The 72,089-nt window shown below is 43.6% G+C and overlaps 1 protein-coding gene across 1 annotated transcript; it reads right to left on the bottom strand.

Moving 5' to 3' along the window:
- Positions 1-16,261: 16,261 nt before the first annotated feature.
- LOC311176174 (centromere protein C-like) lies at positions 16,262-70,134 on the bottom strand (the record flags this gene model as incomplete). Its single annotated transcript, XM_084241482.1, is given in 8 exon segments — positions 16,262-16,332; positions 17,890-17,980; positions 22,019-22,173; positions 23,654-23,749; positions 24,826-24,957; positions 25,724-25,757; positions 25,761-25,828; positions 70,098-70,134. Coding segments are annotated over 8 exon segments (684 nt in total).
- Positions 70,135-72,089: the final 1,955 nt, after the last annotated feature.

Below are 72,089 nucleotides of genomic sequence, written 5' to 3'. Positions count from 1 at the left end.
ACCCCCGTGCGGCTGCCCGCGGAGAGGGGCCTCGAGGCCCCCGTGTGGGGGTTGCGGGTGGGAACCGGGGGGCTTGGCTGGCGTCTTCTAGGGCTGGGAGGACCCTGGGGGTCAGGGCTCATTCCTGAGCGTGACCCTCCTTAACCCGCCTCTCCGGACTGGTCTCCCGGCGTGTCATGGTGAGTGGGTGCACCTGGGGTGGGTGCACCGGGCCGGTCCTCCCCACCCACGTGTTCATCTCAGGGACGCACCTCAGGGTTTGGGGACCGCGGGGTGACATAGTCCAGGGCAGTCGCCCCCTCCCTGCCCCGGTCTGGCTGGCGGGATAGTACCCTGCCCCCAACCGGGTCTGAATGGCGGCCCCAAAGGAAGGGGAGCTGGTCTCTCCACCCCACCGTGTGCCCTGGGGGCAGGTGATGAGTATGTATCCCGGGGCGCCCAGCCTCTACCCTCCAGAGAGGACCTTCAGGAAGGAGGCCACAGGGCCTCCCTGGGGAGCAAGGGTCAGACGCAGCTCTGTGAGGCTGTCTGCAGCCTCTGCTGCCCGAGTTCGGTTCCGGCCAGGGAGCTGCCCACAGGGCACGCCAGACCCCTCCTTTCTCCTCAATGCTCTCCTCAATAGTGTTTCAGTAGATCCTCCTGTGCTGCTCCCCACTCTCTCTGGTGAATCCTCTCACCCCCCACACCTCTGGCCTGTACCCCAGTTCTGTTATGTATAAATAAAAACGAGAAGATAAACCCTCCACATGATTAGGTCACGAAGGGCAGGAGGCAAAGTCCCTCTGTGCTCACACTTCTTTTCCACTAGGATAAATTCAAACTTTTTTTGGAAGAAAGTGGATCAGGCGGCTTCCTGGGTGCAAATCTTCACTTTATTTTTTTTTTTCAAAGATTATTTATTTATACAAGAACCGGGGTACAGGCCAGTTGTGCAGGAGGGTGAGAGGATCCCCCAGAGCCAGAGCGGGGAATAGAACTGGCAGTCTGACGAAATACACTGCTGAGGGGAGCAGTGGGCACAACAGGAGGGTTCTGCCGCACCTTGTGAGACCCTTGTAGGCTGGCCAGGATCGAACTGGTGCTGCAGAGGCCGCAGACAGCCTCAAGGAATCTGCACCACCAGGAGAGGCCCCAAAATCAGACTGTGGGTTCACAATGACCTGCCGCTCCCCTCTTGGCTCCCCTCTTGGCTCCCCTCTTGGCTCCCCGTTGGCTAGTTGCTTTGGTAACTATCAGTTCAAAACCACATCTGATAGAATGAAGTCTCCCAGTAATTTGAGCAGAGGCCATGCCAGGGGCTGTATTGGTTCAGGTTGTCCTAAATTGCCTTCTTAGTAGAAACAAGTTTTTTTCTAGCTGGCCTATGAGGCTGTGATTGAATAGGGAGGGAAACCAGTGACTGTCTGCATTTCATTTTTCTAAATTGTTGATAATGTAAGTTGGGATATTCCTCGGATTTTCATTTTAGGTTTCCCCACTTAGCCATGATACTTGGGAGGTTTCTCCCACGAGGCCTCTGAGCTCCATGTCTAAAACCAAAATTCTCATTTGAGGCTGGGGTAGATAGAAAGAAAATAGACTTTTAGAGAAGCATGAAAAATATTTTAGTAAGTTTATTCCAGTTTTATCTGCTGCAACACGTGTAGTAGGTAGATGAAGAAATGGGAGGAATAAAGCCCCAGATAGTTGACTTTTTAATACAACACTCACTGCGAGTGGGCTTGGGATGCACGTTAGTGCTCCGTTGGTCCCAGTCTTACCACTTGCAAAGCCTTGATTGGGAGTCATAATAGGAAACGTTCATCTTAAGCCCTCGAGGGAACTCTGCAGAAGGCTTTGTTTTAGCCCAGATGGAGACTAGTTCCCTTAGGTGTCTGGGCACATCCACTGACTGACCTGGGGCAAAGTCCTGGTGATAATCCGGCCCCTTTCGGCTTTAAGATGTAGCTAGGAACCTGTGGGATGGAGGCAGCACTTTCTGGTTTTCACATCTAGTTCTGCCGTTCCCTGGCTTACTCTCTGCCACATGTGGCTCCTGCTAGTCTTGAAAATGTGGCTGATGCCACTGGTTGCTTTCACAGGGATCCCAAATTCCAAATCCTGAAAGAGGGTGTAAGTCCAATGTTCTGGTATCCACTGGTGTCCAGTGTTTGGAAATGCACTGGGCTTATTTGGAAAGTTTGGATTCTCTAAGCTTTCTTCTGGAGAGTCTGCAATCACTGTCAGTCACTCCATGATGGGAGAGGTGTTGCAGAGTCCAGCCACATTCCTTAGTCTGCCTTCATTACCTATGTCAGGTGTATCTGGACACTAAAGGGGGAAACTTGGCCCTCTGCAATTCAAGACAACTCCTCCCAAACACTTTCTCTGCAGAGAGCCATTGAGGAACCCCCTGTGCGCCAACATTTCTTGATTTTTCTACTGTGTGCAGTGTTGAAGATCTGTGATTTCATTCATCTGTAAACCACACTCAGTGGTGGGTATTGCTGGTCCCATTTTATACATGAGAAAATTGAGACTTGAAGGAAGAGCAACTTGCCGAAAGTCCACAGCTATTAAGCAAAATGGACTCCAAAGCCTTTCCTCTCCATCAAACCAGTTTGCCTCCCTAGTAGAAGGATTTGTGCCTCTGTACTTCTCCTGGGCAGGAAAGCACTCCCTGCGGACTCGGTAGGGGGCTGCTCTCCTGCCCTGTGGAGCAGCTGTGATAAGGGCTCACTGCAACCTGCATGGGGCTCTCAGCACTTCTGTCAACACCCTCCTGTTGAGCAGGAAGCCACACTCACATTCCTCCAGAAGGTTAGTGAGAGAGCTGCAAGTAGGAGTCGATTTTTCTTTCCCTTCCGAAACAGAAATATCGCTAAACTCCTTTAAAAATTGACTTCCTAGTTGATTTTGAGTGTAGGTGATGCAGCAAGCCTCAGACTTAGGATTTTCAAATGTCCTTGGCCGGTTATTACCAATGACTGTCAAATGTGTTCTCGGTGGTCTGGGTGTATCCCATGGGAAAACGCCTTTTCTCAGGGAGTGGAGCTTTTAATGTTCATTTGTGACTTCGATTTTAGCTGTATATTGAATTCATGCCTTTATCCGCTTTTAACTATCTTGTCTCATAGCAGAAGCTGTTGAATGTGGTCTGTGCTCATACATTAGGATTCTGATGTGATTGTCTTTATTTTGGTGGGTTGGGCTGGGAAGGGGTCGCTTCAGCCGTGGCCAGTGATATCCTGGGGAGAAAGAGAATCCATTTGCCCTGGATTCTGTCCAGCATATTCACTTCCTTTATTTTACATCCTAGGGAGGTGACATGATGGTCAAGGTTACAGGACTTCTTCTTAGTGGTACCACAAGTCACCCAGATTTCTAAGTCACACTGCTCTCATACCAGGATTTGGGGGCTCTCTGATAGGAAGAGGGAGGCTCAGAGGTGAAGTGACTTGGCTGAGGTCCTGGCTGATTGGTGTATGACTTGCAGCTAGAACTCACACCTGCTAAGGACTGTAATGTAGCTAAATGAATGTTTAGCTACAGAATGTTTTTGTTGTATTGTAGCTAAGTGAATGTTTTTAGAAACTCAATTATGTCTCGACTCTACCAAAAAAACTAGCTGTTTAAACTTTCCCATTGTGATTGTAAGGTGAACAGTTCTCTCCGATTTCTTATAGTAGGTAGAACAGAGACACCAATTCAGATGTTTACATTTTGGATTTCCTGACGCCAGCTCTCCTTAGGTTGCCCCCACCCCAATGCTAGATCCAGACCTAGGGCTTCACTGTCTGAGGACTCTGCTGCACCCACTGCCTCCGTTTTTCTACTGCAGAGGCTGTAGAAGTGGGAGCTCATTAAACAAAAAAGATCAAGAGTTCACCCTGCGTTTCAGTTCCCTTTTGAAGCCTGGGTGGAGGGCAGAGAAAGAAAGGTGTGCTACTTCACAATGTGGCTGCAGACTTTGCAGCCATTGGGCCGTCCTCCCCCTGGGCAGGAAAGTGGACAGACAGGGAGTGCTCCCAATTTCAGGAGTGGCCCTCCTGAGTGGCTTCCAGCACTTCTTACAAGAACAGTGAAGACCTCCTGGGCAGCTGCAACAGGCGATAGGCTCGGTGGTCTCACTGGATCTTGAGATGAAGCCAGGACTGTACTGAGTGACCCCAGTCAGTGAGCAGTGCAAAGCAGTGGCCTCAGAACCTTCCTCTTCCCCACATCCCAGTCTCTCTGTGCTGGAGTCCTGGACAGGGCACACGAGCATCTGACTCTCAGTCAGGCTACTAAAGTGTTGCACTGCAGAATGCTATTGAATCTGCTGCACCCTTTCTGTTTACACAGTGAGCAGAGTAATAGCAAGACTGTGCTATTCGTGATGGCTCTGCACTTAGCTAGGCTGTCAGGCAGGCCGGGCTCTGCCCCATGATGGCCTGCTGCCATTGTGTTTCACTTCCTGTGCGGGTCTCTGCTGTCCCTGAAGCATCACCGGGACACCTTGGTGTCCTTCTGAATGTAATGACTTACTTGTAACTCTAGTCAAATCCCAGGAAAAGAAACAAAAGCAGGGACCTGACCAACTCCTTAGACCCCTCTTTGTTGTTTAAGCAACCAAACTTATTTAGAATTCTGCCCTGTGTTAGCCCAGGGGAGGAAGAAGTTTCTAGCAGTTATGGCTTTCTCCTTGCTGCCTGGTGCTTTCACAGAAATACTTCATTTTTTTAAACCAAAATTGCATTTGTTCAGTTGTCATTGTTGAGGATGTATTTACTGTGTTTTACAGATGTGAGTAATTATATGTATGTATTTATATATATGTATGTATGTATGTATGTAGAAAACCAAACATATATAGACAAGGTCAAAGCTTGTGTACTAGATATTTTGAAGTTATTTATCAAGGGGAAAGATGTGTGTTATAAAGTAAACAGAGTCTATATTTTATACATAATGTAGATAGCAATAATAGCATACACGTTATACACAATTTTCCTTTCCTCTTTTATTATTAAAGCAAAAAAAAAAAAAAAAGGACAGTGCATGCAGCTGTTCCCAGGGTTGTGAAGGCCACACTGCTATGAGGGGAGGGACTCCCTGGCCCTGGGCTGAACTCTGTGCTGGGGCCCAGCCCCACACTCCCTGCCTTCTGGTGCTGCCTCACATGTGGCTTCCTGCTGTCCCCCAGGTCTGCATCCCTGGGGTGAAGGGTGAGAGCAACCAATAAAGATTGACTAACAGAAGTGATTCTGGCTCTTGTCCTGCTGGGTCGCCTCGGGGCTCTACTTCGGGAGCTGGCACGTGGCTGGTTGTGGACTCTGAGGCAGAGATGTGAATGGGGCAGTGGTGGTATTTAGCATGTGCTTGGGGTTGTTAGGGGGAAAAGGATGTCCTAAAGCTAATTCCATACAGGCTCTGTGGACTCCACCCCAACCCCAGGCCAAAGCCAAAGCCACTGGGAACTCCAAATACCATCACCAGGGAAGGGAAGGTGACTGGGACCTGAGGGTGGGGTTAAGTAGCCAGGTTGATATAAAGGCAGACATGTGGGCTTGGGGGGTTCTCCCATTTTGGCTCTCCACCTGCTTGCACCGTCTGGCCAGCTCTGAGAGTGACTTTGGGTTTCCAGGTCGGCAGATCGGGTAGGACGCATTAAAGACTTTATTTCCCTGTTTTCTTCCTGAGTTGTACATTTTCCTTATTTCCTTTTCCCTTTGAGACAGGGCAAGCTAGGGTTATTAGGCAGTTTTAGGGACAGTGCAGGAGGGGACCTCTGAAGAATTCAGGAAGGCTTCAGAGATAAGGACGAGCAAGGAAATGAAACCAATTCCACTGGGAAAAACAAACATCCTAGCACTACAGATAATCTTGTTAAGGATGGTCCTGGTTTTCTTCAGATGATAAGATAAAGTGTAAAGATGCTCATCGGGAGGGCTAGACCATAAAGATATAACAAATGGGGAAAGACAGACCTGTTAGATAAGGAATGTGAAGATCTCCCACTCAGTAGCAAATTAAGTGAGACAGCAGAGAACTGACCAATCACAAAGAGACTGGCAGAGCTTTAGAATAATCAGGGAAAGAAAGTATAAATAAGGACTTCACTTTGGCTTCCTTTCCCCTCCCAGGCCTGGTTCCCTGGCCTGGGAGTCCCACTTTATTTCTGTTCTTTTTCTCCTCAATAGACTTTTTCTTCTAAACAAACCTGCCTTTGCTTGCTTGCCTGAGCGTCTGCGAAGTTCCTGCTGCGACTTCGTGAGACACCAACCGTGGGCGGTCTAGCGCTGGGGCTCAGCGCTGCCCTGCAGCCTGGAATCCATTCCTGGCTGGGAGACTAGACCTGACAATTCCGGTATCACTATGAAGCTGACCACAGCCACTGCAGCACAAGTTCTATCCCCAGCTAGGGAGCAACCCACATGGTGCTGCAGACCTCTCCTCTTGGCTCGCCTGCTTTTCCTCTCAGCAGTGTATTTCAGTCAATCTGCCTGTTTTGTGCCCCACTCTGTTTCTGGTTGATCCACTCACCCCCTGCACCTTTGGCCTGCACCCCGTTCTCATATGCATAAATAAATAAATTTTTTTTAAAGATATATTAAAAAAGGAAAGGAAAAAGAGGATACTTGCACAGACACAAGTGGGCAGAAAAGAGCTGTCTCTTTTCTTCCAAAAAGGACAGGTTTGTTAACAGGCACTGCATAGCAGCAGGCGGGCTGAAGAGCTGTATCTTGCCAGGGCAGAAACGGTATTGATAGACTGTTCTTTTTGGGAGGAGTTCGTTCCTTTGTGGAATTGTTGTCTGCTTTTAAATTAATTACTTCTGGCCAAGTGACTAGTTCATTTGTAAGCACCAGCAATTCTTGACAATGGCCCTCCATCTCCATATCCCCACCTCCGGTCTGCGCCTCCAGATACTTTCTATAGCAGTCTGAGATTTAGTATAGCAGCTGGAGCCTAAGGGTTTTTCATTTCTATAGCTGGTTGAGTGACTGTGTTGATGATTTCTACCCCCACCTCCATTTTCTGGTCTTTTGATACCTCCATCCTAAATTTTACTCTTAGCTTCCATCACCCATGATCCACCACTTCAGTACGCAATTATTTAAAAAGGGAAAAAAAGATCTGTGAAAATGACTGTCTCGTGAATGGTTGTGACTAGTCTGATTTTACATATTGAGCACACTGTATTGATGCGGATGGCGTCTTCTCCTTCCTGTGCTGGGAGCAGTCTCCGTGAGCAGTGCCTGTGTCCTTGATTCTAGAGGGCCTGCTTGGTAATAGAATTATTTTCTCACCGAGGACTGAGTAAGAGAGTGTTCCTTCTTTCCTGTATCAAAGTGCCTGCTCCTTGACTCAGTTATTAAAACGAGGGAGCAAATAGCTCCTTGTTCTAATTTTCCTTATCTGCCTCCACAGGGCCCATTTCAGCCTGTCTGTGAAGTGTTAGAATGCAATTGTGTGCTTGAATAAAAAGGAGAAACTGAATTAGAGCCTCTTAAGACCATTATATTGTCTTATTTAGTGACACTGTTTGCCTCACCATTACTAAGCAATGAGCTAAGTGTTCTTCCTGAGCAATAATAATACCCACATTTAACTAGCATTTTACACTTTGCAAAGCTCTTTTGCATGTTATCCCTTTTGATCCTTGCAAGAACTCTGGAGCAGATCAGAGAACGAGAGTTATGATTGTCAATTTACAACGGAGGGGACTGAATGGTGGTTAAGTTACAGCTTTAAAACTTCAAAGCTGGGATTTGAAAGCAAATGAGGCCAGTATTGGAGCAGAGCTCATGCCACCTTGGGTGGGAGCCACTGGAGGCCTTCTAGGTCATCAGAACTCAACCCTGAGCCACCCTGCTAGTCTGGGTAGAGCTTCTGTCCTCCACGTGGGCGTCACCAAATCAAGGGCATGCACTTCCACACCCTTTCCTCCCTAGAATCCCTAATGAGGACAGCCACCCCACTTCTGAGTCCTCCATCCCTGACCACAGCCTCCAGGTGTTTCCACCGCCCTTCAGCCCACTGCAGCATGAATAGCCACTCTATTCCCTCAGGTGCAGCCTGTATTGGTCTCTGAGGTACAAGGAGTGATTTAATCTCAGCCTGTGGCTCAGGACTCCCTTGGTGTGATTTCCAATTAATTGCTATTTATTCATTTGGGAAGGAAAGCAAGGAAACTCTTCTATTGCCAGCTTGGTGATATCTTCAGATTGCTTTTTTATTTTATTTTTTAAGATTTATTCATGCATAAAGAACTGGGGTACAGGTCAGAGGTGTTAGGGGGGTACGTGAAAGGATTCACGAGAGAGAGTGGGGAGCAGAACTGATGGATTGACTGAAATACACTGGTGAGGGGAAAGAGCAGGGGAAATACACTGCTGAGACAGGAGAAGTCTGCTGCACCTTCACCATGTGGGTCACAGGTCACCTCCCTGACCAGGGACCGAACTTATGCTGCAGTAGCTGCAAATAGCTTCACAGTGCTGCACTCAAACCCTTGCACCACCGGGGAGGCCATCCAGATTGCTTTTTTATATGGTGTTTTGCAATCTTCCCAGACCTGGTAGGTTCATCATCAATTCTCGCAGATGAAAAGATAATTTTGGAGCCTAGGATATTTTACAGGCCTTTGCTGCTGAATCAGGACAGATCAGCTTTCTCTCTCAGAATTAATTCCTCTGGCTGTCTCCTCCGTCTGTCATCCAGCCCTCAGAGTGAAGACACCCTTATAGACCCTGGCCACACGTGCCCCCATTTACATATACGCATGTAATGGCAGGAAGACCACAGAGCAGGTTTTCTGATCCAGCAGACAGGGTAAAGGAGGAGGGAGTCCAAGAGCCCTCAGTGGCTTTTGCAGGCTTTCATTGGAATTACCAGGTACACGGCAGTCAGGGGTGCTGGGGGGCCAGGAGGCTGGCAGGCCTCCCGGTCTCCAGCAAGTCTTCATTCTTTCCAGGCTCTTCGGCCTTCTCTCATATTCTCTCTGCTTCTCTCGTGGTTCTGCTTCTGCTTCTTCTTCTGCTGGCGTCCTCATGACGCCGCCCTTAAAAGCCCAGTCTTAGCCGAGGTGAATCCCATCTACCTATGCCCACACCCTATTTCAGGTACCCGCCATCAGGCATGCATTCAGGACCGCAAGGATCCATCACCTATCCTGATGGCGGGAGGGCAGAAAAGCCTGACATTTTTCCTTACCCTACAATCCACCCCTTCAGGGTTTTCTGCCAGTCTATACAAGTCATATACGTTTCTCTTGGCAATAGAACACTGCAGCCATGGCCCACGAAAGCAAATGAAATACATCACAATATAATAAAATACAACAGAAAAATTAGTCCAGGCAGGGCACCAACATAATGGCAAAAGACAATTACTGGCACCAGCACATGAACCACCAAATCTGCTGCCAAAGGCACTGCTCATACAAGTGAGGGGACCCACTCACAGCATCTGCTGTTGTTACCGAACGCCGGCCTCAGTTTCCCTCAGCCAATAAAAGGAAACTGAGTTTGAGGAAAAGGAAAGCGGTTTTATTTGTCGACAAATGAGGAGGGAGGCAGACTCATGTCTGAAAAACCACCGTCCTCCTCTTTGGCAGTGAGATGGGGAGATGGGTAGGCATCCACGAAGGGAAGGGGGAAGGGGTCCGCACAGAGACAAGTGGGCGCCAGCTCAACAGGGCGATGGATGGGTGTCAGCTCATTCATTTTAAGGGAAGGGGAAGGTGTCAAGGCACAGAGACGGGTGATCGCCAACTTGTTTTCCTTAGGGCGAGGGGGGAGGGTCTACAGGGAAACCAGTGGGCGCCAGCTTTTTTTTTTTTTTCTTCCCAAGGGGAGGGGAAGCTGCAACAAATGGGAAAGACAAGTCATCAATCCTGTTAATGCTAGATAAGGGGAATTGCAAAAAATGGGGGAAAGACAAACTTGTTAACTGTATCACTGTAACTCACTAGGAGCCATCAGGCTTCCTGGCCTTCTCCAGCTGTAGTGTAAGCCACAAGCTGCACACTACATCCACCCCCAGGATGCACTCACTCCTGGATTGGCAATTCTGTACTCTTTGGGGGTAATCGCCCAACCCTCAGTGTTTCTGTCTGCGGTCACTCCAACACTGGGCTTTCATAGCCACCAATGCAACACGCAGACCCCTGCACTCAGGCCAACCCATTGCACAAGCACAAGGGTTGGGGATCTGTGGATGCACGCTCCACATGAGGCCTCTCTTGGGTCCCCTCTTAGGCTTGGGCTCCACTACAAGCCACGTTCCCCACCTGTCCCCCAAGGACCGGTTCCTCAGCTCCTCACCCTCACTCAACTATGAGCAGGGCATCACCCACAGCTGATTTTAAGAGTCTCACTGGCCTTCTTTAGCTTACCTAGTGCTTAACAGCCACTCAGAGCTTCTCAATCTCAGTACCAGCTTTTGCTTTCTCAGTTGGCTTTTTCTCTGCCTGGCTGCAGAGAACTTGGCGAGGACTTCCTCCCTCAGCCAACTGTGGGCTCTTAGACCAAGGCCCACTGGCCATGCCTTGATTTTAAATGATAACATCCACCCCCAGGGTCCCCAAAACATATTAAACTCGCCAAGGTCCTCTGCCTTCTGGCAGGATTGTTAGTCCATTAGTCCAAGTTCATCGGCTTTTCCCTTTGTCCACACTGGCGAGCTCTGAAGAATGGTCCTTTCTTCCCCAATGATTCTTGCTGCCTTGGGGGTCATTGGCTGGTCCTCTTGGCTGTCTCCTCCTCCAGGCGAGGTCTCATCCTGTAGCTCCTGGATCTTGTCCACCCCCTGTGCTGCCCTGGCACCTCCAGCGCTGTCACAGGCTCAGTCTGCTACTCTTCAGTCCCTCCTGAGTCTTTGGAGTGCTCCATACCCGTCTGCATGGATCATCTTGCCGACTTACGCCAAAGGTAAGGGGCAGGAAGACACGGAGCAGGATTTCTAGGATTCTATGCAGATAGGGTAAAGGAGGAGAGAGTTCTGAGCCCTTGGTGGATTTTGCAGGCTTTTATTAGGATTTACCAGGTACACAGCAGGTAGGGGTACTGGGGGGGCTGAGGGGCTGCGAGGCTGGCAGGGATCCCAGCCCCCAGCAAGTCTTCACTCTTTCTGGGCTCTCTAGCGTTCTCTGGTGGTTCTGCTTCTGCTTCTCTGCTTCTGCTAGTGTCCCCTGACACCGCCCTTAAAAGCCCAGTCTCAGCCCAGGTGAATCCCATCTACCTATGCCCACACCCTATTCCAGGTGCCCGCCATCAGGCATGCATTCAGGACCACAGGTTTCCTTCATTTATCCTGATGGCGGGAGGGCAGAAAAGCCTGATACTTACCTTACCCTACAACGCATGTCCAGTGCTTCCTGGGCCCAAGTGTCCATAATTACAGGGCAAGACCTCAGGCCCTGATCAGACATGCTCATGACAGGAAGACATGAAAAAGCTGATAATTTTGTTTATCCTACATATGGTCTTGAGGACCATTTTTCTCAGAACACATCAAGGTTATGGTAACCATTGTAGCATCTCAGCAAATCCTGATTGGATGAATAGATGAATGGATGAGATGAGTGTGCTCAAAACTCTAAGACTGGTGGTAGCACTCAGGTATGCCCTCAGCTCGGCTCTCCGGTGGTGCTTCCATGTAGATTTAAAAAGAAAAATACCGGATGGTCTCGCTCATAGCAGGGATCTAGAAAACTTAAATAAGGGACCAGGAAAATGAATAACTATAAGAAAGTGAAAATCAAAATCAACAAAAACTATGAACCAGAGACACTTTTTGGGGGGTGGGGGGCGGGAGGGGAGGGATTGGGGTCAGAATGGGGGGATTGCAATTCTATGGGGAATATAAAAATAAAATTTATTAATTAAAAAAATTAAAAAAAAATACTTTTACTCCTTGTTTACTTTCTTGACAGTCTGTTCTCAGTGATGTAGCAATATTAAATGGTTGTATTGTTTTCTCTCTGCTCTTTAAGTCCTCCTCTCCTCTTCTGTTTTTAACTATTGGGTGTGGTTTTTGTTGTTTTTTTTTTTTTAATAAGAAAAGGCATTAGAAAAAAACTAATGGATGCTTTTTTTTTTAATGGATGCTTTTACAATCTAAGACACTGATGCGCTCTGGGTGCAGGGGCCCAAATGCTGACTCTCTTGTCAAATGCATGTATGCATAGTTTTAAGAATTTTTTTTAAAGATTTATTTATTTATGCATACAAGAGCTGGGGTACAGGCCAGAGATGCAGGGGGCTTAGAGGATTCACCAGAGACAGAGTGGGGAACAGAACAGGCAGATCTACCGAAATACACTGCTGAGGGGAGCAGCAGGCGAGGCAGGAGAGGTCTCCTTCGCCATGTGGGTTGCTCCCTGGCTGGCTGGGGATCGAACTCTTGCTGCAGATTACTTCATAGTGAAGTGCTTAAACCCTTGCGCCACCAGGGAGGCCCGTTTTTTTTTTTTTTTTTTTGACGGGTGCATGATGGGAGGGTAATTTTCTCAAGTCCTTTATTCTGCAGAGTTCCTTCATATAGTAGGTGTAGGGTAAGTGTAAAAGCATCTGGCTTTTCTGCCCTCCTGCCATTAGGATTGATGATGGATCCCTGTGGTCCTGAATGCATGCCTGATGGCAGGCACCTGGAATAGGGTGTGGGCATAGGTAGATGGGATTCACCTGGGCTGAGACTGGGCTTTTAAGGGTGGCGTCCCAGGGACACCAGCAGAAGCAAAAAGAACTAAAGAAAGAAACAGCAGAGAAGCAGAGGCCATGAGAGAAGGCCCGAGAGCCCAGAAAGAGTGAAGACTTGCTGGGGGCTGAAAGGCCTGCCAGCCTCCTGGCCCTCCGGCACTCCTGCCTGCCGTGTACCTGGTAAATTCAAATAAAAGCCTGAAAAGCCACTGAGGCCTCCAGGACTCTTCTCCTTACCCCATCTGCTCGGATCATAACCTACTCAGTGTCCTATCCTGCCCTTACAGGAGGTATGCTCCAGCTAAATGTCCCCCAACACACTTTTATTTTTTATTTTTTTATATATTTTTTAATTTATATATTCCCCATACAATTGCACTCCCCTTATTTTGACCCCAATCCCTCCTTTCCCCACTCCTACCCCCATAGTGTGCCTCTGGTTTATAGTCCAACACAGTTTTAGATCCCACTTTTGGTGGTGTAGAGGCAGGACTAGGCACAGAGCAGGTTTTCTGATCCCATGCAGACCAGGTAAAGGAGGAGTCAGAGTCCTAAGTGGTTTTGCAGGTCTTTTATTGGGGTTCACCAGGCACATGGCTATCTGGGCTCTCTAGCGTTGGTTCTGCTGCTTCTCAGCTTCTCATTCAGCTTCTGCTTCGGCTTCTACTGCTGTTGCTGCTGCTGCTGCTGGCGTCCCCGTGACGCCGCCCTTAAAAGCACAGTCTTAGCTCAGCTGAATCCCATCTACCTATGCCCACACCCTATTCCAGGTGCCCGCCATCAGGCATGCATTCAGGACAAGGATCCATCATCTATCCTGATGGTGGAAGGGCAGAAAAGCCTGATATTTCTTCACCCTACAGGTGGGAACATACCTATCAAGCTCAAGGTCTCAGAGCCCCTCAAAGGGTCACCAGCCCTTCTGTATAGACAGATGAGGGGGATGAAACAGCAAAATGACTCAAACTAAGCTACTTCGAAAGTGTCCACATACACTTGTAAAAGAAGATTTTTAGTTATGTCAGTTTAAAGAGGTTCCTCTCCACGAAAAAAGGAAAAAAGCCTAAGTATAAAACTGGATGAAATGATCAAAATCAACCATTGCAGGACACTAAACATCCTCACTCAAAACAATCAATCTTCCCTATACCCCTTCTCTGATTTTCTGTCCTATGTCCATTGTATTCAAATCACTACCAGGTGATAAGATGGTGGAAGTTAAACTAATCCCTTTATGGTGGCATTGATAAGTATGAAAGATGTTAAGATGTAGCCTATTCAGAAAATGTTTACTAGTCCTCCAAAGCTGGATAATTTAAAAAATAAAAATAAAGGAAAAAACGATCATTTTAAGCACCATTGTGAATCAATAAGGCAGATGTTTTAATTAGAAAAAGAAAGGGTTCTTTTAGTTGCTCTTAAAGCTATCATTTACTCAAGTTGCTGCTGCTTCTAAAAGTATTAAAATCGGCTATAGGAGACTGGCTTTGGAGCCTGGAAAAGAAGACAGTCCTGCTGGTGGGAAGCTGTGTGAATTCCTCTAAAGTGACCCAAATGACTGTGGAGATTATGTTGTCACAATGAACACAAAATACATGGCATTTTCTGAAAACAAATGGAAGAGTAAATAGAAACCTCACACTCAGGCTACCAGGTGGATTTAAACAAGTAACAGCTGCTCAATTTGACCAGCAGAAACCGGAGGCCATTGTAAAGCTAGCTATTGCTGGATGCTACCAAAACCCTTCACAGAAGAACTTGGATGCAGAGCTGATCTCTTCCCATATGAGGATATACCAGAAGACAGACTTAAGACTTAGTGAAAAGGGGCCTTCCTGATGGCACAAGGGTTAAAGGCACGGTGCTATCAAGCTATCGCCAGCCACTGCTGCCTGAGTTCCATCCCCAGCCAGGAGTTAAGCCACATGGCAGCAGACCTCTCCTGTCTTACCCGCTGCTCTCCTCAGCAGTGTATTTCAGTCACTCGCCTGTTCTACTCCCCACTCTGTCTCTGGTAAGTCCTCTCACCACCCCCCTACATATCTGGCTACACCCCAGTTCTTAAATACATAAATAAATCTTTAAAAAAAAAGATATAGTGAAGATCTTCTGCAACCACACAGAATACCCAGATGTCTAGATGAGTAGACAGTAGGAGAAACAGGCTTACCCCAAGATCTTCTTGCACCTGGAGGTTATCAGCTATAGGGGAATGAAAATAACAGAAAATAACAGATGTGATTGAAACTTATTGATAAATTTATCCCAACCTGCAAATCAGAGTCAAACAACTGCTGTGTTTTGACAATAAACCTATTACAGGTGTTGAAAATTTGTAGGAAAAGTTATATTTTGTTTGTAGGAAAAGGTTTAGGAAAAGGTATATATAAAAGGATATTCCTTCATTAGGAAATTGCAATAAAGTACATGAGTAGGAGGCTGGCCTAAGTATAATTTACCATGAAACATCAACTATGTTTGTAATTATAGCATGTATACGTATATATATACACACATACACAGACATATATATGCATATATACATATATATACACAGACATACCACAAAAAATAATAACTAAAAATTGGACTCTTGGGTCTTCCTGGTGGCACACTGGGTTGAGCGCAGCACTATGGAGCTGTCCACAGCCTCTGCAGCACGGTTTCGAATCCCGGCTGGCCAGGAAAGACCCACATGGTGTAGTAGGCCTCACCTGTCTTGCCTGCTGCTCCCCTCAGCAGTGCTTTCGGTCCCACTGCCTGCCCTGCTCCCCACTTTGTCTTTGGTGAATTTTCTCACCCTCCTGCACCTCTGGCCTGTACCCCAGCTCTTGTATAAATAAAATAAATCTTAAAAAAATAAGATAAAAAAAATAAAAATTAGACTCCATGGCCTAGATGTATCTAGTGAGATATTTCACTGAATATTAGAAAGGTGAAGGGAACCGAGCACAGAAAGCAATGGCACAGGACAGTCTCTAACAAAAAATACTACTGATGTTAAAAGAACACCAAAGAGAGAAAGGCTTCTCCCTTAAAGGTTTCAGAGAGATTCAGACAGAGATTGAGAGAGGAGAGAGAGAGAATCTCTGCGGATACTTTGATTTCTGACGCTCCAGAATTTTAGTTATTTTAAGTCACCCAGTTTGTACTAGTTTGTTACAAAAGTCCAAGGAAACTAATACAGATGTACTATTTTCCTACTGTTCTCTATTTTTTGGTTGTCTTAACAATTAGTGATTTAAAACTAAAATTTGGAAATGACTTTTAAATAAATGGATATATTAATCAGATATCTTCTGACAAATAAACATATTGTATTTCACTGCAAGCAATATTTTTTATTTTATATTATTAAAATATTATAAGCATGGGAACCACTAGAGGTCAAGTGTATATTTGTGGAAAAATTAAGATATGGGAACTTGAAATATCTGATACAAGTAACAGAAAACTAAATAAAATTTTATTATTTTAAAATAGTGCAAATAATTACAAAGAGAAATGTTCCAACTGTACAAACCGTTGTGTGTATATGTGTATATATACACTCATGCACATGCACGCACATACACATCTAAACTTTGCTTCATATTTCATCTTTTTATCTGAGTAAAAAGAAGTACACTTTGCTCATCCAGAAGATTTTTGATGTTGTAATAATTACCTAGAATTAGAGTGATAAGAAAAATTATTTCCATAGAAATCATTTCCTCTTGATTAAATAGTCATCACTAAGCAATTATATATATAGCAGCACCAAATAAAAATAATCAATCCACCTAACCCTAAGTAACTAATTCCACAAACTGAAAAATCTGTGTTAGCCACTGCCTATGATCCAGATAAGGTTTGAAAGCATGTAACCTTCATTGTCATTCTGACAATGAATGCAAAAAGACAAGGGTTCAGGAAGTAAAATCTCTTCCTGCATCCAATCATTGTTAAATTTTTGGAACTGCTATGGAGTCCCCTAAACCAGACACATGCATGTACAAGTAAGTATGAAAGGTAACATAAATAAAATAGTAAAAATGTAACATATTAAGTAAAAGCTACTCTTAAATAAGTTGACAAATAACAGCAAAAATGAAATATAGATGAATAGCCAGCCACACATAAAGTAGGTTTTACAGGACTGAGTACCATACTGTAACTTTCTCTATATAAGAAACTGATACATATTAAACTTAACTGCATCAGTAAATGTTGTATTCACAACAGTGCTGGTACATACAAATATTTTTTTGTTTTCATTAGAATGTAAGCTCCATGACAGCAGGAATTTTTTCCTATTTTGTTCACTTATATATCCTTCACTCTTAGAGTAATGCTAGGCAGACTCTCATTCACGTTTGTTGAATGAATGAAAACAAATGAACAAATTAAAATTCCTATTCCCCAAATCCGTATTCTTCAATACTGTGTTCTTCAAACATATGATATTCTGTATGTTTAAATAAACTACTCAAGGGCCTCCCTGGTGGCACAGGGTTTAAAGTGTCAGCCCTATCAAGCTATTGCCAGCCACTGTGGCACGAGTTCGAGCCCAGGCCAGGGAGCTAACCCACATGGCACAGCAGACCTCTCCTGTCTCGCCCACTGTTCCCCTCAGCAGTGTACTTCAGCAGATATGCCTTTTCTTCTCCCCACTCTGTCTTTGGTGAAGCCTCTCACCTCTGTACCTCTGGCCTGCACCCCAGTTCTTTTATGCAGCAAAACACTGCTGAGGGGAGTAGAGGGTGAGACAGGAGAAGTCTGTTGCACCATGTAGGTTAGCCCCCTAGCCGACTGAACTTGTGCCATAGTGGCTGGCAGTAGTGCTATGTCTTTAACCCCTGCCACCAGGGAGGGCCAAATAAATAAATCTTAAAATAAATAACCTACTCAAAATTGTGTGACTACACGATGTCTTAAAGATAGTAACTTTTCTTCTATCCTGGAGACAACCTATATTCTAAGTAAGTATTTTCAGCAATAAGCAATTCTTATATTTTCTTGTATTTATTTGTATTTCAATATTCTTCACATTTCATATATTCAAATTTCAAGTATTAAAATACTTCTTTAGTGATAAAACTAAAAGAAAATATGTACCAAGCTTCTTTAGCATCAATGACATCATGCTTAATTTTGATCACTGTGGTTTCAATCTTCAGGGTGCTCATGAGTATCTATAAAAATGCTATAATATGTGAAAGAGAATGTCTTTAATTATTCTTACCTGAAGGAACAAAGAATGAATCCCCAGTTGTTATCACATAAGGTGTTTCATGTAAGGTACATAAAAGGTTACCAAACTTAACATAAAAAAACTGTAAATTTAAAAACCAATTTCATTTCAAGTTGAACCACAACAAAGAATTAAGGAAATAAGGGCCCTAGTAACCCTCCCCCGTACACACACACACACTCACCCACACCCCTCACCCCACCCCTGCCCCGCCGCTGCCATCACACACAGCCTCCAGCCAAGATGCCCAGATGCTAATCCTCAGAATTTACTGTTAGGTAGTAAAAGGGGCCTTAGAAAGATAACCTTGAGTTATCTAGTTGGGTCTAATCTAGTTGAATAAGCCCTTAAAAATAGAAATAAAAATTGCTCCTGCTGGAAGCCTTGGAGAGATGAAACAGAGAAGTGAGAGAAGTGAAACATGAGATACACTGTTGTTAGCACTGAAGAGGGTCAGGAACCAAGGAATACAGACTATTTCCAGATCTTGAGAATAACATACTGATTAATAGCCAGTGAAGAAACGAGAACCTCAGCCATTTAAATACATGGAACTGATCTTTCCTAACCACAGAACTTGAAAACAGATTCAACCTATGAACCTCCAGAGAAGAATACAGATCTGCCGATATCTTGGTTCGAAATAGTGAAGTCCACCAGACTTTTATAACTGACCTAACTATGATAATAGTGGGTGTTCTTTTAAGTCACAAAATTTGTGGTCATTTTTTAGACTGGCAATAGGAAACTATACAGGGAAAAAAGTCTTTTTTTTTTCATTATTATTTATTGGCTTATGAAAACTCAGAATCACTGTAAAGGATGTCACTTTACTAATGGACCTTCCTCAACTTACAATGTCCGAATAAACCCACTGTAAAGTGATAATATCACAAACTGAAAATGCTGGCTGGGAGCATTGCTGCTGCTGCTGCTGCCACCCAGTTTTTACTGAATACATATTGCTTTTATACTATAGTAAAGCTGAAAAACTATAGTATAGATGGGCACCATTTATATTAGAAAAAATGGCTAGGTTTTTATGGACCTCTCTTTAATGATTTCAAGTTTAGGACACCAGACTACTCAATTTGACTAATGAGTCAAAGAAAGAACAAAAAGACAAAAAACGGGGCCTCCCCAGTGGCACCGCCGGTTGAGTGCAGTGCTGTAAAGCTGTCCGCAGCCTCTGCAGTGCTGGTTCGATTCCTGGCTGGCCAGGGAGATACCCACATGACACGGCAGACCTCTCCTGTCGCCCACTCCTCCCCTTAGCAGTGTCTTTGGTCCATCTGCCTGTTCTGCTCCCCACTCTTCCTCTGGTGAATCCTCTTACCCTCCTGTGCCTCTGGCCTGTATCCCAGTCCTTGTATAAATAAAAAAATAAATCTTAAAAAAAAAAAAGACAAGGGCCTCCCCTGGTGGCACAGGCGGTTGAGTGCCATGCTGTGAAGCTGTCCACAGCCTGCAGTGCTGATTCGATCCCGACCGGCTTGGGAGGGTCCCACACGGCACGGCAGACCTCTCCTGTCTCACCCGATGCTCCCCTCAGCAGTGTGTTTCGTCAGTCTACCTGTTCTGTTCCCTGCTCTGTCTCTGGTGAATCCTCTCACCCTCCCGCGCATCTGGTCTGTACCCCAGTTCTTTTTTTTTTTAAAGATTTATTTATTTATTTATTTGTTTGTTTGTTTGTTTATTTATTCAAGCACTGGGTACAGTCAGAAGCACAGGAGGGTCAGAGAATTCACCAGAGCCAGACAGACAGACTGATGAAATACACTGCTGAGGGGAGGAGCGGACACGGCAGGAGAGGTCTGCGCGTCATGTGGGACCCTTGCTGGTGGCTGGGGATCGAACAAGTGCTGCAAAGGCTACGGGCAGCTTCACAGCCCAGCGCTCAAACGCTGTGCCATTGGGGAGGCCCTGTACCCTGGTTCTTGTATAAAATATAAAAATAAATCTTAAAAAAAAAAGACAAAAAAAGTCATGCATTTACACAAGTACCAAGAGTAATAAAATAAAAGATAAATCTCTTCAGTCATACAGACTTCCATAATCAAACATGGCAAATTTTACGTTTTATACACACATAGCAGAATCCTGCAAATAATCTGGTTTTGGGAAGGCAACTAAATAAAAACTGCAAGGCTTTTAAACTTCAAATTTCAAATTTTGAGATTCAGCTATTGGGGATTTTTTTTTCTTTGCTTCAGAGAATTTGCCTTCCTCCTACTTCCCTTTTTTTTAAACCACTTTGTGAAACGAGCCTAAACTACCACAATGCAGCTAGCATTTATAATAGCACTTGCTCTAGGCCAGCCAATGTTCTGAGCACTTTATTTTTATTCATTCGATGTACATATATACCAGTGAGATGGGTAATAAGTAAGTATAGATATTAGTTTTTCAGAGATGAAGAAGACAAGGCAGGGCACTAAGGGTGTGACTTTCTAAGGTCATGATAGAAATGGAAAAGTTGGATTTGAACTAGTTTGATTCCGGAATTCATGTTCTTAACCACTATGACATACTGATTTCCTAAATGGGAAAGAAGTGTTTGAAAAAAAAGCTCTAAAAGAACTCTTATAATTTATATATTTTTTTGCGTAGAAGAACTGGGGTGAAGGCCAGAAGCGCTGGGACTGAGAGGGTACACAAGAGACAGAGTGGATTTACTGTAATAAACTTCTAAGGGGAGCAGCAAGTGAGACAGGAGAGGTATAAGTGGGTTAGCTCCCTGGCCGGGGATGGAACTCAGGCTGTAGTGGTGATAGTGCTGAGACTTAACACCTAGGCCATGAGGGAGGCCCAGAACCCTTATAATTTAATAAAACAACAACAACAACAAAAATTTTTAAAGATTTATTTTTTATAAGAACCAGGGTACAGGTCAGATGCGTGGGAGGGAGAAAGGATTCACCAGAGACAGAGCGGGGAACAGAACAGGCAGACTGACGAAATTCACTACTGAGGGGAGCAGTGGGCGAGACAGGAGAGGTTTGCCGCGCCATGTGGGACCCTCGCCGGCAGGCTGGGATGGAATCGGTGCTGCAGAGGCTGCGGACAGCCTCACAGCGCGTCGCTCAACCGCCTGTGCCACCAGGGGAGGCCCAACAACAACAAAATTTATATCAACTTTAGAGAAAAGATACTGTAGTATGTATTTCTATGTTTTTTACTTATTTATTCAGTTTGGCTCTCTAAACACAAGCCTCCCCACTTTGCACACATTTTACTAACAAGGTTTTTGAAATATACAATAATGAACTCGCATGAATATCTAATATATACATACATACACATGATACATAAAAGTTGCAAGGGGGTGAATCTCTAAAGAGAGAAACACAGGGCCTTCCTGGTGGTGCAAGGGGTTAGGACGCAACCTATGAAGCTATCTGCAGCCACCGCAGCACAAGTTCGATCCCCTGCCAGGGAACTAACCACAGGTGCAGCAGACTTCTCTTAAAATCACCTGCTGCTCCCTCAGCAGTGTATTTCAGTCAATCTGCCTGAAATACACTGTTCTGCTCCCCACTCTGTCTCTGGTGAATCCTCTGACCCCCCACACCTCTAGCCTGAACTCTAGTTCTTGTATACATAAATAAATAAATCTAAAAAAAAAGAGAGAGAGAGAAAGAGAGAAACACAGAGATAACTTAGGCCAGCAATTTTGCTATATACGATAATATACTGTTGAGTACTTTTTCAAGCAACTAGCTTCCAGTGCCCAGTCTGCTGCTAACTAATTACAAGATTGTGAATTCTTTTCACCTCATTATTGCTAAACTGCATGATGGAGAACGAGATTTAGATTTAATCACTATAAATCCCCTCAAGCTTTCAAATTTTAACGATTGTTTACAAACCTATACACTAAGATTTTTGTTCTAAAGACATCTGAATCAAAGTTCTGAATCTCAAGGTTACACTGATATGCACAGAACAACTTTTAAGTAAGCACAGATTGATTAACTCTCAATAGATTAACAAATTAAAAAAAAAATTCTGAGCACTGTAGTAATATTTTTGAGGTAACAGCACTTTATGCTTCATCAAGTTCAATAAATCAGACTTGCACCAATATCAAAAAGATAAATATATGGAGAAATAAACTTACCAATATATCTGAGCCAACATGCTGCTTTCCCTTTTCTTCATGTGGTCCTAATGTCAATTTTCCAGTAGAAAAAAAGGGTGTATCCAGTGTTTTATATACTTTCAGTTCACCACGCGCAACAAAAAATTGGTAAGTATCTCGTGGCCTTACAAGATCTAAGGGAAAAAATAAATATGAAGTAAAAATAAATACAAAAAATAGTGATGCAACAATACACACACACATATAATAGTTACGACTAGATGTAAACCTGTCTTAGACAGAAGTGATTAAGTTAATTGACTCTGGAGACAGAATGCCAGAGGACAAATCCTCCCTCTGCCTTACAAGCTCTATGAATTTAGGTAAGTTATCAATGTCTGTCTGTCTCTCTCCATTTTCTTTGCTATACAATGAGATTAAAAAAGAAAGTTCATATTTCATATGAGTTACAGGTGTGAGATATTTAAGACACTGGCACAAAGTAAACATTAGGTAGGTCTTAGCTATTAATATTAATGGCAGTAATTATTATTTCTATTATAGGAAGGTTGGAAAATAAAGAGATAAGAATTCCGTATCTTTAAAAAGTTTATCATAACTCTTAATCATTATGCCACTATTCTTTTGTAATTGATTGACAGATTATTAAATAACAAGGTATTTACTTATCAGGTAAAGGTACTCAGTAAACAGAATTCTGTTACTCACAAATTACTATCTTGCTTTTGAATTTCCCTTTTACTTACAAACCTTTCCAAATCTGTAACTAATATTCTTATCTATCAGTAGCTTCTGACACTGTTTCCTTGGCTACTCAGGAATGTTAGTAATCCTACACATTATAGAATATAGAGAATAGAGGCTCAAAAACAGACAAAAAGTAATGAACACCTAACAACACAATTTTTTAAACCTCGTACAGTATGGTAATGCTATTAATGTTAACACTAAATAAAATTCTCTGTACTTCTACCTCTATTGCCAAATAATTGAATAAAGTAAGTTGTTGAAACATTTATGTATTTCAAATATATAAATATTGCCTAGTGGAATGTCACTTATCCCCACCACACATTAGTCAAACCCTTGGGAACTCCCACAGTCTCCAGACACTGAATGTTTAAAACCTACTAAATATAACAGGCACCTTCCAGAACCCTCTGTAGGCCTTAGGTTTAAGCCTGTTATTTGTTTGACTGATTGTTCTGTTAGTCATGCTCTCCAAAGGTTTCACCTACCAGGTACCATTACTGGCATTCCAAGACCTGGAAGGCTGTCTTAATACTATCTACAATCCTTGCCTAGGATCAAAATAAGAGTATATCCTGAGTCTGTTTGCTACAATTCCCCATAAATGGTTTGTCTCAATGTGACCTCCTGAACACCACTGTAGGAGTTAACAGTCTTGACAATGGTACTTATAGTTCAAAGGACAAATTCATGGTGTTCTGTGTCCCTGGAGATTACTTGCCATCAGTGCTCCCCCAGAACAGCCCTCACACAGGTTGCTTATTAGCATTAGACATTCTACTGGATTTTTGCTCTGAAATAAATGGAGCAAGAGATGGAAAGTAGATAAAAGTCAGTCAACAAATCAAGTTTTTGTCCTTTGTTTTTTAAACTAAACATTTTCAATACCATCCTTTATCTTACCCATAAGAATAATCTCTCTTGTTTCTGGGTCCTTTACCCTTGTTGGTTGCAAAGGATCTCCCAGAGGTATATTCAGATTTATCGCTAATTTATTATCTGCAAAAGAAGTATCATTGAAATACAAACTACTTAAAATTCTTTTCCACTGCAGAAAAACTAGTATGATATACAATAATGGACAAGTCATAGCAGAAAATAAGCAGAGGTATAGTCCTATTTAAAAATGACCACTTTGATAAAAGTTCAAAAACCACAATGATTTACTATAGAAGCATACATCCTAAACACATTTTCTATAAGCCTATTAAAACATAACAACTCTTGGGCCTCCCCAGTGGTGCAGCGGTTGAGCGCTGGGTTGCGAAGCTGCCCGCGGCCTCTGCGGCGCCGGTTCGATCCCCGGCTGCTCCTCGGCCACCGGAGGAGGGTCCCACATGGCGCGCAGACCTCTCCTGCCGCCCGCTGCTCCCCTCAGCAGTGTCCTTCGGTCCTTCTGCCTGTTCTGCTCCCCACTCTGGCTCTGGTGAATTCTCTCACCCTCCCGCGCTTCTGACTGTACCCAGTGCATGTATAAACAAAAACAAAACAAAACAAACCAGCAAAACAAATAAATAAAGCATGCCTCTATTAAAAAAATAAATAAATAAAACATAACAACTCTTGCTTTTTTTGTTTTTTTTTTTTTTTTTGTGTGTGTGGGACCCTCGCCGGTGGCCAGGGATAGAACTGGCACTGCAGAGGCTGCAGGCAGCCTCGCAACCCAGCGCTCAATGGCTGTGCCACCAGGGGAGGCCCAAAACATAACAACTCTTGAACTCTTGCATCATCAAGAAGTTAAATGACTGTTCTGCATATTCTCTGAGAGCATGTACTACACTTTAGAAAAATTCATTAAAATGTCAATTTTAACCACAGCTTGGGGACAGAAAAGGAGTTTCGTTTGTGTGGTTTGCTTATGAAGAAATTATTTATACTATGCCATTAATGATTTTTTTTAAAGAATTTCAAATTTTATTTCAAAATTTGTGGGGGAAAGGTGGTCATTTTTACCCTATAGTAAGTACCACATCTGAGTTTTTAGAGATAAATTTCAAAATTTTCAAAGTGCTACTTTTCAAAGTACTGTCACTTAAAAGAAAATCTAGAAGTTACTTTCAGGAATAAGTTCATACTTCTTTTATCATTATCAAGACAGATCCTTTTTCTATTAACAATTTTGTTGACTTTTTCCATGTTTCCTTTTGCCTTCCTTTTAGATGATACTGCATCTGGGGATAGTATTCCACCAGTCACAAAGAAGCCCCCTGAAATTAACAAAAATGGTAAAATTTCATATCTGAGAAAATGAAAAGTGAGAAACAAAACTCTAAATATAACATATTTCCTTTCAAAGTACCAAAGAAAACATTACTATTACTATATTCTATAGTTAACAATTCAAATAACACATACTACCAAACTATTTCATGTAAATGTCTTTTATTCTAAATCTAGAAGCACTGATGAAACATGACTGAATGTCTTCAGTTGTGTAAAATCAATAGTCACACCTGGCAATTAAAAAAAAAAAACACACAAGGGCCAGCAATGAATTATTTATAGTAGTCCACATGTGAGTTTAGTTCTTTGACTTAGCTATATTCTTTAAGAAAGGAAACAACTTTAAGGTAACACTCACAATACTTTTGTGCCCAACCTTCACCATTTATGTAGAAAAATATGAAACAAGAATAAAAAGGGAATACTTAACCTTTACCATTTATAATTTTCTAATGTTCTGATCTAATATTTCATTTTGTTCAATTAGAAACCTGGTGGCCAGTAAGGAAATAGTTCATAAAGTTCTATAAAGTCACGCACTCACCTCAAATTGCTACTAAGAGATATCTCTAACTTTGTCTCTAGAGTACAGTACTCAAACAAAATCGTTTATTCCTGTCACATTTGGGGGGGATGATTAAATAACAAAATGTATGTAGATATGTAGGCTTAGCTGGCATATAACATACATAAGTAAACTGCAATTATTATTTTTTACTGTCAGACATTAAAGCATAAATTGAATTTTACCTGACGGCCTTCCTTGATAATCTATGTGTTCCCCTCACCAGTATTCCAAAGGCTTCATTCGTATTCTCTTGGTCCTGCAAACATTTGGTGTGTTGGATGGCAATACTGTAAAAATATAAGAGACAAAAATGTATATATATAAATGTTTAGTTGGATGATGCTTTGCATTGAAAAGATTATATTACCTCCTAAATGCTAATACTTCTAGACAAAACACTAAAACCGTTTTAAAACATTTATGCTAATATGTAAGGAAATGTCAACAACAAAATAGGCTGCTAGTTTGGAAAAGACTTGAAAACTCAATGATACCCAGGATTAATGATGTTAAAGGCGCACAGGTACTGTCATATACCATAGGTAGAAATTGAAACTAATTGCAGACAATTTGATAATACCTGTTAAACTCTTTGACTCAGAAATTTCATTTTGAGAAAATGAATTTGCAAAAATGTACACAAAAAATGGGCAAAGCCATAGATAGGTACAATAACACATTCTCAGTAGTAGTGCTTTGAATAGAAACAGAAAACAAAAATCAAACTGAAAACCATCTAGGTACTCACAAGAGTTTATTTGTAATTTAAAAGGTTATGTATACATGTGTCCATGTGTATACATACACATAACCCACTCACTGTATCACAATGACACAAAGTTCTACATACCAGTTGAGTCTGTTGGCTATCTAATTAAATTCTTATGTTCTTATCTATTTTTTTATTTGCAAGAGCTGTCTAATTCTGAAAATGTGTTTTTAAAACATTCCAGTCTATGGATCAAGAAGATGTGGTATATATACACAATGGAATATTATTCAGCAACCAAAAAAGATAAACTCATGCCATTTGCAGTAACATGGATGGAGCTAGAAGTAATTATGGTCAGTGAAATAAGCCAGAAGGAAAAAGAAAAATATCGGATGGTTTCACTTATAGCAGGAATATAAGGGAACCAAATAAGACATCGGTGTAAAAAAATAATAACAGCACAAAACACAACAAAGCAAAAACAGACAATTATAAATCAGAGACATACTGTAGGGGAGGAGGAAGGAGAGGGATCAGAGGGAGGGAGGAGAACAGGGGACTGAGGTGATGGTGCAGGGGTACATTGGGGAAGGAAATTCCATAGGGACTGCACCTGAGGGGGTGGGTGGAAGCAAATATTGTTTGAAAATGAACAACAAAGAGTCTTGAGACCTCATCAACATGGTGGCGAGGAAACGCTGCCAGTAAGACCTCCCATAAAAAAAGTTAATAGGGAGGAAAAACAGCAGGTCCCTGAGAGAACTGGGACACGGAAGATAAACGGGCGACTCTGGCAAACTGCCCAAAGAAGAAAGTTGCCATAAAAGAGGTCGAGAAGGGAGGAAAGCTCAGAACCCTGCTACCCACCCACACCCACAAAGTCGGCACTCTCCAACCAACAGAAAGGAGGAAAAAAAAAAGATATAAAAAAAACTTTTAAAGTGACACAACACACACACACATAAAATAAAACCTCCCAGTCTAACTGTATTATCTAAATAAAAAAAAAAAAAAAACTCCTCACTTTCTCTTATTTAGCTGCTAGGTTGGTTTGCACATTTTTTACATCTTCTTCATAAATTGTTCACTTTACCATTACATGTCCTTTCTTTATCCTACATTTTCATTTTATTTTATTATTTTTTTTAAAGATTTATTTATTTATTTATACGCACACTGGGTACAGTCAGAAGCTCAGGAGGGTGAGAGAATTCACCAGAGCCAGAGCGGGGAGCAGAACAGGCAGATTGACGAAGTATGCTGCCGAAGGGAGCAGAGGGCACGGCAGGAGAGGTCTGTTGCACCATGTGGGACCCTCTCCAGTGGCAAGGGATAGAACAGGTGCTGCAGAGGCTGCAGGCAGCTTCGCAGCCCAGTGCTCAACCGCTGCACCACCGGGGAGGCCCTACACTTTTATTTTAATCTTAAATTCTACTTTGCTTGGGGGCGGGTTGGGGAAAAAATTCTACCTTGTTTAATACTTAAATTACACTACTATTTTCTTCTGGTATACCTACTTAATTCTTTGATGATCTTTCATTTAAAAACTTGTTTTAAGAGCATAGTATAAATATGTAGTTTGATTTGTATTATTTAACCAAATCTGATAGTTTCTATCATATTAAAGGAACTTAATACACATAGTGTAACAATATGCTTCCTTTTAGTTCTTCCATTTTACTTTATATTTCTTAATTATCTTATATTAATGATTTTTCTTTCTCCTAACTTTTATTGGTTTGATCAGTGACTATCCCTTTTCTTCCCTTAATCACATGAAGAGGATCTGGAGCCTCAAATGCCATCACAGTCCAAGCTGACACTTTTGATTGCAGCTTGTGATATCCCTAGAACACAGGACCCAGCTAACTTTTGTCTGAGTTCCTGACCAATGAAAACCATGGGATAATAAATGTTTGTTGTTCAAATCCATAAATTAGTAGTAACTCGGTACAAAGCAACAGAAAACAAATACACATCATTTAACTTTAGTCATATATAATGTAATAATCATTCCTCACCGCTGTTTCCTCTTTGTTCCCAGTTATGATTTACACAGTACTTGTTTAGAATATCTTACAAGCGTATTTACATGGAGGATACTAAATTCATTCTTGCATTATCTGCAAAATAAGTTAACTTATCAGTAAGAAAAATATATTTACCAGATAAAAGATTATTGGATTGTAATGCTTTTCTGAAAGCAGGCTGTAGTTATTTTCTAGAGTTACACAGATGAAAAGTGCTACTCATTTCTTCTCCTTCATATTTTTTTGTTTTGATGTAGAAGCTTCCCTGTATTTTTAAAATACAAGGATTTTAATCACTTATATCCGTAATTCTGACTGGTAGTTGGCAATTCATTCAAACTGCAGATTCAAGTCATCTTTAATCCAGAGAAGCTTAAACTATTTCTTTAACTGTTCTCTCTCCTCCATCTGTTTCTTTTTTTCCCTAGAAATCCTACATGCTTTGTCTGCTGTCTCTACATTATTTCGACTGTGTATCTTTTATCTTCATGGTTTCCAATTTTTGTATTTTATGTTCTGAGGAATTTCTTACATGTCAACACCAGTTACTAATTCAGTTCTCAACAGTATTATCTTTACTTATTGTTCATTTACTGGCCTCTTTAACTGAAAAATTATGATTTTTTAGAATCAAAAAGTCTTCTATGCTGTAACCAAATCTCTGAATGTGGTCATATTTTTGTTATTATTAAAATTGTTGTCTATGACAGAAGTTCTTGCTCACCAGTAGATACCTACAGTTATTGGAAATAATGCTTGATTCTCCTCTGGGTGCTGCAGCCCCTGCTCAGAAGCATTGTTATTTCTCTTTGCCTACTCCTGACTCTAGGGATGATTCCAATTTAAGATAAACATAAGGAGAGAGGTATATTTGTCTCTCATTATGGATCAACAAAAAACTGACAAGGTATGAGCAACTTTCTGGCTGAAGCAACTAAAGAGAACTTCACGCCTAGTGGTTCTCTTTAGGTCTAAATACAGCAGCACTCATCCTGGTGTATAAGAAAAATATTAAAAAATCACTCTAATTCCACAAAGTTAAAATCACTCTAATTCCACACTATTAAAAAATTACTCTAATTCCACAAGTATCTCTCTGAGAACCATGGAGTTCTGAATCTCAAATGGGCCTCTTCAAAGGTTCCTTTGCTCTCAGCTTTGCCTATTTATGTATCTAACCATGACTTTATTTAGCAGCGAACTGGATAAAAATGGGAGTTGTCAGGGATGCCATAATCTTATAGAATTTTCCACCCAGCTCCTTACTATTGGGCAATAAGTGACACTGCTATTTGATTTGTAAATAAACAATAAAGAAACTTAGTGGCCAGTAAAGATTTAGTGTGTAATTAATGAAAAATAAATATGTACTTTTAATGAATCAATTAATCCAAATAATTTTTCCGCCCGCTTCAGGAAAATTAAATTATATTTAGAAACAAGTCCTATGAAAATATTAAAAGAGAAAAATAATCTTAGCTAATTTGTGATGTATTTAGCTTTCTGATGTTACTTGAGATCCTTTTACTCTTGAGTCATCTGCAAAATATAAGCAATATATCATACACAACAGCTAACAGTATATTGAGTTAAAGTGTGCTACTGGGTCAACTTCAGTATGTTTTAAATAAAATTTACTTGAAAATGCATCTTATTAGTTCAATGCTTTTCACAGTTAAGGAATAAAAACTAATGAAAAACTGTGCAATATTTCTCTAGATCTTGGTACAATGACTATATCTAATCTATCTGTTAATAACCAGGACTTCACCTGCATTGGAGAAAAACATTTTCACCTAAGTATTAAAAAAATTAAAATTTGCTAAAAGGAAGATTCTGAAGTGAAAGACAGATATTAGATGGTTTTACTCACTTGTGAAATATAAATAACAATAACAAATAAAGCCATACACTGGCAAAATACAGCAAGCACTGATCTTGGACTTATTGGGAAAATGTACTGGTCACCAGAGGGCACAAGGGAGAGGGAAGAGAAAATGGGGGAGGGACGTGCATAGAATGAGTGGTTCAGTGGAGTGTGAGTGGAACATGTACATATAAGGGGGAGTAAAATGTGATCCCAAAATTAAAATAAATAAAAATGACCAAAAAACAAATGTTTTCTATTGGTCACTGGGTAGATAAAAATGTAGGGTGGGATAAAGAACAATTAATATGCTAATAATGTAATCTATGATCCTTGAAGTTTTAAAATAGTACAACTGTACTGAGTTTAGCATTGTGCCAATAAGGTCAGAGGTCATCAATTTTAGTTTGCTAAACAGCATGTGAACATAATTACAGCTTTTTCCCTTACTATGGACAAATGTTCATTTTAAAGAGGCAGTGTCTTCTCTTCTCCTATGTCACTACTGGCCTTAAGGACTTACTTGCTTAAGAGAATGCAGCAGAGATGATAATATTCTGGGTTTCAAGTCCTAAGTAGATGTGTAGATTCCACCTGGATCTCTTAGAAGTACACTGCACTACAGAAAGATGGCCACCATGAATGAAGACTGACTACCCCAAGACTGCCATGTTATAATGAAACCCAAGTTAACCATATGTTAAAGCCTTGTGGAAGAAAAGAGATGCTTGGCCAGACCCAAGTATTTAAGCCACCCTGGCTGAGTGCCAAATATAAAAATGGAGTCACCATGGACTTCCAGTTCATTTGGGCTTTCAAATGACTCCAGCTTCAGCAGCATACACTTGAAAGGCATGCTGAGAGACCAGGTGAAAAATGTCCAGCTAAGCCAGGTCACTCCACAGAACAGTAAGATGAATCAATTATTGCATTAATTCACTAAGGTTTGGGTGTTTAATTATCCAGTGATATGTAACTCTAACACTTAACATCTAAGAACCACCTAAAATTTTTATACAATTTTGTATGTAATATTCATATCATGAAATAGTATGTTGGAGTCTTTACTATATTCTCAAATGAAGCCATTATATCAATAGCAGAAGATTAAGAATGAATGCATTAGATACTTTATAAAATTGCTGATATAGAGAAAATTTAGTAATCATAAAATCATATATCTCTATTCAGAATAGGTAAGTCTAAATAGATCAAAAGGAGATAGGTGGATGCCTGGGCATGGGTATTGTCGGGGGAACAGAAAGGAAGATGCCTGCCACCGAGTATGTTTTTTTCTTTTTTGGGGTGATGAAAGTACTCTAAAATTAATGTGATGATAGAGGCACGCAGTTAAATTATATATTATAAATGGATTAGTTGTATAATACATGAAGTACATCTCAATAAAGCTGTTGATTCCGCCCCTAAAATCCAATTTTCCATGTAATCCTCATTAGAACATGTAAAGGGTTAGACTCCACTTGAACATGTTCCCATAGCAGTGGGTCTTGGAGGCAACTGGTAGGACAGATAAGAAATAAAGCAAATAAGCATATATATGAAGGATACCGAAAACAGTTCTCACCTATAGGACTGTTTCCTGGATTCAAAGAATCACTCATGATTCTTTAATAAACTCACTTAATTTTGCATGTACCAGTTTATTTAGATCAACAAGTGGTGACCAACAAAGGGAACCAGAGACTTCTCATGAACCTGTCTGTAGCATCAAGCTGACTTGGCTGGCCATGGTATCATAAAAGCCCCTTGTGTCCATCCAGCTCTTCTGAGCTTCAGACTTGCTGACTGGTGAGTATTCCTCGATTTCAGATTTGGTTTACAGTCCTGGAAGGTTTTTTTTTTTTTTTTTTTTTTTTAAGAATTGAACTTATCCAGGAGTGGGCAGGAAATTGTGTGCTAAATTGTTAGCAGAGAAGCAAATTCTAGTGTCCATTGTGGAAATCTAGTCTCACTGGCAAGAGTTAGAAGGATTGTTGCTTAGCAGTTGTTACAAGGTATTATTCTCTCTGAATTGGCTAAGATAAAAGGTATACTCAAAATATGAATGAGCAGTATATGAGAATAGCCTCCGCTGTCTTCAAAGAAAAAAAAAAAGGATAGTTGCTCCCTCTGGTCAATATGCTTGGTGTATCTATAGGAGTGGAAACCTAGCATAGGTGCTTGAGACTGGATCCCAGAGGATACAGTGATCCTATAGGGAAAATTTTTTCACATATCTTTGTGCTCTGTTAAGTGATTTAAGGATTGATCCTCTACATAGCCAGTATCTACAGTTGCCCAAAGGAGTTTATGGGACACATAAAAGGGCATCCCATACATTTAGGAAATTGGTGTTCTCCTTGTCATTCAACTCAAAGTATTTGTTAATTTTTTCTTTGATCTCCTCATTAGTCCAGTGGTCTTCCAGTAGTGTGAGTTTCAGTCTCCATGAGGTAGGAATGTTCCTTGCCTTCATTTTATGGTTTATTTCTAGTTTGATGCCTTCATGGTCAGAGAAGATGGTTGGCTGATTTCATTCTTGGTCTATCTGTTGATGTTCTTCTTGTGTTCCAGTATGTGATTGATTCTGGAGAATGATCTGTGTGTGCTTGAGAAAAATGTGTACTCAGATATTTTGGGGTTTAGTGTTTTATAGATGTCAGTTAAGGCCCATGAGGTCTAGATCCTTATTTAGAGCTTTAGTGTCCTTACTTATTTTTTGTCTCGTTGATCTATCTATTGTTGATAGTGGAAAATAGTTGTCTGATATATTTTGGTGCTCCTTCATTTGGTCAGTATATGTTAATGAGTGTTATTTCTTCTTGAAATATTGTCCTTTGATCATCATGTAGTGATCACCTGGGTCTCTTTTTACCTTTTTGAGTTTGAAAACTTGTTTTATCTTATATAAGTATAGCTATCCCTACCTTCTTTTTTGGTCCATTTTCTTGTAGGATTGTTTTCCATCCTTTTACTTTCAGTCTACTTTTTTTTAAGATTTATTTATTTATTTATACAAGCTCTGGGTACAGTCAGAAGTGTGGGAGGGTGAGAGAATTCACCAGAGCCAGAGCAGGGAACAGAACAGGCAGACCAAAGAAGTACACTGCTGAGGGGAGCAGCAGGTGGCAGGAGAGGTCTGCGCGCAATGTGGGACCCTTGCCCAGAGGCCGGGGATAGAACTGGTGCTGCAGAGGCTGTGGGCAGCTTTGCAACCCAGAGCTCAACCGCTGTGCCACCGGGGAGGCCCTACTTTCAGTCTACTTTTAACTTTTGTAGTCAAATGTGTTTCCTGGAGACAGCAAAAGTTGGGTTTTGTTTCTTAATCCACGCTGCAACTCTGTGTCTTTTTATTGAAGAGTGTTGTCCATTTACATTTAGAGTTAATATTGCTATATTAGTGTCTGTATTTGCCATTTGTTTGTCTTTTCTCTGGTTTTATTTATTTATTTTAAAATTAATTATATCTTGGAGGGGTCTAGTTTTGTTCTTATTCATCCCTCTTTTGGTTCTGGCTTTAGGACTCCTTGCAGTATTTTTTGGAATGGAATTTAGTTGGAATGAAATTCTGAAGTTTCTGTTTGTCTGAGAAGGTCCTTATTCTTTCTTCATAGAGAAAGGAAAGCTTTGTGGCAGAGAGTATTCTTGGTTGGCATTTGTTGTCTTGGAGTTTGTGGACTATGTCCCTCCACTCTCTCCTTGCCTGTAGTGTTTCTTTGGAAAAGTCTGATGTCAGCCTGATTGGTTTTCCTTTGTATGTTATCTGTTTCTTCCCTCTTGTCAGCTTCATTATTTTTTCCTCGTCTTGGATTCCTGGGAACATTACTATTATGTGTCTTGCTGTATTTTTCCTTTCCTCATGGAAGTTTGGTGTTCTTTTTTTGTTTTTTGAATGTCTATTTTCAGCTTATTCTTCATATTTGGAAGTTCTCTTCAATTATTTCCTTGAATATTTTCTCTGTTCCTATGTCTCTCTCCTCTCCTTCTGGGATTCCTATAACTCTTATATTGGACCTATATTGTATTTCCTATGGAGTCATATAGTTCCCGAAGTCTTTCTTCATTCTTTTTCCTTTATACTTCTCTTTTCTGTTTTGGTTCCTTTTATTTATGTCTTCGAGAGTACTTATTCTTTCTTCCATTTCATCTATTCTGCTTTCACTGCTTTTCCCAGAGTTTTTTCGCTCCTCCATTAATCTTTTGATCGCCTGCATTCTGCATTTCTTTCATTTCCCTTTTTAGGGACTCAATTTCATTCTTCTGGTCGTTGATTACTTTCTTTTAAAGATTTATTTATTTATTTATATGAGAACTGGGATACAGGCCAGATTCACGGGAGGGTGAGAGGATTCACCAGAGACAGAGTGGGGAACAGAACAGGCAAACTGACGAAATACACTGCTGAGGGGAGCAGCGGGCATGACAGGAGAGGTCTGCCGCAACATGTGGGACCCTCGCTGCCTGGCCAGGATTGAATACGTGCGGCAGAGGCTGTGGACAGCTTCACAGAGCTGCACTCAACTGCCTGCACCACCAGGGGAGGCCCTGGTCATTGATTATTTTTCCCATACTGTTGATTATTTTTCCCATATCCTTTTCAATTTCTTTCAGTTTTTTAATCATGACAACTTTAAATTCTCTATAGGGAAGACTCATAAGTTCCTCTTAGTCACTGTTGTTGCCTTTTGGTGTTTGGTTGTCTTTTTGTGGTGTGTCTTTTCCCTGGGGACGTGCTTGCTTACTTGCAATTTTTCTTCTCCCTGCTGCTTGTTTTCTAATTTGTCCTATGCATTGGGACACTGTGTTGCTGTTACTGGTCAGCATCTCTTTGGCGTGATTCTCCCGGAGGCCCTGGTATATCCGGTGCTAAAACATCTTCACGAAGGATCCCACTATGGGAGAGATGCCTTATTAGAAACTGTGCGCCCATATTTGAAGGGACCATATTTGCATAGAATAGCACAACGGATCACCCGAGGTTGTCAACTATGTGCCAGGAATAACCCCAAGACTGACTCCCACCCTAAAGCCATTGGGGTTCAATATCGAGGCAAGTGCCCTTTTGAGGACTGGCAGGTGGACTTTACACAAATGCCTAGAACAACAGGCAACTTCAAATACCTGTTGGTTTTTGTGGATACGTTCTCGGGATGGGTGGAAGCATTTCCCACAAAGACAGAAAAAGCTTCCGAGGTTGCAAAACAGCTGCTGAAGGAGATAATTCCTCGCTTTGGGTTGCCGGATTCTATCCAGAGTGATAATGGGCCGGCATTTGTCTCTGATGTTACTCATGCAGTAAGCAGTGTGTTACAGATCAACTGGAAATTGCATGCTGCATGGAGACCGCAGTCTTCTGGACAAACGGAGAAAATGAACCACACCTTAAAGAAAACCTTGGCAAAACTGTGCCAAGAAACACAGCTTCGTTGGAACCAGGTAATATCCCTTGCCCTCCTCCGCATAAGAGTGGCACCTGGAAGTGGGCTACAATTAAGCCCCTTTGAAATTGTGTTCGGAAGACCCTTCCAGGCCTCAGTTCTGAAAGCCAGTCCGGAAATAGCTCAAGATTGCCAGATCACACAATATGTGAAACACATCCAGGAGGTTCTGGCAGTAATTCATAACTTTGCAACCTCAAGAATCTCTATGCCTCCTGATCAACCATTGCAACCCTTCAAACCTGGAGATCAGGTCTTACTGAAGACCTGGCAGAGTGGGGATGCCCAAAACCAGCTGTCAGAAAAATGGACTGGTCCATATGACGTTTTGCTAAGCACACATACTTCTCTGAAACTTGCAGGTATAAAACCCTGGGTACATTATTCCAGAGTTAAGAAAGTGCCAGAAGAAACTGACCCAGAGACGAAGTCCCATTGGTCTTGTGAACCCATTGAAGACTTGAGATATTTATTTAAGAAACAGAAAGAAACTTGAATGTTACTGACTTCTTTTCCAGTTATTGTTGCAGGATACCCAAGAACTCGTTTTTTGTTTTTTTTTTTCTGAAGAAACCCTGAGAAAAAAACTAACATGCTCTAACCAATCTCTTCCTTTCAAAGTTTAGGAGATGTGAAATAACATCTAGGATCATGCATATGCTGACAGTATTTTTTTTTACATAGAAAGGTTTTTAATCTTGATTTTGTTATTTCCTATCAACTTTTGTTTTTTTTTTTTACTTTGAAGTTTTTTTTCTGCTTTTTCTGCTTGTTGTTTTTTTTTTTATTGTTACTTTGGCCTATCAGACAAACTGCAGTTGTATGGGATATCCCACGCGTGATGAATGGTAACTAAAGAGCTCTTTGTGTTTATATGTTGTCTGTCTGTATGTCCTTGTGTCTAACCGTCTTGACCTCCAGTGATCGACAAATTGGTATACATGATGCCCATAGATATCGGGGGAAAAAAAAAAAAAGAGTCTCCAGTTATGAGAAAAACAAAAAGTTATGGTTTGATTGTCAACATTGTGCTACTGAACTAAGCCGGTGCCTTCATAGAGATTTAATATTGTTGTTTCTGTTAATTTTCTGATATTTATGGCAAAGCTTCCCAGAAATCTAAATTCAAGTACAAATTTGGTAGCCTGTCATTTGACTGATGCAAGGAAATTTTGTGGAACCTCAGTAGAGCTCCTGAGACACTCCACGAAGTTTCTCCTTTTCCTCCTGGGAAGGCATTACATGAATTTGTTCTATTTGGCTTTTACCTAATGAAGTAAAACTGAAAGGGAAGCATTGTCACTTGGGAAAAAGGTAAAACTTTGGTATGTACAAAATGTTAACAGTAGTTTTCTAAAATGTGTATAAAAAAACCTCTCAGTATCTGGTATGTATGTAAATTGTCAATGGTGATTGTCACCTTGTAATATTGTATAATTTAATTGTTTCACATCTACAGAAATTGTTTCTGGAAATATAGGGAGAAAAGGTCTCAACAGATTCCTATTGATGGAACTGTTGAGAGTAAAAAACTTTCCTACAAAGGACTGAATAGACCTGGAAATACACCTGACATTTACTAAGGTTTCTTTGACATAATACTGGAAACTTTTTATGCATTCTGTCCTGAATCCACGAAGTTTTAGTTTAGTTTTGTTTTGTTTTGAGCAACCAGGATCTGCAGAAAGGTTGCAATTTTTTTCCAGCAAAGCTAACTTGTAACATTTTCTCTCCCCTTGATACCAACACGGCATACAAATAGTGGTAGTAATTTTGCTACTTATCTTAGAGTCTGTTTTTGCATAACATACATAGGGATTTTGCCTGTTTTAACAAAAAATTGGACATGAGTTTGATTGTGTGGCTTTGTGTGGAGTTCTTCCAAAAAGTTGAAAAAGAGCTGAACCAAGAAGAGGAGAACCTGTTTGCCTTGTTTGTAGGATTCCAGAGACCTCCAAAGAAGGTGAGGAAGATTGCCTCCATTGGCAGGACTGGACAACCCGGCCAACGAAAATGCCCTGGTACCCTCGAGAGGAGGAAAGCCCAGGTGGAGTCTGATGAGACCAACTTTATACCTGAAGCATACATTGACTGGATGCCACCGGTTCGCTCTGATCCTGTATTGAATATTTCAACAAAGCCAGCTAAAAAATTGCTGTTAGGTATTTCTGCCCTGTGATTTTATGCAAAAATAAGGAAAAATGGTTTAAAAGTAGATTTAGTTTGCAAACTTTTGCTATGCTGTTAAAAGTTTGGGATCAAGGTTGAGAAAATTTGTGTTTTTACATCAGTTGAACCATTTTAAGATTTTTTTCCTGTGATTTTTACATATCTGCTGTCTTGTTTTGGCTAATGCCTCCAGATTTTTTTTTTTTGGCTTAAACTGATGAACTATTTTTCCTGGAGTGGAGGACTTTTGCTTTCCACAATGGACAAATACCTGGAGAGACTGGTTTTCTTTCACACTGGAACCTGACAAAATGTTCATCTGAGACTGCATCCCAACTTCCATATATTCGATCTTCATCACCATGGAAATGGTGGCAAAAAGTGAAAGGGGGGAATTATTAGGGGGAAAAGGATGTCCCAAAGCTAATTCCATATAGGCTTTGTGGACTCCACCCCCACCCTAGGTCAAAGTCAAAGACACTGGGAACTCCAAATCCCATCACCACCAAAGGGAATGTGGCTGGGATCTGAGGGTGGGGTTAAGCAGCCAGGTGGATATAAAATGCGGACACGTGGGCTTTGGAGGATCCCCCATTTTTGGCTCTCCGCCAGCTCGCAGCGTCCGGCCAGCTCTGAGAGTGACTTTGAGTTTCCAGGTCGTCGGATCGGGTAGGACGCATTAAAAACTTTATTTCCCTATTTTCTCCCTGAGTTGTACATTTTCCTTATTTCCTTTTCTCTTGTAAATAAACCTTTTATTAACCTTTTGTGTGTGCCTGTAGTAGAGTATTCATAAGTCCCTTTAAAGCGCGCGGGTGAGGACCCACAGCCAGGAACCCGTTTAATATCGGAGTATAGAAGCTGGAGACTCCCAAGAGGTCATCTGGTCATCTGGGGCGCACAAGTCAGATGCCTGGCCAGAGAAAGTCCATCAGTCATTTCCTGAAACTTTTAGTCCACTCTGAGGCCTTGTCCCAACATAACTTCAGCTAATTAACAGGCAAGCCTCACATTGTTCACTTTAAGACATTGTTAGAGCTGTTATGCTGTTATTCCTTTGTAGTGGATAACTCATACATAAACACATGTTTTATTTTTTCCTAGATGATAACAATAAAGTTTTATTTTCCTACTATAAGAAGCAAAAATACACCAAAAGCTCATCAAGCAGTCAACAAACTTTCGTTATTAAACTTGGTAAATCTTTAGTTTTATAGGAAAAATATACCACCATTTAAATAATGATAAGAAGGGGCCTCCCCGGTGGCGCAGCGGTTGAGCGCTGGGTTGCGAAGCTGCCCGCGGCCTCTGCGGCGCCGGTTCGATCCCCGGCTGCTCCCAGGCCACTGGAGGAGGGTCCCACATGGCGCGCAGACCTCTCCTGCCGCCCGCTGCTCCCCTCAGCAGTGTACTTCGGTCCTTCTGTCTGCTCTGCTCCCCGCTCTGGCTCTGGTGAATTCTCTCACTCTCCCACGCTTCTGACTGTACCCAGTGCATGTATAAACAAAACAAACAAACAAACCAGCAAACAAATAAAGCATGCCTCTATAAAAAAAAAAAATAAATAAATAAATAAATAAATAATGATAAGAAGAACAGAGATACCAACTGTAGCTCTAGTTTTTCTTAGAATAGGAAGTTCAAATTGCAGAGTTATAAATGAAACAATTTTATATGCCAGAGGTTTTTCTTTTTTTTCCTTGGCTAGGACAAGGGAAGGAAAAATCAATTAAGTTGCTTACCTGGGGAACAAAGGTACTTCTTTCAAGGTAAAGAAATAGTGGGTCAGTCTTTTTAGAAGAGAATTTTATCAAAAAGAAGTCCAGGTATAAACAAAACCACACTTATCTCTGTTAACATAGACCAGGTCAATAATTTTTTTTTCTTTTGACCACTCCAAACTTTTTCAAACACATTTAACATACAATAAAACTTTTAACTCCCAACATTGTAAATCTAAGACATATGTGCTTTAATTAAAACATTACATTTTGAACTAGTTTTTGTTTACCAAAAATTTTAGATCGCGATCTCAAAATTTGGGTTCTTTTCTATTAGAATTTATATAGGCTCCATTTATAATGATTTCTAACACAGCAACCCTCCAGAAACAAACAACAAAAAAAAACCACAAAGGCAAAGACATAGACACAGAGATCTCTTTCATTTAGAATTTTGGCCATTTGCACTAATTTTTAGAGATAGTTATTTTACCAATATTTCTGACAACACTGACAATTAATTAATTTACTTTTTAATATCCTTTCTAACTAACTCCTTCAGATAAGAAAACATTTCTCAAGTTATATTTGTAAGAATGCCCCTTAGGTTCTAAAGAAAGTGGGGCATAAAATTCCCTATCAGTTTTCTAAGGCCACATATTCCTTTAAATTCCTAGAAGAGATATTGGATGGGTAGACAGTTTCACCAAAACTATATCCCTTTTCAACACAAAAAGGGACTAATTCCTAAAACAACTTAAGTTTTCAAGTTAAGTTGATATAGCCATCTAAGGAAGAAAACACCTCCTTAAAGTGGAGAACACTCTCTTCAGCTTACTTTACATCCAATTTTTACAGTGACTGGTAAATAGTGAGTTAGGTGTCTGACTAAAGCATAAAAAGCAGAAAAATACCAAATTTTTAAATTATCCAAGACCTGATTCTGTTAGGGGGAAAAGGATGTCCTAAAGCTAATTCCATACAGGCTTTGTGGACGCCACCCCCACCCCAGGCCAAAGCCAAAGACACTGGGAACTCCAAATCCCATCACCACCAAAGGGAAGGTGGCTGGGACCTGAGGGTGGGGTTAAGCAGCCAGGTGGATATAAAAGGCAGACGTGGGCTTTGGGGATCCCCCATTTTTGGCTCTGGTTTGGATTAGATGCAGCAGTTCGCCTGCGTGATGTGTTCTAGAGGACAGTGAATGAACTGGAATGCAAACTGAGGCACGAAGAGTTTGAATGGATGGAAAGAGGAAAGAGGGTATCACCGTGGCCCTTAAGACAATTCTTATGATGGGCTGGGGGTGGAAAGAACCTTGTTTAATTTTTCTTTGGCAGGCATCCTGCAGGCCAAACACAGCCCATCACCTGTTTTCATGAGGCCTATCAATTAATAAGAATGTGTGTATTTAATATTAAGTGGTTGAATAAGAATGCCATTTAATCACACAAGCACAGCCTCTGGAGCGTCAGTTCGATCGCCATCAGCGAGAGTGCCGCCAAAAAAAAAAAAAAAAAATTAGGGCCTCCCCGGTAGCTCAGCGGTTGAGCACTGGGTTGCGAGGCTGCCCGCAGCCTCTGTAACAAGGGTTCAATCCCCGTCCACCGGCGAGGGTCCCACATGGCGCGCAGACCTCTCCTGCCGCCCGCTGCTCCCCTCAGCAGTGTACTTCAGTCCTTCTGCCTGCTCTGCTCCCCGCTCTGGCTCTGGTGAATTCTCTCACCCTCCCACGCTTCTGACTGTACCCAGTGCAGGTATAAACAAAACAAACAAACAAACAAAGAAAAAGAAGAAAGAAAAATTATCCAGGCGGGCCTCCCCGGTGGCGCAGCAGTTGAGCGCTGGGTTGCGAAGCTGCCCGCAGCCTCTGCAGCACCAGTTCGATCCCCGGCTGCTCCCCGGCCACCGGAGGAGGGTCCCGCATGGCGCGCAGACCTCTCCTGCCGACCGCTGCTCCCCTCAGCAGTGTCCTTCGGTCCTTCTGTCTGCTCTGCTCCCCGCTCTGGCTCTGGTGGATTCTCTCACCCTCCCGTGCTTCTGACTGTACCCAGTGCTTGTGTAAATAAATAAATAAATCTTAAAAAAAAAAAAAAAGAAAAATTATCCAGGGGTTGAGACGCAACCTATGAAGCTGGCCAGGGAGCAGACCACATGGCACAGCGGACCTCTCCTGAGTCACCTGCTGCACCCCTCAGCAGTGTGTTTCAGTCAGTCTGCCTGTTCTGTTCCCCACCCTGTCTCTGGTGAATCCTCTCACCCCCTACACATCTGGCCTGTACCCCAGTTCTTATATGCATAAATAAATCTTAAAAAAAAATTATCCGGGGCCTCCCTGGTGGCACAAGGGGCCAAGTCATAGCACAATGAAGCTGTCCACAGCCACTGCAGCATGAGTTCGATCCCTGGCCAGAGAGGTGACCCACATGGTGCAGCAGACCTCTCCTGCCTCACTCGCTGCTCCCCTCAGCAGTGTATATCAGTCAATTCGCCTGTTCTATTTCCTACCATCTCTGGTGAATCCTCTCACCCACCACACCTCTCGCCTGTGCCCCAGTTCTTGTATGCATAAAGATTTATATGCATATAAATGGGGTACAGGTCAGAGATGCGGGGAGTGAGAGGATTCACCAGAGATGGAGTGGGGAACAGAACAGGTGAATTGACTGAAATACACTGCTGAGGGGAGCAGCAGGTGAGGCAGGAGGTCTGCTGCACCATGTGGGTTTCTCTCTGGCCGGCCAGGGATCAAACTCGTGCTGCAGAGGCTGCGGATTGCTTCATAGTGCAGCGCTTAACCCTTTGTGCCACCAGGGAGGCCTATACATAAATAAATCTTAAAAAAAAAGAAAAATTATCCAAAATTCAGAAGTAAGACCAAGAGTATAGCATGTCATCCAGGCAGTTCAGAAGCCCATCCAGGGATTATCTGACTATTTAATTACCCACAGGAATAGACAGTTGGACTTTACTATGTACTACTAAGGGTTCAGACTATGAAATTACAAGCAGTTGTTGTCCAAGAGAGATGTAAAACATTTATATTGCATGAAAAAAATCTCAAAAATTATTTTTATTGCCATGGAGGACATCAACCAGTTTCACTTCTAAGCTCATAATCACACATTCCTTCTTAAATGCCTGTAAATATACAGTTCCTCAAGATGTACCTCCATCTTCCTGATTCCTGAGGGGGAATTCATCATGTAACTCACATCGTAGTTACAAGTTCTCTATTTAGATGTCATGTTTTAACTTTTTTAAAATTATACTGACAATATTAACATCTAGTGTGCGCTGTTAATTTAGCTCTTGAACCACCACAGGTTCTTGTCCCACAAAGCCATAAAAATGAATTCATAGACTTTTTAGATAAGTAAGCAGAGATAAGCAAACTTTATTCAAGAAAGAAAGTTTATTTAGAGGAAAAAGAACAAAAGCAGACTTCAAGGTAGCATTGCCAAGGTGGGGCAAATATATATATATATATATAATATATATATATATTTAAATATAAATATATTTTATGATATTTTCTCCGTACTTTTCATCAATCCTACTTGAGATATTATCAAGTGATGACTGTGATGGAAGACAAGAATAGAAAGACTGGAGATGAGGTGCCCAAGACCAGAACCTGGGGTCGCAGGGAATAAAAGGACCATTAACCCAGCTGTAGAGGTCGTGATCCTCAGGCGCCAGTGCCTTGTCACAAGGCATAAGGCCCAAGCAGGATCAGATGGTCTAGGGAGTGGAGCACAGGCCTGAGGGTGAAGATATGGAGATTGGGTCCATCCTGGAACCCGTGACCCCTTTCTCAGTTTGCCAAGTTACCCAACATCAGCAACAAACAGTGCCACTCCCAAAAAGAAAAGGATTGTACCTGTGCAGTCTCTAGAGAAGTCCTGGCCTTGCGGAGAGCGGCCCTTGAGGAGAGTGGCCTCCGCTGAGGGAGGTTAGTGAAGGTAGGTCCTGGCAGATACAGGTCACGGCAGGCAGGAGGCTGCTGCCCCGCAGAGGAGAGAGTTGGTGAACAGAGGCACCTGCATAGTCACAGGTGGGCAGACGGACGGCTGCCCCGGGCCAGCGCAGAAACCACACTGATGTAGTCTTCTGTTTGCACCATGTGGGTTGCTCCCTGGTCGGCCAGGGATCTAACTCATGCTGCAGAGGCTGTGCTTAACCCCTTGTGCCACCAGGGAGGCCCCAGGGCATAGAATTCTGTAGGTGCACATTAGCTAAGTAATGAATCTCTATGTTCACCACCAACTGTGGGGTCCAGGAATCAGAAGAACAAGAATGCTTCTTAAATGTCTGCATCTTGATTTTGACCAAAGAGCATACAGTGGTATCTGAATATTGAGACAATATGTGAACTTTTGTTTTTTAAAGAGGCATGTATTTTTATTTATTTATTTGTTTTATTTGTTTGTTTATACATGCACTGGGTACAGTCAGAAGCGTGGGAGGGTGAGAGAATTCACCAGAGCCAGAGTGGGGAGCAGAGAAGGCAGAAGGATCGAAGTACACTGCTGAGGGGAGCAGCGGGCGGCAGGAGAGGTCTGCGCACCATGTGGGACCCTCCTCTGGTGGCCGGGGAGCAGCGGGGATCGAACCATTGTCACAGAGGCCGCAGGGTGTTTTGCAACCCAGCACTCAACCGCTGTGCCACTGGGGAGGCCCACAATATGTGAACTTTTAATATATGTTTAATAGAGATGACTTTTTTAAAGATTTATTTATGCATACAGAGCTGGGGTACAGGCCAGAAATGTCGGGGGTGAGAGGATTCATCAGAGACAGTGGGGAACAGAACAGGCAGATGGACCAAAGTACACTGCTAAGGGGAGCAGTGGGCAAGTCAAAAGAGGTCTGCTGCACCATGTGGGTTGCTCTCTGGCCGATCGGGGATAGAACTCGTCTTGCAGAGGCTGCGGATTGCTTCATAGTGTGGTGCTTAACCCCTTGTGCCACCAGGGAGGCCCTAAAGCTGAATTTAAAAAAAAATTCATTTAATTATTCATACAAGAAGTGATGGAGGACAGGAATAGAAAAAAATGAACAGGAGGAGCCACAAGACCAGAAACCTGGCTCACTCGAGGAGGGGGAGGTAGAAGGGATTAGCACAGCCACTGACCAGCTATAGGAACCAAGATCCTCAGGCACAACAGCTAGATTACAAAGCACAAGACCCATGCTGGTATCAGGCTGTAGGGAGAGTCTAAAGCACAGACCTAAAGGTAAAGATACAGAGATTGAGCCCACTGTGGAATCTCCGTCCCTTTCAGATTCTGCAGATTTGTCCAAAATCAGCTACTAACCAATGCTCACAAGGGGTGCCCCTCCCAAACAGAAGACTACATCAGTGCAGTCTCTGCACTGGCTCAGGGCTGCACTCTGTCTGCCCACCTGAGACTATGCAGGTGCCTCTTTTCACCAACTCTCTCCTCTGCAGGGCAGCAGCCTCCTGCCTACCGGTGCCCTGTACCTGCTGGGCTTGTCTTCACTGACCCCCTCTGCAGAGGCTGCTCCCTCAGGGACCCTGCCTGGGGGCATGCAGGCCTCTCAGCAAACCTGCCCTCTCTCCGGCAGCTCTTCCTGCCCGCTGGTGTCTATGCAAGTGTCCTTTATTCTTCTGTCCCTTTCACTAATAAACCTGCCATTTAAATATAACCAATGTCTCTGTCTTGTGGAGAAACGTGCCTGGGAAACTCGCTACTGTTGTGTCCAAGGTTAGCAGACTGGCGAGCATAGCCTCCAAGAACCCAAAGACAGCTGATGCAAACACAAAAGGGAGTTTATTTCAGAATCGAGTCCAGGTTCACGGCACCTACCAACGCAGTGGCAGATCCCGAGAACCCCGAACAAAGGAAGCAGGGGTCTTTTAATAAGGTTAAATTATGCTGGCATTTACTCATTGGCTACAAGGATGAGTTCTCCAACTTTGCCCGGCTATCATTCTAAGCTGACTGGCCAGGCCAAGATGCAGCTCCAACCTGCAGCTCCAATTACAGCAAGTTCGCCCTCATTGGTGACCAGAGAGTAAGGGTGGAGTGAGGGTCCAAACTATCTCTGGAATGCAGTCTTTTCCCGGGACAGCAAGCCTGCAAGACCTGAAATTCTACAATGGCAGTTACACACAAAATGACAAAGCAATGGCTAAGAATACTTATGCTTGGTTCCACAGCTACATGTCACTGAAACGGGAGTTCTGGGGACACCTTTCCCAGGGTGACCCCAAGGAACCCGCACCCCAAACTGACTGACTCCAACAACAACAACAACAAGAACAGAATGGGGGTATAGGTCCAAAGTTGGGCAGGGGATTGAGAGGATTCTCAGGAGACAGGGTGGGGAGCAGATGTACTGGCATCCAGTGCTGAGGGGGGCATTGGGGGAGACGGGGCAGATCAGCTCTGCCCTCTGGGTCAGCTCCCCGGCCAGGATGGAACTCAGGCCGCAGAGGCTGGCAAGAGGGTGCTAGCACAGACACTTCAACCAGTTCACCCGCGGTGTGTCCTTGTTCAGCTCCTTTTCAACTCAGCCCTGAACCAGTTCTCCAGCAGCCATTTTCAGGGGCCCCGCCCACCGTCCATTCTCCCTGACCCTCTGCTCATCCTGTCAGGGGGAAAGGCTGTCCTGAGCTAATCCCATACAGGCTTGGTGGACTCCACCCCACTCAGAAAGAAGCCATCAAGACACGGGAAAGACAAATCCCATCACCACCAAAGGGAGGGTGGCTGGGACCTGAGGGCGGAGCTAAGCAGCCGGGTTTGGTATAAAGCCAGACGCTGGGTCTCTCCCGGCCTCACAGCTCTTGGGCCTCCGCCAGCTCTCCGTGCCCCTGGGACTCCAGCTCCGCAGGCCGGGAAGGACGCATTTAAGACCTATTCTCCCTCTTTGCTCCCTGACTGTCCATTTCCTCATTTCCCCTTCCCTGTGGATAGCCTTTTGTCAATAGCTCATGCATGTCTCAGTCAGCATTACTACGTCCCCGTTAAGCGCCGGGCGAGGACCCACAGTCAGGCGGCCCGCTCACAGCGGCGGCTGCCACGTAACACTCCCACCTCCCGGCTGCGAACCGTCGCCCCTCAGACGCCCCGGAAGCGGCGCATAGGATTGTGGGAAATGCAGTCTCCTGAGCCTGCGCGTTTCCCGCCAAGGGCTCTGGGCGGGGCTTCTGGGTTCTGCGCAGGCGCGACCCCGTCCTTCGCCCCGTCAGGGCGTCCGGATCCTTCACGCGCTGCGGCGTCACGGTCGTGCGCGGCCGTTGTCTCGAGGCCGGCTGGCGCGGAGCTGAGGCGGCGCGCGGGGTGGGGAGACGGGGGGAGGGTTTGGGGGGCGCCCTACGTGCGGGGTGGGAGCGTCCAGTGAGGCCTGAGGGCGGGCGCGGGGGAGGCCTCCTGGACGCGGGGCGCCCCGCCGGGCTCTGAGGGTGACGCCGGGCGGGGAGTGTGTGGTGGGGTTTTAGATGCCTCGCCCCGTGGATCGTTAGGAACGCGGGGTGCGGGCCACAGGGTCGCTGAGTTCTTGCTTGTGACGACCCCCCAGGTTTGTGGCCTCTCAGCTGTTGGACGTGGGTGTTCTGCTTTTGGGGCCTTTCCCGTCGCCGCCGCGGTGTGCCGGGGCACGGAGGCCGAGGGGAGCCGCGGCCTGGCTGAGGCTGGTTGGGGAGAACGTCGCGGCCTTTCTGGGGGCTTCCCGGCGCGGCGCAGGGCCGGGTCCCCGGACGGACGCTGCCCCGGGGTCTTCCCTGGGGGTCGGGGATGGGGTCCTGCAAGGCTGGAGCCTGGGGAAGCGCGTTTCCACCTGTGCGCAGGGGCAACACCCCAGGACAGATCTACTCGCTGTGTGTGTGGAGGGGGGGAGGCGGGGTTCCACAGAAAAGATGGCGGGGAGGCGGGCTCTCCCGCCCACCTCTGGGAGTCTCCTAGCAAAATAGTGCATTAGGTACATTTTTTTTTTAGATTTATTTATTTAGTATACAAGAGCTGTGGTACAGGCCAAAGGGGTGTGTGTGCGGGGCGTGGGGGCTGGTGAGAGGATTCACCAGAGACAGAGTGGGGAGCAGAACAGGTTGACGAAATACACTGCTGAGGGGAGCAGCTGGGAGACAGGAGAGGTCTGCTGCGCCATGTGGGTAGCTCCTGGCCGGGGTCGAACTGGTGCTGCAGAGGCTGGGGACTGCTCCGTAGTGTGGTGCTTAACCCTTTGCGCCACCAGGGAGGCCCATCTTTGAAACTTTTGTTCTTTGTGTGAACAATGAATCAGTAGAAAGTATTGGTTTTCGTTGTTCACAGCCTCTGCAGTGCGGGGTTGGATTCCCGATCTGCCAGGGAGAAACCCACATGGAGCAGCAGAACTCTCCTGTCTCACCCGCTGCTCCCCTCAGCAATGGCTTAGGTCTGTCTGTCTGTTCTGTTCCCCGCTCTGACTCTGGTGAATTCTCTCTCCTGCACCTCTAACTGTACCCCAGTGCTTATATGCATAAACAAATTAAAAAAAAAAAAGGTACAGTAAATTGTAAACCCATTCTACCAGCTATGGACTTGTGGGTCCTTTCGTGCCCCTTCTAAAAGTGTGAACACTGCTGTCACACGCAGTGACTCTCTGGTCTCTCCCATGCAGTGTGGGGCGCTCTGGACAGGAGACTCCAGGAGCAGCAGCCTTAGTCCTCTCCTGTGGGACTCCATCCCCTCTCCAGCTCCAGCCCCACAGCCCTCAGGCATCTGTGAGAGCAGCAGACAATGAAGAAATCTCTGGTGAGTGATGTGTTTGCTTTAGCTTGTGGTACATTGACTTTATGCACTTTTTGAGAGTTCATCAACTGAAATGTAAAAGTAGAAACATGTAAAGTTTTCCCCAAGGACCCCTGCATCAACAAGACTGGTGTCATGTAGATCCTGGCAAATCACATGTCCAACATTTGTGGAGATTGGGCTCTGCCCTGAGGCCATGTCAGATAGTGAGACACTTGTCCCCTGATGAGAAGGGACCCCTGGGGGGCACTGTGCTGGGTGTCCTGGGGCCTGAGCTCTTGTAGAGCAGAGTCTGAACCTGGGTCTCCTTTGACGTAGCTGATGGTGTGGACTGTGGCTCTTCACCCCGCTGGACAGAAACACTTCCCAGCTCTGCGCTGCTCAGGTGCGGGGTGAGGGAGGAGGAGGAGGATGGGCCTGAGGACCCGAGTGCAGGTGGGGGTGAAGGAGCCACATGTCATTTGAAAAGGACAACTGAATTTTTAAGGCTTCTGTGCAGTTGCTGAAATCCTATCCTGTGTCCCAGGCCACTCTCGGAGACTTTCATGCAGGCGTCAGTCTTGGCACGTGTGACGTTGAGTCCAATGGGGCGTCCTTACATCCCTGCCCCTGCTCTTCTCTCAAGGGGTCTGCAAACCCCAGGTGCCCAGCAGGCTGTTCTTTGCATTTTACCTTGGTGTAGTCTGAATACATTTCTAGTGAAGCTCACCTGTACCCTAAGATGTTCTCAAGTGCAGTTACACTTCTCTAGCCTTGGCCTTATCCAATTTTCCTGCCGTATTTGACAATACTATGTATGACCTTGGGAAAATTTCAGTTACTTTTTAATTGTCTTAAACCTTCCTGTACTTGTTTGCATGTTTACTTCTTTTACTTATTTTTGGCCTCCTCAGTCTGTCTTCACATGTGTGGCACTGAAAGCCTTCTGCTGAAATAGTGGTCAATTTTCTCGTATATTCCAAATGGGCTTTTCCCTATCCTTTTTTTTCCCCTGGCCCCACCCTGGCCCATCCCCCTCTGCCCCTTCCCTTCTCCACCCTTTCCTTCTTCCCGAGGGTGGTAACCTTTGTCTTCTTTTTGCCTCCTTCAATTTTTATGCCTACAGTATTTTGCCTGTAAATGTATTTTGGCTATTTATTTGTTCTTTAAAGATTTATTTATTTATGCACACAAGAACTGGGGTACAGGCCAGAGGTGCGGGCGTAAGAGGATTCACCAGAGACAGAGTGGGGACCAGAAAAGGCAGACTGACTGAAATCCACTGCTGAGGGGAGCAGTGGGGAGACAGGAGAGGTCTGCGGTGCCCTGTGGGTTGCTCCCTGGCCAGGGATCAAACTGGTGCTTCAGTGACTGGGGATGGCTTCATAGGTTGCGTCTTAACCCCTTGCGCCACCAGGGAGGCCCTATTTTGGGTGTTTATGTTCCATAGTTGAGTGAAGCCATCTAATATATGTGTCTTTACTTTTGACTTATTTTACTCCAGGTAATCATGACCCGGTCCACCAATTTTGTCCTCAGGGCCACCCCTTGCTCTTCCCTCCCGGGCCTGCAGTGCTCCCCTGCGTGTGCTCCACCCTTCCCATCCCTGCCTCTGTTAAAGGGATGTAGGTTGGGCCATGAGTGGGCAGTTGGGAACAGAGCTGCTCTGCTAACGGTTGTAGATAAATCTTTTTGTATTTAAGATTTCACTTTTCAATATATAACTTACAGAAGTATTGCTGATTATGTGGAATTTCCATTTTTATTTCCTTAAGAAACCTCTGCACCGTTTTCCACAGGGACTGTCCAACTCTCATGGCCACCAGCCATGGGTGAGAGCTCCTTTTTCCTCTTTAGAGGACTGTTTATGTAGTTCCTTTGCCAATTTTTAATTGGGTCATTGTTGGTTTCTCAGATTGTTTGGAAATGAACCCCTTGTGAGATGTGTGGCCTGCAGATTTTTTTTTCTATTCTGTAGACTGCCTTTCTGCTTTTGTGCTGGTTTCTTTTGAGGTACAAAAGCTTTTAGGTTTGGTGTTGTCCCATGAGCTGATTTCTGCTTTTGTTTCCCTTGGTGTTGGGGTTGTGTTCCTTGGTACAGTTTGTAGCACCCACCCATCCTGTCACATGTCCCTTATTTTCTGTCAGTAATTCATGGCTAGGGCTCTTATGTCCAAACATCAAATCCATTTGGAATTCATTTTGCGTATCGAGTTTGGTATGGGTATTGGTTCTTATTTTTGCAAGAGGCTCTCCATGTTTCCCAGCACCATTTATTTTTCTGAAGCTGTATTTATGTACTTATTTATGCATAGAAGAACTGGGCTGTGACCAGACATGAAGGGGTTGAGAGGACTCACCAGAGACAGTGGGGAGCAGAACTGGCAGATCTACTGAAATACACCGCTGAGGGGAGAAGTTGGGGAGACAGGAGAGGTCAGCTTTGCTACATGATCTGCTCCCTGCCATGGGGTATTGCTCATATTTCTTAGTGTTAACCCCTAGGCCACAAGGGAGGCCCCCTCCCAGCACCATTTGTTTAAGAAGCTGTCTTGTTTCCATTGTGTGACTTCAGCTGCTCTGTCAGAGATGAGCTGTGTTGGTATGATTTGCTCTCTGGGTTTTCAGTTGTCTTCTGGTTGTGTTTCAGGCCAATACTGTTTTGGTTACTATTGTGTTTAATATATTTTGAAGTCAGGAAGTGTGATACTTATATTTTCTTCTTTTTTCTCAAGATATTTTAGCTATTTGGGACCTTCTTTGAGTTCATATAACTGTGGTAATTGTTCTATTTCCTGACAAAAAGAAGTCCTTGTTATTTGAGTAGGTATTGCATTCAATTTGTAAATTGCTCTGGGCAATAAGGTAATTTATGATGTTAATTCTTCCTACCTAGGAGCACAGGACATCTTTCTATTTCTCTGTCTTTGATTTCCTTTAATAGATTATTATAATTTTATGTCCCTGGTGGCATAGCAGGTTGACCTCAGAGCTATGAAGCAACCTGCAGCACTGGTTCGATTCCCGGGCGGCCAGGGAGCTACCCACATGGCACAGCAGACCTCTCCTGTCACACCTGCTGCTCTCCTCTGCAGTGTATTTTGGTTGTCTGCCTGTTCTGCTCCCTGCTCTGTCTCTGGTGAATTCGCTCACCCTCCCATGCCTCTGGCCTGTACCCCAGTTCTTGTATAAATAAATAAAATCCTTAAAAAATAGTCTAATAATTTTCAGGGGTCACATCCTTTACCTCCTTCTTTAACTTTAATGAAATAATGAGTTATTTCAGTATTTTTGGTGTGAATGTCAATGGAAATGCCAGTCATTTCACACGCATTCTCAGCATAACTTGTTTATACTTCCAGAAAAAGAAACAAAAAAATTTATCATATTCAACCCTTATAAAACTATGAAATGGTTCAATATATTATGTAACTTTTTTTTTTGAGAAGTTACACTCAAACACGGTAGTTCTTATTACAATGGGTTCCATGTTGTATGTTTGTCTACACTGTGGATATGAAATATGCAGAAAGTATCACCAAAGCTTGGTTTCCTTCATACTGTTTGAAATAATCTTGAATTCGTTGACATGACTACATTCATCAATTTTGTGTCTATGTGGTCCCCATGTTTATTACTTGAAAAGGTCACGTTATATACTGTGTCCTGTGTCTTTCCCTTTTTTAACTAGTTTCCATTCTTATTGGCTGCACAACCTGCTGTGTCCATTTGTTTAGGGTCCTCTCTGATCCATTTTAGCTCAGATCTGCAGGGAAAACCCAGGTCTCTAATTTTGCGGATGTTTGAGGAAATGGTCATTGTAAAAGATAAAATGTATTATTAAGCTTGGAGAGTACTATCTGGTTCATATATGAATCTAATAAAAGCTGCAGGAATGGCATCTAGGACACTAAATGTTCAAATATGATTATCATTGCTTTGCTTATTATTCCATCATAACCTACAATTTCCTGCCAGTCTTTCACCTCAGTTTCTACTATGATTTTTCTCCATTGTCCTGTGTCCTTGCTGTACAAATGTTGCCTTTGGGTCAGATTTGACATCACTGAAATTATAACGTCAAAGTGTTTTCGTGGGTGTATGTGATCCTCTGTGCTTGGTGGGTGCATTGCACTCTTAGGGTGTAAACATGGAACTTACTGCATAAAGGCATTCTCCCTCAGAACCATGTCTCTTTTTTTCTTTAAAGATTGATTTACTTATGCAAATAAGAACCTGGGTACAGGGCCTCCCCGGTGGCGCAGCGGTTGAGCACTGGTTTGCGAAGCTGCCCGCGCCTTCTGCAACGCTGTTTCGATCCCCAGCCACCGGGCGAGGGTCCCACATGGCGCACAGACCTCTCCTGCCGCCTGCTGCTCCCCTCAGCAGTGTACTTTGTTAGTCTGCCTGCTCTGCTCTGCTGTGCTCTCTGCTCTGGCTCTGGTGAATTCTCTCACTCTCCCACGCTTCTGACTGTACCCAGTGCTTGTATAAATAAATAAAATTTAAAAAAAATCTAAAAAAAAGTAAAAGAAAGAAAGAACCCAGGTACAGGCCAGAGGGGCGGGGGTTGAGAGCATTCACCAGAGACAGAGTAGGGAGCAGAGCAAGCAGACTGAGTGAAATAAACTGCTTAGGGGAGCAGCGGGCAAGTCAGGATCCCCTGGCTGGGGATCAAACTACCACTGTGATGCCTGCAGATGGCTTCACAGGCTGTGTACAATCCCTTGCACCACCAGGGAGGCCCTCTTCTTTTTTTTAAGATTTAATTTATTTACACATACAAGAGCTGGTGTATGCGCCAGAGGTATGTGGGCCAAGGGGCTGAGAGGACTCTCCAGAGACAGGGTGGGGGGCTGAATGGGTGGATCTTCTGAAATCCACTGCTGAGGGGAGTAGCAGGTGAGACAGGAGAGGTCTGCTGCACCCTGTGGGTAGCTCCCTGGCTGGGTGTGCAACTCATGCTCAGTGGCTGCCATAGCTTCATAGTGCTGAGACTGAGCTCTTTGTGCCACCATGAGGCCCCTTTTAACTCTCTTTACCTCTTGTCCAATTTAGAGCTCTGCTAGAGGCCCCATAGTAACTGTGTATTTTGATTTCAGGAACCCTTGACTTTCAGAGATGTGGCCATAGAATTCTCGGAGGAGGAGCAGGACTGCCTGGACCCGGCACAGTGGAAATTGTACTGGGACGTGATGTTCGAGACCTACAGGAACCTGGCGTCCTTGGGTGAGGAGAATATCCCTCCAGATTTCCTCATCTGCCCTCACCGTTTCCTGTTATGTGTGTGGGCGTGCTCCTGGGATGTCCAGATTTGTAGGCTACATTTACATCCCTGCTTTTAAGAAAAACAGTGTGGGTTTGTTGGAAAGAAAGTCTCATGCTGTTCGATCATGACTTAAACTTCTGTTCTCTTAGGGTGATCTGCAGCCTGCTCTCTCTCAGTGCTCATTCAAGAAATTCAGTGCCTTAAGGGTATTGCTTCCACCTAAGACCCAAGCTTCCACACTTTCTAGAACTCAGAGGTCTAGAAATGGTTCTCAGGATATGAAAATTTAAATGATTTTTATTAGGGGCCTCCCTGGTGGCACAACCGTTTGAGTGCCACTCTGTGGAGCTGTTCACAGCCTCTGCAGCACTGGTTTGGTTCCCAGCTGGCCAGGGAGATTCCCACATGGCGCTGCAGACCCCTCCTGTCTCACCTGCTGCTGCCCTCAGCAGTGTGTTTCGCCAGTTGTGTGCTCTGCTCCCTAGTATGTCTCTGGTGAATCCTCTCACCCTCCCGCGCATCTGGCCTGTACCCTGGTTCTTGCATAAAAAGAAATCTTTAAAAGTAAATAAATAAAATTGGGCCTCCCCGGTGGCGCAGTGGTTGAGCGCTGGGTTGCAAAGCTGCCCACAGCCTCTACAGCGCTGGTTCGATCCCCAGCTGCTCCCCGGCCACAGAGGAGGGTCCCATATGGCGCACAGACCTCTCCTGCCGCCCGCTGCTCCCCTCAGCAGTGTACTTTGGTCCTTCTGCCTCCTCTGCTCCCCGCTCTGGCTCTGGTGAATTCTCTCACCCTCCCGCGTTTCTGACTATACCCAGTGCTTGTATAAATAAATAAAAATAAATCTTTAAAAAAAAAAGTAAATAAAATAAATGAATGGATGATTTGTAGTAAAGGTGCTGTCAGAAAAAGTATTTTCGGTGATCCTTCTCTAGAACTTTCTATATAGTCCTCTCTATTGAGTACAAGACTGCATTGGGAATTTGAGAATCTTTAGGCCATCTCATATCACCTGTCCTAATAAACAGGTCTTGCTGTGTCTAAGCCCGAACTGGTTGTCTTGTTGGAGCAAAGGATGGAGCCCTGGGATGTGAAGAGAAGTGCAGATCCCGTCCTCCTCCCAGGTAGGTGGAATGAATCAGGCAGAGGCCGCAGCTGGGAGGTGCAGTGGTCAACAGGCCAGCATCCTAAATGTCTGGGAAGCTCTGTTTCAGGGGTTGCAGACATGCTCCTCTTTTGTCTTGGAGTCTTAGTCTTGCTCTCCCTGGGGGCGTCTCCTCTCTGACACTTGAGTCCTCTGCCTTTCCTTCTCACTAACTTGAACTGAGGTGTTGTCCATTTTGTTGCTCTTTCAAGATCCAGACTTAATCTTTTAATAAGAAGCTCCTACTTTTGGGGCATGAGGTTACATTTGTGTATTTCTTATTAATTTTTTTTATATTTAAAGAACAGATTTAGTAGGAAAAGGGACAGAAGAATAAAGGACACTTGCATAGACACAAGCAGGCAGAATGAACTGCCCCAAAGACACAGCTTTGCTGAGAGAGGCCTGCATGTTTGCAGGTGGGCGGCCTTGAGGAGAGTGGCCTCTGCTGAGGGAGTTCAGTAAGAATCCCCAGCAGGTACGGGTCACGTAGGCAGGAGGCTGCTGCCCAGCAGAGGGAAAGAGTTGGTGAAAAGAAGCACCTGCACAGTCATGGGTGGGCAGACAGAATGCTGCTTTCTTAACAATTTTTTTTTTAATAGAGGCATGTTTATTTATTTATTTGTTTGTTTTTTGTTTTGTTTATACAAGCACTGGGTACAGTCAGAAGCACGGGAGGGTGAGAGAATTCACCAGAGCCAGAGCAGGGAGCACAGCAGGCAGAAGGACCGAAGCACACTGCTGAGGGGAGCAGCGGGTGGCAGGAGAGGTCTGCACGCCACGTGGGACCCTCCTCTGGTGGCCGGGGAGCAGCCGGGGATCAAACCAGCACCGCAGAGGCCTCCGCCAGCTTCACAACCCAGCGCTCAACTGCTGCGCCACTGAGGAGGTCCCTTCTTAACAATTTTTAAGTGTCCTCCTGTTTTCTTTCTTTTTTTTGGTAAACTTTTTAAAAAAAATTTTTTTAAACTTTTTTTTTTTTTTTTAAGATTGATTTATTTATACAAGCACTGGGCTACAGGCCAGAGGTGCGATAGGGTGAGAGAATTCACCAGTCAGAGCAGGGAGCAGAACAGGCAGAAGGACCAAAGCGCGCAGCTGAGGGGAGCAGCGGGCAAGTCATGAGAGGTCTGCTGCGCCATGTGAGAATCTCCCTGGACGGCCAGGAATTGAACCCGTGCTGCAGAGGCTGCGGACAGCTTCACATTGCTGCACTCAGTGCTCTGCCCTCAACCCACTGTGCCACCGGGGATGCCCTGAGTGTCCTCCTTTCTGTTAATATGGAGTTTAAATGGTTCTTTTTCTGATTCCTTGAGGTGTGAAGTTATGAGATCCCTCTTATTGCTAGTATAATTTTTTTTAATATTTTATATAATTCTTACATCATTATTCATTTTTGCACAATGTATGCATTTTCATTTTAGTTATATTCCCCATACAATTGCACCCCCCCCGCTTATTTTGACCCTAATCCTCCCCCCCCCTCCGCAGTGCGTCTCTGGATGATAGTTACTTGTTGATTTTGATTTTCACTTTGTATTAAATAGTATTTTTCCTGGTCCCTTATTTAGGTTTTCTAAATTCCTGCTATGAGAGAGACCATCTGGTATTTTTCTTTTTCTTTCTGACTTACTTCGCTGAGCATGATCCCTTCTTGCTCCATCCATGTTGCTGCAAACTGCATGTGTTTACCTTTTTGAATGCTGAGTAATATTCCACAGTATATATGTACCACATCTTCTTGATCCAGTCATCTATTTTTGGGCATTTGGGTTGTTTCCATAGCTTAGCTATTGTAAATAGTGCTGCTATAAACATAGGGGTGCAGGTGCCCTTTGGAATTAATGTTTCTGTGTCCTTTGGGTAAATACCTAAGAATGGAATTGCTGGATCATATGGAAGCTCTATGTTTAGTAGATCCAGAAATCTCCACACAGCTCTCCATCGTGGTTGGACCAGTTTGCACTCCCACCAGCAGTGCAGGAGAGTTCCTCTTTCTCCATATCCTCGCCAACATTTGTTGTTGCTAGTTTTTTTAAATATGTGCCATTCTCACTGGTGTGAGATGGTATCTCATGGTAGTTTTGATTTGCATTTCCCTGATTACAAGTGATGTTGAACATTTTTTCATATGCCTGTTGGCCATTTGCATTTCCTCTTTGGAGAAGTTTCTTTGAACATTTTTTCATATGCCTGTTGGCCATTTGCATTTCCTCTTTGGAGAAGTTTCTTTTTAGCTCTTCTGCCCATTTTTTGACTGGATTATTTTCTTAGTTTTTGTTGAGTCTCATCAGCTCTTTGTAGATTTTTATGATCAGCCCTTTATCATTAGTGTTAAGTGCAAAATTTTTCTCCTAGTCAGTGGGCTTTCTCTTTGTTTCTGTTATTGTCTCTTGCTGTGCAGAAGCTCTTTAATTTGATGTAGTCCCAGCTTTTTATCTTTGCCTTCACTATCACTGCTTTGGCCGATGCTTCTGTAAAGATGTCTTTGAGGTACACATCATGTAATGTTTTGCCTGTATTTCTTTCTATATATTTTACAGTTTCAGGTGTTATGTCTAGGTCTTTAATCCATTTTGAGTTGGTTTTTGTGCATGGTGTTAGGTAGTAGTCAAGCTTCATTCTTTTGCATGTAGCAACCCAGTTTTCCCAGCACCATTTATTGAACAAACTTTCTTTGCTCCAAACTTTGTTTGCTCCTTTGTCAAAGATTAGTTGACCATAAATCTGTGGGTTTGTTTCTGGATTTTCTGTTCGGTTCCATTGGTCCATGTGTCTATTCTTGTTCCAGTACCATGCAGTTTTAATGATTAAGACTTTGTAGTATAGTTTGAAGTCTGGGAGTGTGATGCCTCCATTCCCTTCTTTTTTTTTTTTTTTCAGGAGAGCTTTGGCTATTCGGGGTTTTTGGTGATTCCATATGAATTTCATCAATAACTGTTCTATTTTTTTTTAATTAAATCTTTTTTTAAAGATTTATTTATTTATTTATACAAGCACTGGGTACAGTCAGAAGCGCAGGAGGGTGAGAGAATTCACCAGAGCCAGAGCAGGGAGCAGAGCAGGCAGAAAGACCGAAGTACACTGCTAAGGGGAGCAGCGGGCGGCAGAAGAGGTCTGCGCACCATGCGGGACCCTCCTCCAGTGGCCAGGGAGCAACTGGGGATCGAACCGGCACTGTAGAGGCTGCGGGCAGCTTCACAAACCAGTGCTTAACCACTGCGCCACCAGGGAGGCCCAATAACTGTTCTATTTCTTTGAAGAATGTCATTGAAATTTTTATTGGAATAGCATTGAATCTGTAAATTGCTTTTGGTAGGATGGCCATTTTGATAATGTTAATTCTTCCAATCCATGAGCAGGGGATGTCTTTCCATTTCTTGTGTTTTCTTCCATTTCTTTTAACAGTGTTTTGTAGTTTGTTTTTTTTTTTTTTTTTTTTTTTTTTGTATAGGTCCTTTACCTCTTTTGTTAGGCTTATTCCCAAGTATTTGATTTTTTTTGTTTTGATAATAAAAGGGGTGCTTTTTTTTATTTCTTCAGATTTATCGTTTGTGTATAGTAAGGCTACTGATTTTTGCATGTTGGTTTTGTATACTGCCACTTTACTAAACTGATTGATTAGTTTAATTAGTTTTTCTGTGGTGTTTTTGGGGTTCTGTATGTATATATATATATCATCTGCGAATAGTGATATTTAACTTCTTCCTTCCCTATTTGAATTCCTTATATGTCTTTCTCTTGTTTTACTGCTCTGGCTAGGACTTCCAGGATTATATTGAAAAGCAGTGGTGAGAGTGGACATCCTTGTCTTGTTCCAGATCTTAATGGAAATGCTTTCAGCTTTTGCCATTGAGAATGATACTGACTATGGGCTTGTCACATATGGCCTTTATGATGTTGAGGTATGTTCCTTGTATCCAAGGGCCTTTATCATAAATGGGTGTTGTACTTTGTCGAAAGCTTTCTTGGCATCTATTGATAATATCATGTGGTTTTTATATTTCTTTTTGTTGATTTGTTGGATAACATTTTTTTGTTGTTGTTGTTGGATAACATTGATTGATTTTCAGATGTTGAACCATCCTTGTGTCCCTGGAATAAATCCAAATTGGTTGTGGTGAATTATCGTGTGGATACATTGTTGGATTCTGATAGCTAAAATTTTATTGAGGATTTTTGCATCTGTGTTCATTAGAGAGATTGGCCTGTAGTTTTCTTTTTTGTGTTGTCCTTGTTTGGTTTTGGTATTAGTGTAATGTTGGCTTCATAGAGCATGTTTGGTATTATCCCTTCCTTCTCAATTTTTTTAAAGATTTATTTATTTGTTTGTTTGTTTGTTTATTTATTTATTTATACAAGCACTGGGTACAGTCAGAAGCGCGGGAGGGTGAGAGAATTCACCAGAGCCAGAGCGGGGAGCAGAGCAGGCAGAAGGACTGAAGTACACTGCTGAGGGGAGCAGCGGGCGGCAGGAGAAGTCTACGCGCCATGAGGGACCCTCCTCTAGTGGCCAGGGAGCAGCCAGGGATCGAACCAGTGCTGCAGAGGCTGCGGGCAGCTTCGCAACCCAGCGCTCAACCGCTGCGCCATCGGGGAGGCCCTCCTTCTCAATTTTTTGAAAGAGTTTGTGAAGGATAGGCACCAATTCGTTTTCAGCATTTGGTAGAATTCATTTGTAAATCCATCAGGTCCTGTGCTTTTGTTTTTGGAAAGGTTTTTGATTACCATTTCAATTTCACTGCTTGTAATTAGTCTGTTTAGGTGTTCTATTTCTTCTTTATCTAGCTTTGGGTGATTGTAGAGTTGTAGGAATTTTTCAGTCTCTTCTAGATTGTTGAACTTTTTCGCATATAACTGTTGATAGTAGTTTCCGATTACTCTTTTGATTTCTGCTGTGTCTTTTGTGATTTCTCCTTTCTCATTTGTGATCCTATTTGTTTGTGCTTTCTCCCATTTTTCCTTTGTGAGCCTGGCTAGGGGTTTGTCTATTTTATTTATTTTTTCGAAGAACCAGCTTTTGGTTTCATTGATCCTTTGGATTTTTTTTCGATTTGGTTTCATTTATTTCTGCTTTGATTTTTATTATTTCTTTTCTTCTACTGGTTTTGGGTTTTTGTGGTTGGTTCTTTTTCTAGTTCTTTGTGCTTTGAGATTAGGTTGTTTCTTTGAGTTCTTTCTTGTTTCTTGATGTTAACCTCTATTGCTATGTATTTTGCTCTTATTACTGCTTTTGCTGCATCCCATACATTTAGGAAATTGGTGCCCTCCTTGTCATTTGATTCAAAGTATTTTTTAATTTCTTCTTTGATATCCTCATTAGTCCATTGGTCTTCCAGTAGTGTGGGTTTCAATCTCCATGAGGTAGGAGAGTTCCTTGCCTTCTTTTTATGATTTATTTCTAGTTTGATGCCTTCGTGGTCAGAGAAGATGGTTGGTATGATTTCAGTCTTGGTGGACCTGTTGATGTTTGTCTTGTGTCCCAGTATGTGATCGATCCTGGAGAATGATCTGTGTGTGCTTGAGAAAAATGTGTACTCAAATTTTTTGGGGTTTAGTGTTCTATAGATGCCTGTTAAGCCCATGAGCTCTAGATCCTTATTTAGAGCTTTAGTGTCCTTACTTATTTTTTGTCTCATTGATCTATTTATTGTTGACAGTGGTGTGTTGAAATCCTACTACATATGTGTTTTCTCTGATGTCTTTTCAGAGATAATAGTTGTCTGATATATTTTGGTGCTCCTTAATTTGGTGAGTATATGTTAAATGAGTGTTATTTCTTCTTGAAGTGTTGTCCCCTTGATCATAATGTAGTGACCATTGGGGTCTCTTTTTACCTTTTGGAGTTTGAAATCTGTTTTATCTGATACAAGTACAACTGTTTCTGCCTTCTTTTTTGGTCCATTTGCTTGTAGGATTGTTTTCCTTCCTTTTACTTTGAGTCTGTTTTTATCTTTTGTAGTTAAATGTGTTTCCTGGAGACAGTAAAAGATTGGGTTTGTTTCTTAATCTGGCCTGTGACTCTGTGTCTTTTTATTGAAGAGTTTAGTACATTTACATTTAGTGTTAATATTGATATGTTAGCGCCTGTATTTGCCATTGTGTTTGTCTTTCCTCTGCGTTTGTTTATTCTTTTAATAACTTTTTTTTGGCCTTGTTTCGCTGTTATTCATCCCTCTGTTGGTTCTGGCTTTAGGACTCCTTGTAGTTTTTTTTTGGAGTAGGGGCTTAGTCGTAATGAAATTCCAGAGTTTCTGTTTGTCTGGGAAGGTCCTTATTCTTTCTTCCTAGAGGAAGGAAAGCTTTGCAGGATAGAGTATTCTTGGTTGGCATCTGTTTTCTTGGAGTCTATTGACTATGTCCCTCCACTCTCTCCTTGCCTGTAGTGTTTCTTTGGAGAAGTCTGATGTCAGCCTGATTGTTTTTTCTTTGTGTGTTATTTCTTTCTTCCCTCTTGTCAGCTTCATTATTTTTAACTTGTCTTGGATTCTTGGGAGCTTTACTATTATGTGTCTTGCTGTATTTTTCCTTTCATCATGGAAGGTTGGTGTTCTTCTTGCTTCTTGTATGTCTATTTTCAGCTCCTTCTTCATGTTTGGGAAGATCTCTTCAATTATTTCCTTGAATATTTTCTCTGTTCCTAGGTCTCTCTCCTCTCCTTCTGGGATGCCTATAACTCATATTTCCTTTCCTCATTGAGTCAGATAGTTCCTGAAGTCGTTTTTTTTTTTTTTTTAACCTTTTTTTTTTTAAGATTTCTTTATATAAGCACTGGGTACAGTCAGAAGTGTGGGAGGGTGAGAGAATTCACCAGAGCCAGAGCTGGGTGCAGTGCAGGTATAACACCGAAGTACACTGCTGAGGGCAGCAGCGGGCGGCAGGCTGCGCTTCATGTGGGACCCTTCTGCAGTGGTCGGGGAGTAGCTGGGATCAAACTGGCGCTGCAGAGGCTGCAGGCAGCTTCGCAGCCCAGCGCTCAACCGCTGCGCCACGGGGGAGGCCTGTTCCAGAAGTCTTTCTTCAGTCTTTTTTATTCGTACTTCTCTTTCATTTTCTGTTTTGGTTGTTTTTATTTCCTTGTCTTTGAGAGTGCTTATTCGTTCTTCCATTTCCTCTATTCTGTTATCACTGCTTTTCCCAGTGTTCTTTAGCTCTTCTGTTAATCCTTTAATCTCCTGCATTTCCTTAATTTCCCTCTTTAGGGACTCAATTTCATTCTTCCGAGTGTTGTTTTCCTTAATGACTTTCGTCAGTTTTTTCATCTTTGCAATTTTGAATTCTCTTTTGGGAAGGTTCAGAAGTTCTTCCAAGTCACTGTTGTTGCAATCTCGTGGGTGGTTTTCTTTTTGTGGTGTGTCTTTTTCCTGAGGAGTTGCTAGGTTGCATGTAGTTTTTCTTCTCCCTGCTGCCTGTTTTCTAATTAGCACTGTGTGTTGGGACACTGTGTCGCTGGTATTGGCTGGCATCTTTTTGGTGTGCTCTTTCTGGGATTTCCGAAACTGGCAGTCCAATTGAGTCAAATACCGTTATGCCAGAAGTCCAGTGAGGCAGTGGTGCTTTGAGTGTGTTAATGGTCGCTGTCACAGAATATCTCCTCCTTCTGCATTTGTTTAATTCCAAAGGTGTGTCCTGAAGTCCCACAGACTTCCCAGGAGGTGCGGTGGCTGGATTGCCCTCTGGGCTCCAAATCGCTGAATCCCCCTCTGGGCTCCAACTCCCTGCCAGGCAGGACCAGGCTTGTGGGGGCCTTCAGCTCACTTCTGGCTGCGCAGGGAGCTTCTCCCAGTTTCAAGCAGTCTTTATTGAAGGATGGTCCCTATTCTAAAATGGCGAGTTGGTGACGTACTTTCCTGCCCACGCACATTCTGCCCTAGCTGTGGATGCCCGCTCCCCCTCTGGGCTCGGACTGCTGGCCAGAAGGGGCCCTGCATGGGGGTTCTTCCCAGCTCACCTCTGGCTGCGTAGGGTGTTTTCTCCCAGTTTCAAACAGTCTTTATTGAAGGGAGGTCCCTGTTCTAAAATGGCGAGTCGGAGACGCACTTTCCTGCTCCCACGCGTTCTGTCCTGGCTGTGGATGCCCGCTCCCCCTCTGGGCTTGGACTCTAGTGTAATCGTTTATGCTTTAATTTACACCTTACTATTTTCTGAATCCCACATGTTTTGGTGGGACTTTGCTTCATCTCAGTGTTTTCACAGTATTTCTTAGTTTTTTGGAATCAAGGAAACATTGTTTTACCTTGCTGTATGTGATTTAGGGAGTAGAATCTCATCTCCTCAGATGTCTGTCACCACCACACGCACCACCAGTGCATTGTGGGCTTCTCCATAGATCTTTGAACCCTTCCCACTTTCATATTCACACCCATTCTCCCCCACTCTTTAGTGCCCTCAATTCTGCTGTCCTGTTTCTAAAGTTGATTTTCTTTGTTTTTCAATAGATTTTTTTAAAAGATTTATTTATTTCCTTATACAAGAGCCAGGGTACAGGCAAGATGCTTGGGAGGGTGAGAGAATTCACCAGAGACAGAGCGGGAAGCAGAACAGGCAGACTGACGAAATACACTGCTGAGGGGAGCAGCGGGTGCGACAGGGAGGTCTGCCTCACCAAGTGGGTATCTCCCTGGCCGGCCAGGATTGAACCGGCACTGCAGAGGCTGCAGGCAGCTTCATAGTGCTGCGCTCAACTCCTTCGCCACCAGGGGAGGCCCTGATTTTGGTTTATATTGTCAGTTTCTTGGCTTTCTTTCTCCAGATTCCAAATAGGAGTGAATTCATCCAGTAAGTCTTTCTCCTTCTGATTCATTTCACTGAGCATCATCCTCCCCCAACATTCCATCCTTCTTGTTGCAAATGGTCAGATGTATCCTTTGTAATGGCTCAGTAGTATTCCATATTGTCTATATACCACATCTTCCTTTTAGAATTATTTTTCACCCCTGTTGGCTAAGTCAAGTCCCTGCATTTATATCATTGTTTTCCTTCCAGTCACAATTGGGGCTTGAACCTCTCCTTGATTTCATGTTTTCCTCTTCTGCATTCAGTTTTGTCTTTGTGTGCTACACACATTCAGGGTCTCATGTCATGTTAGTGCATATGTTATATTACAGTGCTTCCCAATACATGTAGTTTTCTGTTAACGTTCTTGGGGCATTCTTTTCATTCTGTGATGCGGTAGACTCAGATCAATATTATTCTGATATTAGTGTGATCAACACGACTCCATTTTCATGATCAGTTTTCAGAGAATCTAGTTCCATACTTAACATTCCACATAGTGCACTGAAGTCTATGTTGAGTGTCATAGATGGGATTTAATTGGTCTTATTTTTATTTCTTTCAGACACATATGCCATTGTAATGTGGACCTTTTATTTATTTACACACAAATTATTACTGAAAGGGAGGCCTTAACTTTACTAAAGAATGAGTCCTGTATTCTCAGCCATTTTCTACATCCTTCCCTCACTGTTGTATTTCTGTGTATATTTTAAAATTTTTTTTAGAGATTTATTTATGCATACAAGAGCTGGGGTACAGGCCAGAGGCCCCTGTAAAGATTTATTTATGCAAGATTTATTTATTTATTTATACAAGAACTGGGGCACAGGCTAGAAATGTGGGGGGTGAGAGCATTCACCAGAGACAGAGTGGGGAACAGAACAGGCAGATCGACTGAAGTACACTGCAGAGGGGAGCAGTGTGTGAGACAGTAGAAGTCTGCTGTGCCATGTGTGTTGCTCCCTGGTGGACCAGGGATCGAACTCCTGCTACAGAGGCTTTGTGTTGCTTCACAGCGCAGTGCTTAACCCCTTGCATCACCAGGGAGGCCCTCTGTATATTTTTTGACTTTTTAAAAAATTATTTATTTATACAAGCACTGGGTACAGTCAGAAGTGCGGGAGGGTGAGAAAATTCACCAGAGCCAGAGCTGGGAACAGAACAGGCAGACCGATGAAATACACTGCTGAGGGGATCAGAGGGCGTGGCAGGAGAGGTCTGCGCGCCATGTGGGACCCTCCCCGGCAACCAGGGATTGAAATGGCGCTGCAGAGACTGCAGGCAGCTTCTCAATCCAGCGCTCAACTGCTACGCCACCAGGGGAGGTTTTTTTTTTGACTTTTTGTGACATGCTTTTATTCCTCTCTCCTTTCTTGTTAGTGATTTCCTTCCTATTTCTCACATTTTGATGTTGATTGCAGTATATTCGTTTGTAATATTATTTACTCACCTTGTAAAGCATTGTCATCCAGCCTGTGCACACATCACATCATTCTCTGTTTTCATTTCCTTTTCCATGTATTTTACGATATCTTTTTTGTCATAGTGGGGATTACATAGCATGTTGAGAAGTTATGACAGCCGGGCCTCCCTGGTGGCGCAGGTGGTTGAGCACAGTGCTGTGCAGCTGTCCACAGCCTCTGCAGTGCTGGTTCGATCCCCGCTGCCCTTGGAGCAACCCACATGGCAAGCAGACCTCTCCTGTCTTGCCTGCTGCTCCCCTCTGCAGTGTATTTCATCAGTCCGCTCTGTCTTTGGCCTGTACCCTGGCTCTTGTATAAATAAAAATAAATCTTTAAAAAAGAAAAGTTAGGACAAGTGAAAAACATGTAAATTCAGCTGCATACCAAAACTCAACTGTTGAACATTTCTGCCCCTACTAACATCACAAATTATGTCTCATTATATTTGTATTCTACCACACAGTTCTGTGATTTTTTTTGTTTGTTTCCATATTTTCAAATTCTTAAGCAGAAACACTATTTTTGTTGGTGGGATGTATATCATGCAGTTTTCTGTATTTGGTATGTATTCACCTTCCCCTAAAGACATTACCGATTCATAAGGTGTGTGTTGCTGTCTAGTGCTGATGTTACTTATTCTAACATCAGGCTGGTGAGCTTTATTTGGTATCAATTTTATGTATTAAATATTTAAATTATTTCATCTTGAGTGCTGTGAGTGGGGTAATTCTTCCTTGCTGTCTCCCAGCCCTGTCTTCTCAAGACGACCAGGTCTCCATGCCACAGTCAGGCACAGAAGATTTGTTCCTAAATGTGGGACTGGGAGGAGATGGAATCGACGCTTTCGAGAATTTAGAATTATTGCGAAACCAGACATGTCAAGAGGCATGTGAAGAACACAAGAGCTGTTGCGATGAAGATTGCCAAGAAGGGAGAATTATCCACAATCAAATTCCTCCTGCAAAAGGTGATCCAGCATGTAAACCATATTGGGTAAAACACCATTTTACGTCTGTTGCATGTATAGATAAATATGTTTCTGTTAGCAAAGATCCATGTGACATTTTTAACAAGACACAATTTCAGAGAGGAATATTGGAACATATGGGAAGTCCCCTAATGCATAATGCAAATGATCATTCAAAACATTGTCAATGTGGGATAAATTTAAACTTTCAGTCAAGTCATTCTCAACATCAGAGAATTAGAAAGGAAAATAAAAAATCTACACAGGGTCACATTGAGGAGTCCTCAGAACTTCTCCAGCATCACATAGTTCATGAGAAACCCTACAATTGTAAAGGATATGGCAAAGCTACCAAATGGTGCCCAAGACTTACTGAACATCAGAGAGAGAAACCTTCCAAGTGTGAAGAGCATGGTAAAGCCTTGTATTGGCATCCACAGCTGACTAACCATCTAAGGATTCATGCTGGAGAAAAGCTTTACACGTGTCCAGATGGTGGTAAAGTCTTTCTAGGCTTGTGTCACCTTTCCCAGCATCAGAGAGTTCATACTGGGGAGAAACCTTACAGATGTGAGGAATGTGGCAGAGCCTTTAAACAGCAGTCACATCTTAGTCAACATCACAGAATTCATACTGGGGAAAAGGCTTGCAAATGTAAAGTATGTGGCAAAGCCTTTAACAGTAAGTCAGATCTTGCTCGACATCATAGAATTCATACTGGGGAGAAACCTTACAGATGCGAGGAATGTGGCAAAGCCTTTAACAATAAGTCAGATCTTGCTCGACATCATAGAATTCATACTGGGGAGAAAACTTACAGATGTGAAGAATGTGGCAGAGCCTTTAACCAGCAGTCAAATCTTAGTCAACATCACAGAATTCATACTGGGGAAAAACCTTACAGATGTGAAGAATGTGGCAGAGCTTTTAACCAGCAGTCACATCTTAGTCGACATCACAGAATTCATTCTGGGGAAAAACCTTACAGATGCGAGGAATGTGGCAAAGCCTTTAACAATAAGTCAGATCTTGCTCGACATCATAGAATTCATACTGGGGAGAAAACTTACAGATGTGAAGAATGTGGCAGAGCCTTTAACCAGCAGTCAAATCTTAGTCAACATCACAGAATTCATACTGGGGAAAAACCTTACAGATGTGAAGAATGTGGCAGAGCTTTTAACCAGCAGTCACATCTTAGTCGACATCACAGAATTCATTCTGGGGAAAAACCTTACAGATGCGAGGAATGTGGCAAAGCCTTTAACAATAAGTCAGATCTTGCTCGACATCATAGAATTCATACTGGGGAAAAACCTTACAGATGTGAAGACTGTGGCAAAGCCTTTAACTACCTGTCAGATCTTTGTGGCCATTACAGAATTCATACAGGGGAAAAGGCTTGCAAATGTAAAGTATGTGGTAAAGCCTTTAACAGTAAGTCAGGTCTTGCTCGACATCATAGAATTCATACTGGGGAGAAACCTTACAGATGCGAGGAATGTGGCAAAGCCTTTAACAATAAGTCAGATCTTGCTCGACATCATAGAATTCATACTGGGGAGAAAACTTACAGATGTGAAGAATGTGGCAGAGCCTTTAACCAGCAGTCAAATCTTAGTCAACATCACAGAATTCATACTGGGGAAAAACCTTACAGATGTGAAGAATGTGGCAGAGCTTTTAACCAGCAGTCACATCTTAGTCGACATCACAGAATTCATTCTGGGGAAAAACCTTACAGATGTGAAGACTGTGGCAAAGCCTTTAACTACCTGTCAGATCTTTGTGGCCATTACAGAATTCATAAAGGGGAAAAGGCTTGCAAATGTAAAGTATGTGGTAAAGCCTTTAACAGTAAGTCAGGTCTTGCTCGACATCATAGAATTCATACTGGGGAGAAACCTTACAGATGTGAAGAATGTGGCATAGCCTTTAACCAGCAGTCACATCTTAGTCAACATCACAGAATTCATACTGGGGAGAAACCTTACAAATGTGAAGACTGTGGCAAAGCCTTTAATCGGAAGTTGAGTGTTACTCTACATCAGAGAATTCACATCAGAGAGAAATGTTAAAATTGTGAAGTCAATTTTTTGACTTTAGTCTTTTTTAACCAGAAGTCAAATCATCCTAAATATCAGAGTGTGAACTGAGAGAAACCCATTAATGAAAAGTGATGAATGGTTTGTCCAAATACAAATTCTGAAACCACCAGATTTTCATGCTGGAAACTTGAAAGAAGTGAAATATGAGAAAGTAATTTATTACAAAATTTGGATTCATATTAAGACATTGCAGTACAGTCGGAAGTGAGTAACACTTATCAGACATTCCTTAATGAGAAGATTGTTATGGAGGCTAAACCAACATTAAAACACTAAATATTAGCATAATTGAATAGCTCAAGAGGCCTTCCTGGCAGTGCAGAGGGTTAAGACACAGCACTATGAAGCTATCTGTAGCCACTGCAGCACGAATTCCCCAGCCAGGGAGCTGACCACATGGAACAGCAGACCTGTGCTGACTTTGCTGCTCCCCTCAGCAGTGTATTTCAGTATACCCATCTGTTCTGCTCCCCACTCTGTCTCTGGTGAATTCTCTCACCCCCATGCCTCTGGCCTACACCCCCATCTCTTGTATGCATAAATAAAATCAATGTTAAAAAAAAAATCAAAGTTCAAGATGATTGTTTGAGAACATACATAGTCCTTTTCTGTGTCTTTTTTTTACTAACCGTTCTTGACATTATGAAGAGACCTGATGAATGTAATTCAGCCCTAAAGCATGTCATTGTATGGCTTTCTCCTCATATGTAAGTCAAGTCATGTGTTTGAAAATTGCTGCTTCATACATCTAAGAGACCCTCCTAGTTGATGAATTTGTTCACATCTTAGTTGCTCGGGCAAATTCACAATGGTGTCACGTAACATGTATGAAGAAAAATCTAAATGGATATGCTGTCTGTGGTTGACTCAAAAGATTGATCTGAATCACCCAGAGGAGTTGTGGACTTCATTGTGGGCATGAAAGTCAGACAGAAACATGCTGAAGTTCAAAGCATTTCATCATTTTCTCCTTCAGGGAATACACTGACAGTTTATTAAAACGCTCATGTTTCTTCACGGTAGCAATCAAGATCATGAATATTACTTGATGCTGTTGCCAGAAGAAATCTTCACTGGCACATGATGAAAGTGCCGGTGAGTTTTCATAACAGGGCTAGAATTCTTGTCCATTCACATTAGCTGAGTCAAGCATCTCTGTGTTGAACAGAGTGACTCTGGGTTCCCAGTATCGGACAAGATGCTTCTTAAATGACAAAATCTTGATTTTGACAAAAGAGCACACAGTGGTTTCTGAATGTCTTATTTGGACTATATGTGAGCTTACCGTATATTTTAATAAAGCTGATTTCCTTTTTAATGTGGTCATCCTGATGCGTACTTGATAATAGTTGTTGATCCTTAGTATTAGCCTCTCCCTCCATTTCAAAACTGTAGGTAACAGAGGGGAACAGCAGGCGGGTTGTCTACACAGTGTCATTTATCACTAGCAGGCTCTGTTCTCAGATACCTTATATCTCAAATAGTTTTGATGAATTTTGCAACAACTACACATTCTTTTTGTTCCGTTAGTAACCCTGGACATTGTCATGAGTGTATAGAATATAATGTAGGATTATTTTTAAGAATTTTGCCTGACACTCCATGATATTGGTGCTTTGCCATCCATTTTTGTACGTAAACTATGGGGACTGAAGTGACACTAGACCCCCTTTTAGAGGTTCCTGCTATACTCTCCATGACACCCTTCAGGATCACAAGGAAATATAAATTCTTCACATGACTTCACATGCAGACATTGGCATGCCTCCCTATCTCTGTGGGTAAAATCTCCACAGAGCTGACAATAAACAATACTTAGTTACATTCATTAAGTAATACCTAATATATTTCTCCTTTGAGTTTACCTGGAGTAATACAGTCTTCAGGACCTTTGTAACACTGCAGTTAGGGACCTTTTCATGGCCTACAAACACACACATGGTCACGGTTTGGATGTATTTTGAATCCAACACGTACATTAATTGAGACATTACTCAGGAATGACAGTGATGGAAAGGAAGTGCGTGCTTGTTCATGTGTGCAATGGGAGAGCAGGATGTGCGTAGGGAAGCATGTCCTGATGTTCTGGCGTGGGCAGCAGTTGCCTATTTTTAGAAGAGGTGAATCCTTCTAAAGCGGGACTGTTTGTACGCGATGTCTGGCGGGATGGAGGCGTCCTCCATTCCATTTCGCGAAAATCAGGCGACTGTGAGCAGCTCTCACTAAGACCTTTTAAGAAATTGTATGGGGCCTCCCCGGTGGCGCAGCGGTTGAGCGCTGGGTTGCGAAGCTGCCCGCAGCCTCTGCAGCGCCGGTTCGATCCCCGGCCCCCGGCAGACCTCTCTTGTCTCGCCCGCTGCTCCCCTCAGCAGTGTACTTCGTCAGTGCCTGTTCTGTTCCACGCTCTGGCTCTGGTGAATCCTGTACCCAGTGCTTGTATAAATAAATAAGTAAATAAAGAAATAAAAGAAATTGTATGAAGGGACTTTGGCTCAGCCCTGGCAGCCCAGCAGATTTTGGGGAGCTAGGTGATGCAGGGATGAATGGGGTGTTAGAATACCTTCTGCTGCCCACCTGGCAGGCAAAGACTAAACATGGAAATGCCTTACAAAGAGCTTGAAATAGATGGTTGGCCACGGAGTCGTACCTGCCTGAGGCTGCAGCTCTGAACTAGGAAGGAGTGGAGTGGTGAAGAACCCCATTTGGAATCCGATTCTAGGATTCCACAAGGTCCCTATTTAAGGAAGATTTATTTTTATTTCTGCATGCAAGAACGGGAGTCTAGGCCCAAGGTTGGGGGGGGGGCGTTTTGAGAAGATTCATCAGAGACAGGGTGGGGAGCAGATGTACTGACATCCAGTGCTGAGGGGCGCGGCGGGGAGACAGGAGAGGTCAGCTGCGCCCTGTCGTCAGATCCCTGGACAGCTGGCCGGAGAGGGCAGTCAGACCTCAGTGGCTGGTGAGATGGTGACAGCGCTGAGCCTTAACCCCTTCACCCCCAGGAGACCCTGTTCAGCTCTTTTTCATTGCAGCCCGGACCCAGTTCTCACCCCGCAGTTTTCAGGGGCCCGCCTACCCGTCCATTGTAACTCAACCTCTGCTCATGCCACCTCCAGGCTGCAAACCCAGCACACAGACACCCGCGACGGGCGGCGCACGGGATTGTGGGAAATGTAGTCTCGAGCCCACGTGGGTCCAGGAAAAGGCTCTGGGCGGGGCCTCCGGGTTCTGCGCAGGCGCGGCCCCGCCCCACGGCGGGACGTATGGGGCCTCCACGCGCCGCTGTGTCACAGTTGTGCGCGGGCGTGTCTCGGGGGCCGGGCTCGTGGGATGAGGCAGCGCGCGGGGCGGGGGCGAGGGCGAGGGCGGGGGGCTGGGCCTGCTGGGTGGGGAGCAGGGGGCCCGGGCGTGCGGGGTGTGGAGTGAGGGGCCCGGCCGCGTGGTGTGGGCAGTGGGGGGGGGGGAGGGCCCGGGTGCGTGCGGTGGGGAGCGGAGGCGCCCGGCCGCGTGGTGTGGGCAGTGGGGGTCTGGGGCACGTGGGGTGGGGAGCGGATGGAGAAGCGTTGGGTGAGGCCTGAGGGCGGGCGTGGGGGGAGCCCGGGCCCCTTGCCGGCGCGGGGGGGCGCGGGTGAGGGGGTCTTGGGGACCCCGCTATGGACACGGGGAGCCCCTCACCGGACCCCTTCGCGCTCCCCGGAGTTCTGGGCGTGACGCCGGCGGCGCGCGTCGTGGGTGAGGAAGCCTCCCGCGTCCCCGCCTTTCAGACGCGCGGGGCGGGACGTCCGGGTCCTGATGGGCGCCCCGCGGCCGTTCCCGGGGTTTGGGGGGGCGTCTGCATTGCAGCCGATTCCCGGGTGTGCGCGGTGTGACTGGGGGATGGAGGCCGAGGGGACCCTCCGCCTGGCTCAGGCTGGCTGAGAAAGTCCCGGCCTTACTGGGGGATTCCCCGGTGCGCCGGGCTGTGACTTCCCCGGGGGACCGCGTGTTCTCCCGAGCGCTCTGACTGCCTCCGGGCCTCGCCCAGGGCAGGTCCACGCCTTGTCAGGGGGTGTCCACGGAAACCGATGCGGGAAACCGATGCGGGAAGCGGGGCGCACCGAACCATTTCTGGGAGCATCCTCGCAAAACAGTCCATCAGGGGCA

Source organism: Talpa europaea (assembly GCF_964194135.1).
Source record: "Talpa europaea genome assembly, chromosome: 8".
Classification (NCBI taxonomy): domain Eukaryota; kingdom Metazoa; phylum Chordata; class Mammalia; order Eulipotyphla; family Talpidae; genus Talpa; species Talpa europaea.
Note: the sequence above shows the minus strand (reverse complement) of the source record. Positions and strands in the feature narration are given on the sequence as shown.